Source organism: Nicotiana sylvestris, chromosome 10 (genome assembly GCF_000393655.2).
Source record: "Nicotiana sylvestris chromosome 10, ASM39365v2, whole genome shotgun sequence".
Taxonomy (NCBI): Eukaryota; Viridiplantae; Streptophyta; class Magnoliopsida; order Solanales; family Solanaceae; genus Nicotiana; species Nicotiana sylvestris.
Genome location: NC_091066.1, coordinates 14,027,249 through 14,099,337, shown reverse-complemented (window position 1 = coordinate 14,099,337; position 72,089 = coordinate 14,027,249). Strand labels below are relative to the sequence as shown.

General features: G+C 38.1%; 4 protein-coding genes across 9 annotated transcripts; 3 read left to right on the top strand and 1 right to left on the bottom strand.

The window, feature by feature from the left end:
• Window positions 1-18,744: 18,744 nt before the first annotated feature.
• On the top strand, window positions 18,745-20,377 carry LOC104225897 (F-box/kelch-repeat protein At3g23880-like). The gene is made up of 2 exons (XM_070158595.1): window positions 18,745-20,005; window positions 20,355-20,377. Exons 1-2 carry the CDS (start codon window positions 18,745-18,747, stop codon window positions 20,375-20,377), a joined length of 1,284 nt encoding a protein of 427 aa, XP_070014696.1.
• A 15,457-nt stretch (window positions 20,378-35,834) lies between these two features.
• Window positions 35,835-39,227, top strand: LOC104225896 (peroxygenase-like). Its single transcript, XM_009777775.2, has 6 exons — window positions 35,835-35,958; window positions 37,219-37,368; window positions 38,202-38,287; window positions 38,448-38,542; window positions 38,642-38,767; window positions 38,906-39,227. The coding sequence occupies exons 1-6, from the start codon at window positions 35,835-35,837 to the stop codon at window positions 39,063-39,065; spliced, it is 741 nt and encodes a 246-aa protein (XP_009776077.1). The 3' UTR covers window positions 39,066-39,227.
• A 5,725-nt stretch (window positions 39,228-44,952) lies between these two features.
• Window positions 44,953-49,799, bottom strand: LOC104226535 (uncharacterized). 6 transcript variants are annotated; one of them, XM_070160529.1, is made up of 6 exons: window positions 49,718-49,799; window positions 48,864-48,994; window positions 47,451-48,263; window positions 46,372-46,563; window positions 45,839-46,143; window positions 44,953-45,351 (listed from the first exon to the last, which is right to left on the bottom strand). In XM_070160529.1, exons 3-5 carry the CDS (start codon window positions 48,255-48,257, stop codon window positions 45,859-45,861), a joined length of 1,284 nt encoding a protein of 427 aa, XP_070016630.1. In that variant the 5' UTR covers window positions 48,258-48,263; window positions 48,864-48,994; window positions 49,718-49,799; the 3' UTR covers window positions 44,953-45,351; window positions 45,839-45,858. The 6 variants fall into 6 exon arrangements, with proteins under 6 accessions (XP_070016630.1, XP_070016632.1, XP_070016631.1 ...); XM_070160531.1 differs by having other exon boundaries at window positions 48,864-48,990; window positions 49,718-49,790; XM_070160530.1 differs by lacking the exon at window positions 49,718-49,799 and adding an exon at window positions 49,501-49,689.
• A 1,093-nt stretch (window positions 49,800-50,892) lies between these two features.
• LOC138879022 (uncharacterized) lies at window positions 50,893-68,032 on the top strand. Its single transcript, XM_070158594.1, has 8 exons — window positions 50,893-51,207; window positions 51,321-51,578; window positions 51,810-52,052; window positions 52,375-52,871; window positions 52,984-53,132; window positions 66,886-66,977; window positions 67,724-67,879; window positions 68,012-68,032. The coding sequence occupies exons 1-8, from the start codon at window positions 50,893-50,895 to the stop codon at window positions 68,030-68,032; spliced, it is 1,731 nt and encodes a 576-aa protein (XP_070014695.1).
• The last annotated feature ends 4,057 nt before the right edge of the window (window positions 68,033-72,089 follow it).

Here is a 72,089-nt window from a genome sequence, read left to right as displayed (position 1 = left end):
CTCAATGGTTGGCAAGGCAAGCTTTTGTCGTATGGTGGTAAATCTGTGTTTATTAAAAATGTCCTTTAATCTCTGCCTATTTATACATTATCTGCTATATCTCCCTCTAAAAGTACTTTCAAATAAATTGAAAAATATTTTGCTAATTTTTTCTGGGGTAACTCTATTGAGCATAAAAGGTACCATTGGAGTTCGTGGAATAATCTCAATGTTCCTATAGATGAGGGAAACATTAGTATTAGAAAGATGAAAGAAATCAGTGAAATGTTGACTATAAAAAGGTGGGGGCGGATCAGGTCAATATCATCTATTTGGCAATATATGTTAGACATAAATATTGCATTAGATCTCATATGGTTTCGAAATAATGGGCTACTGGGAATTTACATGCCTGGAAACATGTTCTTCAAATAAGAAACATAGCAGAAAAGCACATGGCCTCGCAAATGAATTCAGGGCCCAGCAGTTTGGTGGGATAATTGGACCTTAAAAGGTCATCTCGCAGGTTTAGTTCCTAACACTAAGAGGAGTCATAAAACTTTTGTTTGTAAATTCATCACTGAGGGTAGGTGGAATGTTAGAAAGCTGAAGAATGTCTTTCTAGATAATCTAATGAATCATATCCTAAACATTGACATTGGAAATCAAGGCAAAGAGAATAAGGTTTATTGGTACCTTATGGATAATGGAAAATACTCCAACAGGACAACTTGGCACATGGTAAGAAATTCTAGACCTAAGCAATAACACATTGATAAGCTTTGGCATTCTTGTATTCCTTTTAATGTCATTCTTGGTTTGGAGACTTTGGAAATAGTGTTGTATGGTGGGTCGGGATCGGATCGGGCCCGCGGTCCTAACGAGCTAAACGGGCCTGGCGGGCCGGGCCGGGCCTGGCGGGCCGGGCCTTAATGGTGCAAAAAGCCTGGGGCGGGCCGGGTATGATAAAATAGCCCACGAGCCCGGGACCGCTAAGCCCGGGACCGGCTGGCGGGCCTGGGCCGGTCTTACCGGGCCTAACGGCTACTTTTAAAAAAAAAAATTAAAAAAATAGCAACGGTCAAAAATTAAAAAAGTAGCCGTTGGGCTGCAATTTTGACCGTTTGGAACTTTCAAAAATAGCCATTTGGCCCCCAAATTTTATTTTAACTCCAAACTTTGTATAATTACAATTTTTCCCAATTTTAAACTATAAATACCCCATTCTTTCATTTTTACTCACTAATTCATCAATCTCTCTCAATCTCTCTACTATAATTGCTTATTTTATTGTTGAAATTTCATGAAAATTGTGAAGTTGGTGAATTGAAGTATTCAAGTCTTCAACGATTTTCAATTTTCAAGAAGTTGTTCGGCAATTCGGTAAACGCGTTCCAACTCTTAAGTTTTAATATTATAGTTTTGTTAGTTTTATTTAGTATAATTATAATTAATATGGCATTTTCTTTGAAAAATATTTTTGGTGGTAAGGGTAAAGCTAAAACTGGTGAAAGTAGTGGCCAACCTACTACCCTTCCCCCGGCTCCCCGACCCAGACCTGGTAGACGTCCTGCTGCTCCTATTATTCTTGATAGTGATTACCCCTGTTTTCAATTTTCCGATAGTCAATTTTGCCATAATGTTGCACCAGGTGAAAATTTAGATGATGAAACTATGAATGCTCTTTATCCTAATCAAACTATCTTTGAAAATGATGAGGAAAATGAGGATGAAGATGAAACCCAACCGGATTTAGATGATACACCTACTAGTCCTGTTAATAACCCAACTGATGTACCGCCCGACCCACCTGTAGAAACCCCTAGTTTTAATAGACAACCTTCTAAACGCCTAGAAACATCATTAGTTTGGAATTTTTTTACTCAAGTAAGAGAACAAAATAAGGCTAAGTGTAAAACATGTGGGAAATTACTGGCGCATAAATATACTGGAGACCGTAGCGGCACGAGTAGTTTGACTAGGCACATAAAAACACACCCTAGAGATAAAGTTAGATATTTACAAATGAAAGCGCAGCTAGAGGGAACACATGTAGATTCTGATGTTAACCCTAGTACAGGTTCAAATCTAGTTCAACCAGGAATTAACACTGTGACCGGAGGTATTTTATATTACGATCCAAATAGAGATCGTGAAGAATTAGCAAAGATGGTTACCGTTATGTGCTTACCCTATTCTTTTCCTTCTAATCCTAATTGGGTGCATTATATTAGAAGAGTTTTTAATCCTACTTATAAAGGTTGGCCTCGCGCAACAGTTAAGAGCGATATTTATAAATATAAACATGAATATGAACAATATTTGCGGTATTTATTTACTCATATAACTAATCGGATTTCTATTACTACTGATATTGGTAGAAGTGGTAATGATTGTGATTATCTAACTGTTACAAGTCATTGGATAGATGAGGAGTGGACAATGCAAAAACGCATTATTGTATGTACGAAAGTTTAGTAGTTGCATATGAATATAGAAACCCAATTAATGCAACGTTTAATGCTCGGGTAGGTGGTGAGGATGATGATGAAATGCTTACTACTCAAGATTGGACGAATGTTAAAATTCTTATAGATTTTTTAGAACATTTTCAAATTGCTACAAATGCATTTTCTGGGCAATATTATCCTACTATTTCAAACTGTTTAGTTTATATTGCAGCACTATGTGATTTGTTTGTTGAATTTTCTGAGGGTAGGGAAATTTATCAACTTGCTATAAATGAAATGAAAGAAAAGTTTAAAAAATATTTTTTCTCTATCCCTCCTATTTATGGTGTTGCTGCAATGTTAAATCCTACAATGAAATTAGGAGGTCCTCATTTTTGGTACTCAAATATTTATAAGGCTTTAGATCTTTCAAATAAGGAATTTGCTACACTTGCAGATGCAAAAGCCTCAATTAAAATCAATGCTCAAACAATTTATAATGATTATCAACTTGCCTTAGAGCATGCTAGGCCAAATGTTCCAACCCCTACTTCGTCTAGTTCACAATCGTCTAAAAGAGCTGCGGACTTAAAAGCACTTAAATCTTGGATGGAGTTCAGGGGTTCTCAAGGTGATAATTATGATGAAACTTCACATCTAAATGAGCTTCAAGTTTATTTGTCGCAGGGACTTGAAAAGGAGAATCCAGACGGCACTTTTGATCTTTTGGAATGGTGGAAGGCAAGGGAAAAACATTTTCCGGTTCTTGCAAGGATGGCTCGGGATATTTTATCTATTCAAGCTTCAACTGTTGCATCAGAGAGCGCTTTCAGTCAAGCAAGACTTCAAATAGGTGATCATAGAGCGTCAATGAGGGAGAGCTTGGAAAAATCTGTACTGTTCAGAGATTGGATCCGCTCGGAAAGGAGAAACTTTGGAATTGCGGAATCACAACCGGTGATAGATGAAGCTTATGAAGAAATGACGGCGGAACTTGCGGAGGATACTGCTTTGCCCGGAAGTGGTGATGAACAAGCTTCTTTTCCACCACCAACGCAACCTCCTCCGAACCTTGAAGGCTTTATGAAATTTGTTAGAGATACAATGTAGATTATGGTGTAACTTGTATTTTGGCATATCTTCTTTTAGTTTTTTTCCCTTTTAATGGTGGTATTAGTACCTTGTTGTGCTCATTCCATTGGGGGAGGAAGACTAAGAAAGATATGTCATTTTTGGTAATAAAAATTATAAGACATGCCCTTGAATATCTTTTTGCAATATTTTTTTGTCTTTAACTTGCAATTATTTATAAGCTATAATATATATACATAACATACAATATATACTACAAGAAAATATATAAGGGAATATATATACATAACATACATATATACTACAAGAAAATATATAAGGTAATATATATACATAACATACAATATATACTACAAGAATCTATATATATATATACTACAAAACATTATAAGAAATGTATTTGGAAATATATATACATAACATACTATATATAGTATACTATACTAGTATACTATATATACTACAAAACAAGATTTTTCAAAATGAGAGCCCCACCCCCAATGACCACCAACGGCCATATTGCACAAATAGCCGGGTTTTTTTTTCCAATTTACAAAATTAACCTTCTCTAACACTATACATACCCCCTCCCTCTTCTTCATTTCAATACTCAATACTCATTTCTCAATCTAAATTTCTCTCAATCTCCAATTTTCAAGACTTCAAGTCTCAATCTTAATTTTCAAGTTACATCATGTCTCGTTCGAAAAGAGTGCGCTTATTTGTTTCACACTACTATGAAGTGCTTGAAGAAAATGAAGAAGGCCAAATATTAAAATGCAAGAACTGTGGAAGAGTCTTAAATTTTCGTTCAGGGTGTACCACAGGCATTTTAAGGAGGCATATAACGTATTGTGTTGATGGTATTTATCCGCAAATTCGTCTTTAAGATTTTTCAACAATTTGTGTTATTTTAAAATTATTAGACGTATTTATGCTTCATGTTGTACTTTCTTATTAATTTATTATGCATGGCAATTTAGTTTTACTATTGTTTTGTTATTTTACTTTTTCGTCAAGCACTTTAATAATTAGATTTCTATATATATATTACATATATATTTTTTATATAGCCATGATATGGTTTACAAGAAATTTCCTTAAACAAAAAAAATTAAAAAAAAGCCCGGAAATAAAAAAGTTCGTTAGGCCCGCTAAGCCCACGAGCCCAGCCCGTTTAGCCCAGGACCATATGGGCTTAGGCCCGTCACGGGCTGGTTCCACCCGTTGAGCCCACGAAGCCCCGAGACCGTGAGGCCCGGGACCGCCAGAGCCCAGGCCCGCTAAACCCAGGCCCGTTAAGCCTGGCCCGTTTGGCCCATTTAGGCCCGGGCCCGTCCCAGAATACAACATTATTTGGAAAGGCAAACTCCCCTTTGATGAAGTTTTTTCTAGGTTTGGAAGACAAATTATTTCTAAGTGTAACTTTTGTGAGAATCCTGCATATGAAAATATGCACCACGTTTTCATAGAAGGGCAGGCTGCCAGTTATGTTTGGAAATTTTTTGGCTCTCAACTTGGAATTAACTATCACCCCCACCCTATTAGATATATGTTAAATATACTTGGTGGCAAACTAAGTCTGTTAATAGTGTACATAAGTATTACTCCTATTATCATATGTTAAGTACTGTGGAAAGAAACTTGTGCTTGCAGGTATAGAAATCAAAAGAAATTTAACTTCTATAAGTTGAAGCAACAATTCAGTTGGAATGTCGAAACTGCAATCAGCAAGGCTTATCCTAATTGTAGTCTCAAGTTGCCTTGGAACAGTTTTTGCGACATATTTAGTAAGGATGCACCCCAAATAAAATTTTATTGTAGTGCATTGCAAAAACCAGATATTGGAACTTTCAAGTTGAACACAGATAGGAGCTTTAACAAGAATGATGGGACAGCTGGACTGGGAGGTGCATTGAGGAAAGAAATAGCCACATTATCATGGCATTCTCATTACCTTATAGTTGCAACAATCATAATCTAGAAGATGCTTTTGCAACACTCTTTGGAATGACTTGGTGTAGACAAAATAGCTATACAACTTTCACCTTAGAGCTGGATTCACTCTTGCCAGCTGATATTTTAAGGGAGGAGAAGGAGACTAATTATAGTATGGATCAAATCATTGAAAAGATTATATAGATGATTTATATGGAAAATATACATATCAAGCATGCTACAGAGAGGCCAACCAACTAGCTGACTGTTTAGCAAAACTGGCTGCCAAATCTCAGATCAGAGCTTTCTACTTCTCGAGTCAGCAACTTCCTAGGGGTGCTAAGGGCCCTTTTCACCTGGACAAAAGTCATATACCGAGTATTAGAATCAATTACAACAAGGCTTATTATTTTGTAAGCTAGGATTGTTGGTTTTGGTGGTAGGTGAACTTGTTTATTGTTATCACCTCGCTAGATCTTTTGAAGGGTAATCTTTACCCTTGTGTGTACTAATGAGAACCAACTTTTGATTAATACAACACCCCAGATAATGGGAAATTTAAAAAATAAAAAAAAAACTCATTCTCATTTTCTTTCAAAACCCTAAACCATTTCAAACTTCACTATAAATATAAGCCCTTCCCTGCCTTTCAGTTATACTGTTTATATTTTCTTTCTTTACTCTGAACCTAGGATATGGTAGATCTACCCACAGATATCACTATTACAATTCTCACAAAAGTACCATTAAAATCCCTTTTAAGATTCAAGATTGTTTCTAAGCAATGGCGTTCTTGGATTTCACATCCCGAATCTGAGCTCTCAAAACAACAACAACGAAGATCAGCAGTAGCAATCTTGAGAGGCAGACACTCCTTCCGCTTCATAAAACAACAACTAAACGTCAAAAATCTTGGGAATCCTTTATGTGAAAGCCTTGTTTACAGGGATCAGTATCCAAAGCATTTGAAAATGTGGTCTTTAAATTTGTTAAGTAGGTTCTTGTGATGGTCTCGTACTCATAAGTGCAAACAAGCATATTTTCTTGTGGGATCCTGTCACGCGATTTTGCACTATAGTGATTAAACTCAACGTCTTGACAAGCAAGACATGATTTATAAGAGGTGGCGGACTTTGTTTCGACCCTTCCAAGAATGATTACAGGACATTAGTCTACATACTCGATATGTCTGGTGACGAATATGCTTTGGTTACAAGCCTTAAAGGAAAAAGTGGAGGCACATCGATTGTTCCTACTATATCTTCTCTCTGATTGACGGGATTGCAATGCATGGACGACTTCACTCTAGGGCAAATATCAGTAGCCGATATAACATCTTGTCAGACAAGTTCGATCAATACATATATAAGAAACGCCATAATGATCCTGAGTGGGAATGTAAAGATGAAATAGATCGAAGAGTGACAAAGTTGCCGGCGTTCTGAGCCTCGTAACGAGGTAATTTATTTTGACGCCATCTCAGAGAAATTTAGTTCGTTTTACAAACGAGAGGATGCTATAGTTAGTTTAGGAGCTTTAAATGATTGTCTTTGTATGACTTGCGTGGAATTAGATGAGTCTAATGAGGAGGATCTTGAGATATTGATCATGAAGGAGTACGGAGAGGACGATTCATGGACATCTTTATTTTTCATAAGGAGATAGTTCAGCCACATCAGTCATCCATACTACCTTACTTCAGTATTTTAAATATTGAATTTCATTATTTGCAAATTCTTGTTTGATCATGATTATTTACAAATATTGAATTCTAATTTATGAACTTCGTGTAACATATTGAGATCATGGTCTGGCAATATATTTTATAGATATTGGTTAAACTCATAAGTAGGCGTAAGGTCTGTGTACACACACCCTCCCTAGACCGCACTTACACTCGGTATGTTATTGTTATCGTTGGTTAAACTCACAAATTCAAGAAGAGGTTTGAGTGATGTCTTACTATAGGCATATCATGTAACACCACCAACAACAACAAAAAACTAATGTGGTTCTGTAGGTGGGGTCTGGGAAAGATAGTATGTACCCAGACCTTATCCCTACCTTGTGAAAGTAGGCCTCAAGTTAATATACAATAGTAACTAAGGTTCACAGTCTAATGTATAATGTAGTGGATTTTTAAATACATATATAGTACCCGTGCAAAAGCTATTGATTTCCCGTGAACCCGTAAGTGACACTTTGAATCCGCCATTGATGGCAGCACAGTTTGGAGAATCTAAGAGATCTGTTTTTCATAAAGGATGAATGAATAAGAAAATTCACGTTAAAATGGTGTTTGTGTTTACGGGTAAAATCGAGTCCGTTGAACATCTCGGTTTTCCGGTAGGACAAACGGGACTGGAACGTGATCATAAGAAATCGAAGTCTGGGCGAAATACCTCTCATATCGGGGATCGAGCAAAACATCCGCCCTCCGAAGCATCAGGGCCACATCTCCCAGGTTCGATTTGAGTCCCTCAACTTTGGAGTGCATTACCAAATGGCCGAACACGACTAAAACAGAGTTGTGACAGCCATGCCCAACCGGATGTCATAGCGTAAATCTCGGGCCGTATCAGCAGTGAATCACTGATTAGCATAAAGAAAGATTTTTATCTTTTTTTAGAATTGCACTTAAGGTAAAACTCCCCTACTATATAAAGGGAAACTAATTGTTCGTTAGACACATGGTAACACCCATATCAAGGCAATATACTTTTATTCTTTCTATTATTCAAAGTTCTTACTTTTGTTCATGAGTTCTTCATTAGCGTGATCTCGGGATCAGAGGCAGGCACTTCGTTAAGCCGTTACTGAGTTCGAGATCACTCTCCTTATTGGTTTGGAAATTTATTACATTTTTTATCTATTTATTTTGACATCATTTATCATTTGTATTGAATTAATTCGCATATCCTTAAAACCACATATAAATTCATTTGTTACTCATTTTTTATGGTAAACAGTTTGGCGCTCACCGTGGAGCTAAGGATAATAGTGGCAATTTGATACAAAATTTCATAACGCACTCTATTTTACACTTGTTCTTTGAGCTTTTAATTTCAGGTCAAATTAAAATGTCAAACTCCCAATCCGCCCATTTGAACGAGTCTGGCCACCATAGCGAGAACAACAATATGGTGCCCAGCAACGAGGTGCCCCCTGTTGATCCCAACAGAGTTCCAGTCGCAGACCCGATTGATGTTAACTCACATGTGGCTATCGGAGCAAACTTGCCTACCAACCCCGAATACACCATTCGTGAGGGAGCCCGATCAATAGCCCAGAGTACACACAACGACGAAGGTGATGGGATCAACTTATGGGTGATCTTCCAAATGTTACAGGCTCAACAGGCAGCAATAACCCAGTTGCAAAACCAAAGTCGCTCCCTAGAAGAGTTGAGCATGAACTATCCCGGGTAAACACTCACAGAAATGAACCAGCCATGGAAAGATCGGGTGAAGCTGAACCCGGGGCCAACCCCAAGATAATAAAGATGCTTGAGAAGCTGACAAAACGGATGGAATCAGGAGAAAAGAAAATTGAAGCCAACTACAAAAAAACGGAAACCTATAACTCCAGGGTTGATCAAATCCCAGGAGCACCCCAAATATTGAAAGATCTAGATTTCAAGAAGTTCATGCAAAAACCTTTCCTTCCGAGCGCAGCTCCGAAATCGATCCCGAAGAAGTTCCGTATGCCCCAAATTCCAAAGTTAACGAGAGCACGGATCCGAATAAACACGTGACCTCGTACACATGTGACATCAAGGGAAATGACTTGGAAGATGACGAAATCGTCGGTTCTATTAAAAAAATTCAGGGAAACCCTGTCTAAATGAGCAATGATATGGTATCACAACCTGCCCCCAATTCTATTGATTCATTTGCTATGCTTGCGGATGCCTTCATAAAATCTCATGACGGGGACATCAAAGTCGAGACTAGAAAATCAGACCTCTTTAAGGTCAAGCAAAGAGATAACGAAATGCTCAGAAAGTTCGTGTCGAGGTTTCAAATGGAAAAGATAGATTTGACCCCGGTTACGGACGATTGGGTTGTTCAAGCATTCACTCAAGGACTCAACCCCTAAAGCTCTTTGGCCTCACAATAGCTGAAATAAAATTTGATAGAGTACCCCACAGTAACTTGGGCTAACATCCATAACAGGTAACAACTGAAGATCAGAGTGGAGGATGATCAGCTCGGGGCCCCCTCTGGGTCCGTGTATCCCATCATAACTAATGACAGGTCTAAAAGAGCTATCGATCATGAACCAAGACCGAGCAGAGATCGGTATCAACTATATAGCGGATATCGAAGGGGCAGTGGATCAAGCGGTAACCCATCGAGGAATGAAAAAAGAAGCGATCGAGGTCATAATAACTAGGGAATCATGAGCAAAAACGGTTTTGACAGGCCAATTGGGACCAGGGAGGCACTAAGGTTATCGGAGTACAACTTCAGCGTCTATGCTGACAGCATCGTATCAGCCATCGGACGCATCAAAGATACTAAATGGCCTCGACCATTGCAGTCCGATCCTACCCAAAGAGACCCCAACCTAGTGTGTAAGTATCATGGCACCCACGGTCACATGACCGAACACTGCCGACAGCTAAGGGAAGAAATGGCCTGGTTATTCAATAACGAACACCTCCAAGAGTTTCTGAGTGATCGAGCCAAAAATCACTTCAGCAACAGGGACTCTAGTAACCAGGCCGAGCAAGAGGAACCTCAACACGTCATCAACATGATCATTAGTGGAGTCGACATCCCTCAAGGGCCAATATTGAAGCGCACTAAGGTGTCCATTACAAGGGAAAAACGAACCTGAGATTACATGCCGAAGGCGACCATCTCTTTCAATGATGAAGGTGCTGAAGGCATTGTGTAGCCGCATAACGATGCCCTGGTAATTTATATACTTATAAATAAATATTAAATTAAGCATGTGTTGATTGATCCAGGTAGCTCAGCCAATATTATCAGATCAAGGGTTGTAGAGCAGTTGGGTACAAGACCAAATAGTTCCCGCAGTCCGAGTCTTAAACGGATTCAGCATGGCATGTGAAACTACTAAAGGGGAGATAACCTTGCCTGTGAACACTGCCGGAACCATTCAAGAAATGAAGTTCTACATCATCGGGGGGATATGAGGTACAACGCTCTATTTGGAAGGCCATGGATTCACAACATGAAGGCAATACCCTCAATATTATACCAGGCATTGAAGTTCCCCACACTAGGAGGGATCAAAACAGTTTACGAAAAATAGCCGGCCGTAAAAGAAATGCTCGCGATTGATGAGATGATCCCGATATCTGCCCTCTCGACATCAAAGAACCTAAAATCAGTTAGGAAGGAAGAAACTAAATAGAAATCACCTGCACCGGTCCCGAATGTACCAGATAAGTAACAAGTAGGCGAGGATGATGATTACGGAGTTCCCAGATCGTTTATCACCCCTTGCGATTCCGATGCCACCAAGTCAACGGTTGAGCTAGAACAAGTCATATTGATCGAAAATCCCAGGTCTCAACACCTATTCCGGGTACAACCAAATCAGGATGGACCCGGGCAATAAAGAAAAAACCTCCTTCATCACCAAATTTGGCACCTATTGTTATAACGAAATACAGTTCATACTAAAAAACGCCGATGCCACCTACCAACACCTAGTAAACCGAATGTTCGAAGAACAAATAAGAATATTAATGAAGGTTTACATTGACGACATGTTAGTTAAGTCCTTGAGAGTAGAGGAATATTTGGAACATTTGTAGGAAACCTTCAACATACTGAAGAAGTAAAATTGAAGTTGAACCCAGAGAAATGGAATTGTTGTTGACCGCGGGGTCTTTCTTGAGAATCTGGACCCTCTTTACCGTTGGTGCTTCGAATGCAAAAAGGTCTGGACTCAGCATCGTGTTGAAACCACCTATGTGTAACGTAGTTAGGCCATCTATTAAAAATGTGAAATTGACTAACAATGAGGCTGCGTATGAGGCCATGATTGCAGGTCTCGAACTGGCTAAAAGCCTGGGGGCCGAAGTTATCGAAGGTAAATGTGATTCCCTCCTTGCGATAAATCAAGTCAATGGGACATTTGAAGTGAAAGAGGAACGAATGCGAAGATACTTGGATAAACTACAGGTAACGCTGCATCGATTCAAGTAATGGACCCTACAACATGTGCTCCGAGATCAAAATAGTGAGGCTGATGCTTTGGCAAGCTTGGGTTCGTCGTTTGATGACAATGAATTCAACTCGGGAACGGTCGTACAACTCATGAAATTGGTGGTGGAAGAAGGCCATGCCAAGATAAACTCAACAAATTTAACTTGGGATGGAGAAACAAGTATATAGACTATTTAAAGACTGGGAAGTTGCCCTCGGATCCCAAAGAATGGAAAGCTCTGTGCACGAAGGCAGCCAGGTTTAGTATGTCCGAAGATACTCTATTCAGAAGAACGTTCAATGGACCACTCGCCATAATCTTGGGGTCGGTAGACACCGAATATTTTTTAAGGAAGTTCACGAGGGCACCTGCAGAAACCATTCGGGGGCAGAATCGTTAGTTCGAAAGATAATTAGAGCCGACAATTACTGGATCGACATGTAGAAAGATGTGAAGGACTTTGTGCGAAAATGTGACGTCTGTCAGAGGCACACACCAATGATCTACCAACCCGGGGAGTTACTACACTCGGTCCTATCGCCTTGGCCGTTCATAAAATGGGGAATCAACATCGTCGGTCCCCTACCATGGGAACCCGGTAAAGCTCAGTTTATACTATTTATGACAGACTATTTCTCTAAATGGATCGAAGCTCAAGCGTTTGAGAAGGTCCGGGAAAAAGAAGTCATCGACTTTATTTGGGACCACATAATATGATGGTTCGGTATACCGGCCGATATAGCGTATGATAACGGGAAGCAGCTCATCGGCAACAAGCTAAATAAATTTTTCAAGGACCATAAGATCAAAAATATATTGTCAACACCCTATCACCCTAGTGGGAACGGACAGGCAGAATCGACGAAGAAGACAATCCTTCAAAACCTTAAGAAAAAGTTGACTGATGCCAAAGGAAAATGGAAGGAAATCTTGCCCTAAGTCTTGTGGGCATACCGCACGATTTTAAAATCCAGTACCGGGGCCACCCCATTATTGTTGGTCTGCGGTGTCAAAGAACTAATATCGGTCGAGGTGGGAGAACCGAGCCTCAGGTTCTAATATGCAACCGAAGAATCAAACAGCAAGGCCATGAGCACGATTCTAGAACTACTGGATGAGAGGCGCGAGGCCGTTATAGTCCGGTTGGCCGCCCAAAAGCAGCGGATAGAAAAATATTACAACTGAAGAGCCAACCTCCAACACTTTAACATAGGAGATTTGGTTTTAAGAAGAGTAACACAGAACACCCGAAACCCGAATGAAGGGAAACTAGGAACAAATTCGGAAGGTCCATATCGAGTCATCGAAATTACCGGTAAAGGTTTATATAAACTTGAAATAGGAACGATGCACAACTACAAAACAATTAGAACGTGACCCACTTAAAATGATATTATTACTAAGGTACGACCTCATTTATGGTTTATTTTATTTATTTTATTATGGTTGGGCTAACACTTGCAGGCAACGACCAAAGGAGTATGTAGCTATTAGGTCTGAAAGCACGTGTTGCAGTCTTTTTCTCTTGAACTAGTTTTGTCCTAAATGGGTTTTCCGGCGGCTTTTAACGAGGCAACAATAAACTGTGCTAACTTAAAATCGAAGATCGATTTTAAATCGGAGTCAATGGTCGCATCAACAGTATCCGAGCCCACTTGAAAATTGACCTTGAATACGAGGGCCATCACCCTCGGGTCATGATATTTAGCAAGGAAGGGAACTATGTGCTCGAATAGTCTAGGCTCGATGGTTAGGATTGATTGTAAGGGCCAAACGGTCAAAAGAATTGTGCCCGCGTAGGTCACTCGCCCATAAGACGAGCTTTTACACGCTTACAATCTTGTATGCTATACAGAGAAATGAAAGGAAGTTTCTACCTTGCTGACAAACATTTTTTGCTTCTTAAAAGTGTCGAGCCTAAAGGCTATTCCAACCCGGGAATTTTCGAGCCCAAGGGTCACCCTTATCCGAGCCCAAAGGGCTACCCCCGCTTGGGGATTGCCGTACGAGATAAGCTTGGGTGGCTTGGGTTACCGAAACCTGGAGGCACAAAGCCTATTAGGTAGTGCCCAACCTAAAAGGCTACGGCCACCCTAAAAATGGTTCGGAGATGTCCGAAGCCCATAATCAAAACATAAGGCCTTCAATAAAATTCTAAACCTATTCAAAGGTTACCCTCGACAAAGATACAGTCTAACAACATTTAAAGAAGCATCTCAGGGAAATTTCCGTTCACTCCGAGCTTACACAAGTTCGAGCAAAAATTACATCTAGGACAGGTCTTGTTCGGACCTCCAAAAAGAAACTTATTACTACGTTTGATTCTGTGCTAAGGCATTAGAAATATTTGCAATCGTAAAAGGATGCTAAGATAATAGACTTACACATTGCCAAAAGAGAAATATTTTATATTCTGGAATATCTTTACAAATGTCCAACAAAATTGGACTCAACAAAATATATGTACAAAATACAAAAAACAAAACAAAATAATCCTAAGGTATCTACGCAAGATCATCACCAGGATCCGACTCCTCACCAGAGTTGTCCAGGCCTTCGAGTTCTTCGAAGCCCTCCAAGCCTTCTTCATCTTCAGGTTCAGCTAGCTTCTTGGCCTCGACCTCTAGTATTTTTGCCTCCTCGATCTCGGGCGATAGGTCGAAGCCTCGGGCATGGACCTCTTCAAGGTCTCCCTCTGGATAGCTGCCTCACGTACCCGACAGTAGTCTTTAGGCGAGCCTTGGTTGCCTCGACAACAGCCTTATACTGGTACACCATCTCTTCAGCATCGGCGAAGGTTGTGCGTAGCTGAGACTCTATAGCTTTACATTCATTACCAAGGGTGTCCCCCTCTACCAGAGCCGAGCTTAATTGTGATCGGAGTTCATCATTCAACTAGGACCGCTTGTCGGCCTTTCCTTTAGCTACCCGGATTTGAACCTCCACCAATGTCAGTTGTGCCTGGTCGGTTTCTTTCTCCGAAGCCAACCGGTCCATTTTGCTCTTCCAACCATCGAGCATGGCTTGGACCTCATTCATTTCAGCTCGGAGTAGGTCGATCCTGTCAATCTTTTGCTGAACTTGTGAGGTTTGGTCGTTAGTCGCCATGGCTAAGCCTTCATTACTAACTTCAAAAACCTTTACCTTTTCGACTAGATCGGCATGTTCCTGCCTCAATATGGAAGCCTCCTTCTGAGCCTCATCCAGCTCGGCCTGAAGGCCCTTGATGGCCCCTTCGTGTTGCTCGTTGAGAAGCATGTACATATCTATTTTCTCGAAAAGCTCCTTAACCTCAAGCTCAAACTAGTTAAACTCAGCCTAGTACCGAAGAAAGCTTTCGTGATGAAGTACCGAGGCCTGAAAAGGGAGACAAAAAAATGAGAAATATCAAAAACTATGTCAAAGTTCGGTAGAGCATAATGTTGCCTTACCCGATTCGGCGCCTGCTGCGATTTGTTGAATACACACGGCACGTCCACCTCATTCATTTTTGCTTGGTCTTCATTGGTCACCAGGAATCGGAGGTAGCTCGCTACTCCTATGGGAGTATAAAGAAACCGGGCATCCTCCGGGACAATGATGATTATCGACCTCTTACTGTCGGGATCTACACTCGGGGCTGGGAACCGGTTGATTAACTTTGGGCTCGAGTTCAGCCCGTCAACTTCTAAAGACGGATCCTTTCTCGACACTTCTAGGTCGCCCAGCCCGAAAAAGTCTTCTAAGACAGACGAGTCCAACCATCGAAAAAGAACGAAGAGGATCGTCCACACCATGAGCCCCTTCATTAGACCTCTCATTCCCTGCTTGTGCCTCCTTGAGCATGAACTCAGTATATGAAGGTAACCCTGAAATCTCTATTACGTCGGGCGCCTCCTTTAGAGCGTAGTCGGCATACCGGGAAGTCTCAACCCCAGTCTCCTCATCAACCCCATGGGTCTGAGGGAGATCGACCTTATAGATCTCCTCCTCAATAGCCGCCTGCTCCTCGGGAGAAGTTGACCCATGGGCTACAAAAATATTGTCTTTCTCGGGCTCATCCTTTAGCTGAAGAAGCGAGTCCGAGTCGGGTGCTCGAGAGCTAGAACTTTCCTTTGGCTTACGGGCAAACATTTTCTTTGGCTTCTTCTTTTTTGAGCTTGGGGAACTCGAAGCCTTACTTTTCTTCTTTTCCCCCGCTGCAACCCTGAGCTGCCCCAAAGCGGAGGGGTCAATGGACAAGGACACATCCTCGTCCCCTCCTGAAGGCCTAAGTTCAATGGTCTTAGGAAAACCTACAAAAAGAAAAGTGAAGAAAAGAGAGTAAGTACAATGCAAATGGGAGAGCCTGATGTTACCTATTCGAGGAAGGATCTTACCATGAGAACGGGCCTCCCACCGGCCCCTCGAGAGTTTGCGCCATGTGCGCTCGGAATAAGTCATCTATGAACAAATGCCCTCGACCCACTCTTTAAGCGGAGGGATAGAGTTTGGGACTCGAGCGACGGCTGCACCATCACAAGTACCAGTGAGAAAAAAAGAGATAAACGTAAAATGGCATTCAAAAGGAAACTGTACTTACGAGATGCATTCCATTTTTCGGGGAATGGCATAAAATCGGGGGGGGGGGAAGGGTAAGAAGGGACCAAGTCTTTGATCTTCACCCTAACGAAGAGTCCCTACCAGGCTTGGTCTAGATCCTCATCGATACTCGAGAATGGGGCTTTGCTAGCCCAGCGTGTGAGCTTTATTAGTCCCCCTCAGAAGATTCGGGGACTGTATAGGCGGAATAGGTGATTTATGGTGAACCGACGAGATTTGGTCTTGCTCACTAAATAATGAAGAAGGATCAGGATCCTCCACAATGACGGGTAGATCTAACCGAGTCATACTTCATACCTTCTTCAGAAGTCCAAGATAACTGGGTCCACCGGGCCCAATGTGAAGGGATAAGTGTAAACACTTAGATATCCCTCCACATGGGTAGTGATAGCGCCCTCAGGCGCGGGACTACTATGTCCTTACCCGCCCAGTTGCAGTCCTCTCGGACCACGGGAAGGACATATTCGGTAATGGAGCATATATACCTTGATGCTCCTTCACCACGGACCGACCCTGCACCGATGAAGGCTTTTCGACCTTAAAGTCATCTGTGACTGAGCAACCTCTGGGGATGAACATTTTCAAGGGAGGCTCAGGAGCCGGTTCATCAGTAGTCATGCTAGGAACAGATGTCTCGAGGATGACTATATCAGGAGTGACCACCTCGAACTCAGCGGTCGGTTGGGAAGAAGAATAAGCGACTTGTTGAGGAACAAAATTGGATGTTTTGGCCATTGTTATCTGAAAAAGCTTGAAAGGTCTAAGAAAAGGTTTTGAAAAATAAAGAGTCAAGTGTGCTGATTTGGGTAAAGACTAGGTAAATAACCGGAAATTACAAAGAAATTTTGAAAAATGGAGGTAAAGATATGAATGTATGAAGAAGGTGAGTAACCGCTTTAAGAATCGAAGGTAGAATCTTGGTCAAATAGTGAAAAATAAACGAAGAATGAACGCTTTTATAGAGTTTTCGTGACCATTCAAAGGTGACCTGCCAATGGCTGACACATGTTCGAAGTCAGAATGACGCGACTGATGGCACATTTCGGCTTCCTAGTCATTTCTGTTGCGGCATATTAAAGAAGGAGGTGAAAAGCATCTGTCGTTTCTCATCGTTTCGATAAACCTCCTCTCTAAGAAATGAGGGGACTTTATACAGGTAAAATCGAGCCCATTGAATATCTTGGTTTTCCGGTAGGACAAACAGGACTGTAACGTGATCATAAGGAATCGAAGTCTGGGCGAAAAACCTCTTACATCAGGGATCGAGCAAAACATCCGCCCTCGGAAGCATCAGGGCCACATCTCCCAGGTTCGATTCGAGTCCCTCAACTTCGGAGTGCATTACCAAACGGCCGAACACAACTAACAAAGAGCCGTGACATCCATGCCCAATCGGATGTCACAGTGTAAATCTCGGCCCATATCAGCAGTGAATCACTGATTAGCATAAAGAAAGATTTTTATCCTTTTTTTAGAATTGTACTTAGGGAGAAATTCCCCTAATATATAATGGGGAAACTAATTATTCATTAGACACATTGTAAAACACATATCAAGGCAATATACTCATATTCTCTCTGTTATTCAAAGTTCTAACTTTGTCCATTAGTTCTTCATTAGCGTGACTTCGGGATTGGAGGCAAGCACTTCGTTAAGCCGTTATTGAGTCCGGGATCACTCTCCTTATTGATTTGGCAATTTATTACGTTTTTTATTTGCTTAATCTGACGTCATTTATCATTTATATTGAATTAATCCGCATATTCTTAAAACCATATATAAACTCAATTGTTACTCGTTTTTTACAGTAAACAGATTTATAGTACTGAAATTACTAGAAGCAGTCTAGGGAAAGGCTTTTCTAATTTTTGAGGTTTCTATATGCTGCTTACATACCTTTATTTCTCCAGTAAAGTGTACTAAACAAGACCAACCTTTTTAGTCAATTGAGACCCCTATATATAAATAATTTAAAAGACATTAAGCAAGTACTAGAAGTATCAACTACAAAAACGCATAATAAGAGTAGAATTGAGATATAAGAACTTCAGCATATAACGGGATAGCTAAGAAAATTGACTTTCGCTTAAGTAGGGAATGCCGAAAATGAGCAAAGTAATAAAATGAAAGACTTATGTGACTACATTTTTCTTGGATTTTTTAGAATCCAAGAACTAAAGTAGCTTTAGTTATTTGTGTTTTTGCGCTACACTAGGGCAATTTTTATTTATAAATCATCCAAAAATATAATTTATTCTAGGACTGACCTTGTAATTATAAATTATCCAATAAAGTCTATGCAATTTTTAGATTAAAACAGATCTCTTAGATTCTCCGTTACACTAGGAGGGCACAACTCATTCTCCTTTTCTTTCAAAACCCTAAACCCTACCGAAACCTTCAAAAATATATAAAATATATACTAACATATAAACCCTTCCTTGCCGCCTCCATATGTGAGATAAAAATAATTTAGGTATATGTTCTCTTTTTTGCTCTGAACCCTAGGATTGTGACCATGAAACAATATCAAAGAAGAAATCGTTCCCTTCAAGCTCAAAACCCGCGAATTCCAGATCTACCCAACGAAATCACTATCGCTATTCTAGCAAAATTACCAGTGAGATCCCTCTTAAGATTCAAGAATGTTTCTAAGCAATGGCAATCTTGGATTTCAAACCCCGAATCGGATCTCTCAAAACAACGACGAAGAAGCTCAAAAGCGATTTTCAATCAAAATGGAGGCTCCTTTCACTTGATAAATCCAAAGGAGGATGACAAGTTCAACTTCCAGACTCTTGAGAATCCTTTATCGGAAAGCCGTATTTACAAGGATAAGTATTCAAAGCCATATCTAAGATTGTTGGGTTCTTGTGATGGTCTCGTACTCATAAGCGCGAACAAGCATATTTTCTTGTGGAATCCTGCTACTCGATTTTGCAACAAAGTGATTGAACTCCACCTATTGACAAGCGATGAACATGTTATAAGTGCTGGGGGACTTTGTTTCGGCTCTTCCAAGAATGAATACAAGGTACTTTTCTACGTATACAATAAGTCCGTCTGTGATACTGATGGTGCTTATGCTTTGGTTGCAAGTCTTAAAGACAAAAAGTGGAGACGCATCGATTGCCCCTGTGATATGTTCTCGGCCCGTGATGGGATCACAATGCATGGGCGGCTTCACTCTAGGGCAAATCTGGACAACAACTATTTTAACATGCACGAGAATTTAGTCGGAAGATATAAGGATGAGCATTTACGTTGGAATCCCGATAATGATAATGAACCAATGGATGGTGAAGAAAGTGGTGAATCAAAGTGGCAAAATCACCGACTTTTTGGTCCTCGTAAAGAGGTAATTTGTTTTGACGCCATCTCAGAGAAGTTCCACTCGTTATACAAAAACGATAACGCTATAGTTGGTTTAGGAGTTTTAAATGATTGTCTATGTATGACTTGCGTAGAATTTGATAAGCGTCTTGAGATATTGGTCATGAAAGAGTATGGAAGGAAGGATTCATGGACATCGTTGTTTGTCATAAGGAATTCAGAAATAACGCGTCCCTACATATTTTATCGGTCTCTTTTCATGTCGAATAATGGAAAATTAGCATTGATAGTACGCCATAATGGTGTTGTTGCATACTATCCTAAGAATGATAGTATGCAAGACATTCTTGAGCTCAGATACCAAAATGATATATCAGTCATTACTTACGTGGAAAGCTTGATCTCACCCATAGAATATTACTGGAACGAGGAGCAACACATAAAAGGTCTCTATGATTTTTTTTTAGAATGTTTTACTAGTAATATGTTTGAAATGACAAATGAACAATTTTGTTTTTGTTTTTGTTGTGGTGTTTGTTATTATTATTTTTTGTTGGTGCTTATTTAGCTCTTACTTTAGCCTTGTGTGAGTATTTTCTTGCTTGATATTTATGCCAAATTAATGAAGATAGAACATATGTCCTTTGTTCGTACAGACACTTTAATTTGTTATAGTTAACCTGTTGAGATTAATTTTCTGGACCCCTCCACGCCTTCTTTTTCTTTCACAGATTTTGACTTTATTTATTTGATTGTCTTTTTCTCGTTAACATATAGTATTTTTAATGTCAACAGCAAATGAGATTAATACGCATTAGCTAGCCTGTTTAAAATTGTTGAATTTGTGTTCAAAAGATCGATCTTTAATTAGGTGTCTAAATGAAAAACGGGAATCAAACGTAGAGGGTGTTTGGCTAAGCTTATAAGCTGGTCACACTAGCTTATAAGTACTTTTTGGCTTATCTACGCGTTTGGTAAAGTTAAAAGTGTTTACAAGCCAAGTGTTTATAAGTCAAAAATAAGCCAAAAGTCATAAGCTGGTCACCTCTAGCTTATCAAGTTTTAGCTTATAAGCATTTTAAGTTTGACCAAAATTTTTACTGTTTTATCCTTAAAATATTCCTTTTTAGAACAAACTCCTACATCGATACTCACAATCCCAAATATTTTTTTCAACCTAACCCCCCTCCCACCCCCCACCCCCGGGCTCTTCAGGACTGCAATTCTCGTTGACTATTTAAGATAAGCAAATTCTCTATATCTTTGCATATTTATACCTATGTGATTGTGTATTAATCTTTGAACTGTATGTAAGAGATGGGGACATATCAAATTTTTGGTGTATTATTTTCTTAGTGTTGTGGTGATAAAGACAGTGTTTGTTTCTCTTCAGATATTTTGTCCTATTTTTATTTTTTACTGAGAAACTTTTGTCAATTTATTAATTATTATAACTTATGATTATATGCATATCATAAAATAAATTATATCTATCAAAAAATTATCTTATCTAAGCACAATTGTATTTAAAATAAAATGACAAATAGAATATTTTGTATTTGAATCAATCTGGAATCTAAAATTCTAAAGAAATTACGTCCTTATAAGTGTAAACAGTTCTAAGGTTATTTAAGTCATTTTAACAAAAAAAGAGCTTATCAGCACCTTTTTATCAAATACTGTAGCAATTTTTCATCAATTTCAGCACTTGTACCCAAACATGTAACTGCTTATTTATTAAATCAGTTTCAGCACTTAAAAGTGTTTTTTAGCACTTAATGCTTATCAGATACTTCAAATCAACTAATCCAAACGGGCTCGTATTACGTTTCATAAGTCTAATGGAGTAGTTATGAAATTACAGCAAAAGCAGATCCATGATTTAAAGTTTATAAATTTTGAATGCTAACCTTTTGGAGAATAATGAAATAAAAATTTTATGACAAATATAAGATTTTGGCAAAAATTATTGAATTATGCGGATCCCATACCATAAACAGTAAATTCGACCCTGAATAAAAGAAGTTCTAAATAAGGCACATTATCTCATTATCAAGATTCTTAATTAAGATAAAATCAGGAAAATTAATTATGTTTTATATTGTCAGGTATCAACCTAAACACAGAATAAATTTAGGATATTCTAACATAACTAGTTGATTTTCTTGACTTTTATATCACTAAAGATTTTCAACACGTCCCTCTCAAATTCATGTGCAAACATGGTAACCTTCGATTACCATTTTTCAACTTAAACTCAAATGTTCTTCTCAAATTTCAATAATATTATGTCTAACAACGGCTATAAAATTCCCGAATATGACAAATATGGTCCCTTTATTTTTTGGAGTAGAACTAAAATCATCCATTAGATAGACTCTTTAGCAGTTTTTGATGTCGGCGACGGCAATGTAACCGTAAAGAGAAAAGGAAAAAGAAGCTAAGAGAGAAAAGTAGGGTAAAATAAAGGGTTTTCAATTATGAGCCTATCTGCAGCTCCTTGAGCATTACATATAGGTTCCACTATTCACTACAAAACAAAATCCTATAACCACTTCTGACAGGGACTATAAGTGCCAATTAAAGATAAATCTATGGACCTAATTACAATTTACGAAACTTCCTATAAGAAACTTATAGGGACTAAACTGTTCACTAAACAACTTACAACTTATCACCCTATAACTAACTTCTAACGGCTAGGTACAACTCTTTAGGCTTCCAGTACATGTCACGCAAGCTGAGGCCATTTCTCTTTTGCATCAGTTCCCCTCCCTTGAAAGTTTCCTTGTCCTCAAGGAAGGAAAAAAGGAAAACGGGTTTTCAGAGCTGAGTAGTCCTCCCATGTAGCTCGATCTGGGGGCAATTGGTCCCATTGAACTAGAACCTGTGCCACATCCTTGTTCCCCTTTTGGATCATACGCCTCTCCAAGATTTTATGTGGCTCGGGACAGTAAGGGCTTGACAATTCAACTATAGGAGGATGGGATGTTGTTTTTGGCAGCTCATAACATTTCTTGAATTGGGACACATGAAAGGTTGGGTAGGGCAATAGTCGAGAGAGAAGGGACAGCTTATAGGCAACATTCCCTATCTTTTATAGTACTTGATAGGGCCCGTAATACTTAGCTGAAAGCTTAGAAAATTACCCTCCTGACATGGTGGCCTACCTATATGGTTAGATTTTGACATATACCCAATCACCCTCTTTGAATTGCCTGTTTGACCTATATTTGTTTGCTTGATTTTCTATCCTCTGTTGAGCTCTCTTGAGGTGGTATTTGAGGAGTTGTACCTTGAAATCTCTAGTGAGAAAACTTCTGTCTACTTCCTCCATGCTTGAATCTCTAGCAGCATAAGGTAAGTGCAAGAGGGAGGTTGACCATATAAGGCTTCATAGGGAGTACATTGAATGGCAGAATGGAAGGTGGTATTGTACCACCACTCAGCTGCCCCTAGGTAGTGTATCCAATCCTTTTGAGAATCTGAGCAGAAACATCTCAAGTAAGTCTCCACACATCTGTTAACTACCTCAGTCTGGCCATCTGTTTGAGGGTAGTAAGCTGTGGAAGTGTTAAGGCTCACCCCTAACATGGCAAACAATTCTTGCCACAGCTTGCTTGTAAAGATGGGATCTCTATCACTACAATGTCTTCTGGCAGTCCATGTAGCTTATAAACTTGCTCCATGAAGATCTTGGCCAGTTCATTGGCAGAGTAAGGGTGAGATAATCCTATAAAATGAGCAAACTTTGTGAGTCTATCCACTACTACCCAAATTACCAATTTCCCTTGAGACTTACGTAGTCCCTCTATGAAGTCCATACTTATGCTGCTCCAGGCTGCAACAGGTATTTTCAAGGGCTGTAGCAACCCTAGGTAAGGGGCATTGTCATATTTGTGCCCTTGACATGCATCACAACCCTTCACAAGTTCCTGAATATTCTCCTTCATTCCCTTCCAGTAAAATAGAGAAGACACCCTATTGTAAGTGTTGTCCATTCACTAGTGTCTTCCAATTGTAGAACTGTGCCACAACTGTAAGATCTTTTTCCTCAATGGTAGGTCAGGTCCTACCACCAGCTTGCCATTCTTTCTAAGTTGTCCATGTATGAAGGTGTACCTCTTATCATGGGAACATCTATCCTTGAGGACCTGGATTGTTGACTTTAGCTCCTCATCTAACTCCCAGCTCTTCGTAATTGCTTCCAACAGATCAGTTCTCACAGTTGAGAGTGTCATGGCTGACCACTCCACTAGTGGAAGTCTGGAGAGTGCATTTGCAGCCTTGTTTTCCTTCCCCTTTTTGTACTCAATCTCAAAGTCATACTGCATCAATTTAGTTATCCATTTCAACTGATTGCCTGTGTGCAACTTCTTCTCCAACAAAAACTTAAGAGACTTTTGGTCTATTTTAACAATGAAGGGCTTTACTGTCAGATATTGAGACTACTTGTTAACTTCCATGACCAAGGCTAACAACTCCTTGTCATAAATCAATAAAGACTGGTGCTGAGTAGCCACACCTTTATTGAGGTAGACAATGGGTTGGCCTTGCTGCATTAACACCGCTCCAATACCTACATTACAAGCATCAGTTTCAACTACAAATGTCAAAGAGAAGTTAGGCAGGGCTAGCACAGGTGCTGTAGTTAGGGCCAACTTCAGCTTATCAAAGGCTTTCTCTGCCTTCTTGGTCCAGTTGAAACCATCTTTTCTGAGGAGATCAGTAATGGGTTTGCTAATGACCCCATATCCTTGTATAAACCTCCTATAATACCCTGCCAATCCCAAAAATCCTCTAAGTTGGGTCACGGTTTGTATTTAGGCCAATTCTTCATAGCCTCTACCTTCCTATGATCAGTTGAGACCCCTTGTGAAGATATATGGTGACCCAAGTACTCCACTCTTTCTGCCCCAAACACACATTTTCTCTTCTTTGCTAACAATTGATGTTGTACCAATAATTCAAAGGCAACCTTGAGATGTTGTACATGTTCCTCCAAACTTTTACTGTAAATCAAAATGTCATCAAAGAATACCAGAATGAACTTCCTCAAATGTGCTTGGAAGATGTGATTCATTAGCCCTTAGAAACTTGAAGGAGCATTGGTTAGCCCAAAAGGCATAACCAGATATTCATAGTGCCCAGAATGTGTTCTAAAGGCAGTCTTGGCTACATCTTCAGGTGCCATTCTGATTTGATGGTATCCTGCCCTGAGGTCTATTTTAGAGTATACCTGAGAACCTCCTAATTCATCCAAAAACTCCTCAATAATAGGGATAGGGAACTTGTCATTGACAGTCATCTTGTTCAAGGCTCTATAGTCCACACACATCCTCCATGTTCCATCCTTCTTCCCCACTAAGACCACAGGTGAGGCATAAGGGCTTGAACTGTGTTGTATTATCCCTTGTCCTAACATTTTCTGCACCATTTTCTCTATGACATCCTTCTGTACAATGGAGTATCTATAAGGTCTAGCATTGATTAGGGAGGTACCCTCCAATAAAGATATGTGATGATCAAACACGCCTCTAAAGGGGGGCAGTTCAGTTGGTTCCCCAAACACTAGTTCATATTGCTTCAGGACCTCAGCAATTGGCCTTGGTTCTTGACTACCTCCCAACTCTAAAGCACTTGATTCTTCTTCATTGGTACCTCTAACCTTTACCATGAAGGCTGAATCCCTTGCAAAGTCAACAACTTGCCCTCATGTTCAAACTCCATTATCAACTTTTTGAAATTGAACTTGATGTCATCCAATGGATACATCCACTGAATGCATAACACAATGTCACTGCTTCCAATAGGAAAGACCAGGAAGTCCTCTTGAAATACTGCACCCTGCATGAGCCATTGAAACCCCTTACATAATTTCTCTATATGGACCTCCCTACCATCAGCTACTTGGACCAACTGTGGCTTTATCTTGTTGATCTTGCACCCCAGCCTTTCTGTTGTATCCTTATCAATGAAATTGTGGGTAGATCCACAATCAATAAAGATCTCTAATGGTTTCTGCTCAGTGAACCCTCTAAGCCTGAGTATTTGGTAGCCTGGTGTGCCATTGAGGGCTTGCAATGAAATGACATAATTCTCAGTTACCTCCTCTACCACTTCTTCAGGGATTTCATCTGCTTCTAAAGCCTCTTCCTCGTCTGGTTCCCCCTCTTCTACCTCCTCTATAGGTCCCAGCTCCAATGAATAGATGTGCCTTTTAGCTTTGCATTTATGGCCAGGGGTAAACTTCTCATCACAAAAGAAGCATAAGCCTCTTCCCTCTTCTCATCCATTTCTGCAGGAGTCAATCTTCTCCTTCTATTGTTATCCATTTTGGCCACAGGGGTTTTCTTGAACCCTGAAGAGCCATATTTTTGCCAGCTGGGAGAATGAAATCCACCTGATCCTCTACCTATAGAAGACCCTGAGCTCAAGCTTCTAATGGCCTTATTTTGAGCTGCAAAATTGGCTTCTTACAACCTAGCCAAGTAGTAGGCCTGAGGAAAGGTGCTTGGGTTCCCCACTCTCACAGCATTGCTCAATTATGGTTTAAGGTTGTTGAGGAAGATACTAATGGCATGTCCAGTTGATATGTCCAACCTAGTCATGACACTGTTGAAGGCTTGCTGGTACTCCTTCATAGTTCCTGTGTGCTTAACAATCATTATCTCAGTCATGGGGTCAGTGTACTCTGCACCAAAGCTATCACATAATGCCCAAATGTACTCATCCCATGAAGGAAGAGGCGTTTGGCCTCTACTTCTCATGTATCCAAAATGCCACTGCAAGGCATCACCCTCAAAGTGCATAGATACTAATTTCAGTTTCTGTTATATTGTAACATCTTCCTCGGAGAAAAACTGGTCCACTTTATACAGCCAAGTCCTCAAGTACTCTCCATTGAACCTTGGAAACTCAACCTTATCTTAGTAAAGGGAAGGGTTGGCAGGGAAGTAATTGGTGGATGAGGAGCAGCTTGTCAAGGGTTGTTTCTAGGTGTGTTCTGTTGTAGGTTAGGAGCTGCTTCATAAGGAACTTGATGGTATATAGGTGGGGTTACATGAGTATTGGGTACTTGGTAGGCTAAGGGATAATATGATGGTTGATTATAGGGGTTGTAAGGGTATTGAGCTCGACTAGGGGTGTTGGCATGCTAGTAAGGTTGGGTATAATGATTTCTGTGGGTTTCAGGTGGGAGATATGGTGGAGCTGGTTGATTTCTGGGTTGAGGAGAGTAGGGACCTGAAGGTCCTTGTATGCTCACCATAGCAGGCTGGGTTCTTATGACAGTATTGGGGTTCTGTAAGCTAGGGTTCAACTGAGTTTGGTTCAAAGGTCCAGAAGAGGTCCAACTCACCCTCATTGTAACATTTCGAGCAGGAGCCACAAGGTTTGAAGTTGGAGTACTGCCAGGAAGGGAAACACTTGAAGAAGCTGAACAAGTTCCTCTCATGGAGCTGGGAGTTGCCATGTCTTCTATACTGAGAGGAAGATCACTAGGAGAATACAACTCACCTTCTCGTGGGTCTATGTATTTTCCTCGTTCAGGTCTTCTGCTGCCATGTATAACTTCATTAAGCATTTCTCTCAAGTCATTGACAGCTTCTTCTTGATTTTTGCAGGTTTGCACTTGAAAAGCTTCTAGCTGGTCTTGACGAGCTGTGAAGCTAGATAGACCTGCAGCCATCTTGTGTAGCATCTCCATGACCTCAGTAAATTCTCTAGCCATGGTTTCTCACAGAGCCCAGATGATGCTTTGATACCACTGATGCCGGCGACGGCAATGTAACAGTAAAGAGAAAAGGAAAAAGAAGCTAAGAGAGAAAACTAGGATAAAAATAAAGGATTTTCAATTATGAGCCTATCTACAGCTCCTTGAGCATTACATATAGGTTCCACTACTCACTACAAAACAAAATCCTATAACCACTTCTGATAGGGACTATAAGTGTCAATTAAAGATAAATCTATGGACCTAATTACAATTTACTAAACTTCCTTTAAGAAACTTATAGGGACTAACACTACTAGAAATCCGGTAAAAAGCGACCAAAGTTGGTCGCTTATAGGTCAAAAAGCGACCAAAAAGCGTCCAAACAGGCCTGGTCGCTATATTGTTGGTCCCTTTATCTTAGGAATTAGCGACCAACTTTGGTCTCTAAGGTAAAAGGACCAAATATTTCAGGTAAAGAAAAAAGCGACCAACTTTGGTCGCTTTAATAGTTTAATAATATAATTTTAGCGACCAAAGTTGGTCTCTACATGTAAATTACGTTTTTTTTTATTTATTACTAATCAAAATATAGCGACCAACTTTGGTCTCTAAACTAAATATTATATTTTAAAATCTGAAAAATAGAGACCAAAGTTGGTCGCTTTTTTATTTAATTTTTTTAATTTTTTTTAAAATAAGCGACCAATTTTAAAGAATTTAATTATTTTTTAAAGATAAGCGACCAAAATTGATCGCTATATTTCCAGAAATTATTTCTTTTAATGGAATAGCGACCAAATTTGGTCACTTTTTAAGAAATCTGGGTTAGTTGGCGACCAACTTTGGTCGCTATTGCCCAAAAAATAATTTTTTTAATAGAAAAGCGACCAACTTTGGTCGCTTTTCTGGGTATTATTTTGGCAGAAACTGCCTGTTTTGGCAGCTACACCACCTGCCAGCATACCAAATCCCTATTACAAGCAACAACAACAACAATACCAACAACAACACAAAAACAACATTAAAACCAACAAAGTTTAAAGTTCAATAGAACTACCACATTAAGCCAACCAAACTAAGTTAACTCTTATTACAAGCCCATTCGAAAACCGATTCTATTTGTCTAGTTCAAAGTGTATAAAAGTTAATAAGTGTTTTGTACATCATTATCATCACCGTCTAAAGAACTTTCATCACCATGACGGTATCCAGAAGGGTCTACTTGTCGAGGACGGGAAGAACGATCAAGGGGAGGACGAGAGGAACGAGCACTTGGAGGACGGAAGGAACGAGCACGGGGAAGGCGAGCCTCTGGCAATGACTCACGAGACCGGGGAATCAGAAAACCTCCAGAAGCTAGGAGACATTTGAGTTGCTCTTGCATGCCCTGGTACTGAGCTTCCATGCCAATGTACTGAGCATCTCTAAGCTTTTCTCTTTCCTTGGCCGCTTGTAGCTCGGATGTGATCTTTGTCACAGTCTCACGCATAGCGGAGAGGCTCTCCCCATCAAGTTGCTCGGCTTGCGAGGAAGTCCCTATTCCTTGCATTCCACACTTATAGCGATGGAATTTCTTAGTAGGAAGCCCGTATACGTTCCCCCATTTTGGACCGCATGCAGCCTCCATCCACATTCTTTCACCATCCTCGTCCGAAGGTTGGATTGGCTCACCCGACTCATTAGGTGGCTGACTGCGTATGAATTCCTCCACTTCAGTTGTGAAGCGACCCTATAAGAAAAATTACATTGAATTAGTATTTCAAAATTTATATAAAAGTAAATCAAAATACTTAATGAAAAGTGAAAACTTACATGTACAGTCGAGGCTCGTCCCTCGACCCACCTTTCTTGATCCGTCTCTTTCTTCTTCTTCACAATATGAGTCTCCTTGAATAGCTCATCTTGGTTCATCGGACGCCCCAACTTCTTTTTTTTGAAAACTCATAAATTTTAGTTAATAAATAGAATAGATATACTTTGAAAATTAAAACAAATTAAGCAATTACGTATCATTCTTCTTTTTATTGTTCCTAGGCTGATCGCACATCCAGTGTGCAAGGATCCTCCCTTCTCAGATGTGCAAGCTTTCTTTCCTTTTTCGCTCTTCTCTTAGAATTTTGCAGTAAGCCATTGCCTTTGTAAATCCTCCCATAAATTCTGAAGCAACCAGTCAGGCTTCTGGTTCAACTTTCTAGCTTTGGAGAAAGTATGTGACAACCGCTTGCGAGCTTTGAGATGAAAATTTGCAACCACTTCCGCGCTATAGCGGTGTTCCTATACACACTTGCTCTATATTTCAAAAGTTAAATATTATATGAAAATATCATAAATATAAATAATTATACTGCTTAAAAGAACATTTATACCTTAAATTCATTGAAAATTTGCTCCTTCAGCGAGAATGGGAATTCACTCCAAGACGCATAAGGGCCATCATAAAGCTTTCTGGTTGCTTTGGTGATTATCCTCGTAGTAATATTACTCGGGATGAACCTACAATTTAATAAAAAAACACATTAATATCTTAGTAAAAATTGTACTAAACAATATATATAAAAACACACACACACATACACACACACAGACACTTCACTGTAATACTATAATGTATATATAACTTGTTATAGTATATGTTAGTGTGTGTATATATATAACACACACACTTCGTGCTACTTTAACTACATATATAGCATGTTATAGTACATAATACTATATTCATTATTTGTATTGTAACAGAGTTAATGAATTACATTCATTCATCACTAGGTTATAAGTCGATGAATCAATTATAACATATTAATTGATTTAAGTCGAGATGTTTTGTTATCAATTTACAAGTGTGTCAATACCTAAAAGAACTCGGCCCTGTGTTCTGAGCGCTTCATGTTCTTATATATATATATATATATATAGAGAGAGAGAGAGAGACACACACACGCACACTTCGTTGTACTACTTAACTGCATATATAGCATGTTAGAGTATATTTTAGTGTATTCATCCCTTGTATTACAAAAGTGTTACCGGCTTATATTTATATTATTTAGATAGTAAATACAAAAGTGATTTTTAATTTTGACCAATGTTGACCTAAAAAGAGACCAACTTTGATCGCTACTTTTCCAGAAATTATATTTAGCGACCAAAGTTGGTCGCCAATTATCCAGAAATTAAATTTAGCGACCAAAGTTGGTCGCTAAATTTAAATCAGATTTATTTATATTTTATATAATATTTAAAATAATAATATAATTGTTAAACGTTAAAACTGGGTCCCAGATTAGCGACCAAAGTTGGTCTCTATTTTAGTAACTTTGGTCGCTAACTTTGAATTATATTTATTTATATTTTATAATTTTTTTAAATAATAATATAATTATTAAAATTTTATAACTAGGACTCATATTAGCGACCAAAGTTGGTGTCTATTTGCTTATCCTTTAATGAGCGACCAACTTTGGTCACTAATTTTAAATTATATTTATTTATATTTTATAATTTTTTTAAAATAATATTATAATTATTAAAATTTTATAAGTGGGTCCCCCTTTAGCGACCAATGTTGGTCGTTAATCTCAGTATTTCTTTGATCAAGCAAGACTGACCAGTCCGGTCAACATTTTGACGAAATTATCGACCAAAAAGTGACCAACCTTGGTCGCTAATGTATTTAGAATAATTATTTAATTATTTTCTCCAATTTAGCGATCAACTTTGGTCGCTTTTGTTGACAGACCAATTTTGGTCGCCAAATTTTGGTTGCTTTTTCCGGATTTCTAGTAGTGTAGACTATTCACTAAACAACTTACAACTTATCCGCCTATAACTAGCTTCTAACAGCTAGGTACAACTCTTTAGGCTGCCAGTACATGTCACGCTAGCTGAGGCCATTTCTCTTTTGCATCAGTTTGAACCTTTAAGTTTGCCAAAAGTGAGCACTTTTGGAATAGATCAATAAATGGAATTAGGTCAAAATATTGGACTCTTTCTTATTATTACTACTATTTAATTTATTATTAGTTCACTACCTTTCGTAATCTTTCTTAAAATATTGTAACAAATATATAAATAATATTGTAACTAATTAATCTTCTAACACCATTAAAAAGATCTCGCAGATTCCCCGTTACACTAGGGCACATCTCATTCTCTTAATTTTCTTTCAAAAACCCTAAAACTTTAAAGCCTCACTATAAATATAAACCCTTCCCGGTGTTAGAGAATTTGGTAGAGCAAGACAACACAAAAAAAAAAAACAAAACTCACAAAGAAGAAAGCGGAGGAAAGGATGATTTCTATTCAACTTGACTTGCTCCAAATGGCTACGAATACAAATTTATAGGAGAAATCTTTCATGTATCTAGCCTACACTACATATAAACATAATAACTAAGTCCACACCTCACATCTTTCAAAGTACATGGATGACACTACTAGACATTGTATCTTCCAAAGTACATCAATGTGCTCATATTCTAATACATGTACTAAATTAATATTCTAGTTCATGAACTAATATAGACAAATGAAAACAAGTTTATATTGTTTTCACATTTCAACATACAACCCCCCCCCCCAAACTTGTTTCATCGCTCCAAGAGCCTCCCTTAGCTTTTGAAAAAGCTTAATCTTCAACGGCTTGGTGAAAATATCCACAATTTGATCTTGTGACTTTACATGCTCAAGCTCCATAACTTTATTTTCATGTCCTTCAACCTTGTAGCCCAAAGGTTGATCAATTAAAACCTCTTCCTCCAAACACCATTCAAGAAAGCCGACTTCACGTCCATTTGATGAATTTTTCATTGATTTTGAGCTGCCAAAGAAATAATAAAACGAATTGTTTCCAAACGAGCGATCAATGCAAATACCTCATCATAGTCAATACCGGCCTTTTGCTTGTATCCCTTGGCAACTAATCTTACTTTGTACCTTTCCACCTTATCCTTGAAATTTTTCTTCAACTTGTACACCTATTTTATACCAATTGTGCTTTTGCCTTTTGGAAGTATGGCTAATTCGCAAGTATCATTTTTCTTGATTGTCTTGATTTCTTCATCCATGAAATCTCTCCATATTTGGTATTGTGGGCAGCATCTTCATAAGTTAAAGGCTCACTATCCAACAACAAACAAAAGTGAGTCAAATCATATAAATCTTTTCTTACCACTTCGGTATTTTCATACAACTCATGAAGACTTTTAGTTTTTGTGGCACTTCACTTGAAGAACTTGAATTTGATACATCTTCTTCTTGAACTTGTGCTGGAGGTATTGAAGGTGGTGTGATAGGCTGCTCTGCAACTTCTTCATCATCATCTTCATCAAATAAAGGACTAAAAGAGTAATCTTGCTCTTTAGTTTTCAATTCCCAAGCATTATCTTCATCAAACTAAACATCTCTACTTATGGTGACCTTGCCATTCTTTGGGCTATATAATTTCTAACCTTTAGAAATTTGATCATAGCCAATGAAAACACATCTTTCACTTTTATCATCAAGCTTAGATCTCTTCTTATCTGGCACGTGTGGATAGACAATGCTCCCAAAAACTTGCAAATGAGCAACTTTTGCTTAAAACCAGTCTGAGCCTCTTGAGGTGTTTTGTCACGAATACTCTTGGTATGATACCGATTTGACAAATACATTGTAAGCAACTACTTCAACCTGAAATTCCTTTGGCATATTTTTGTTCTTCAACATACTCCGTGCCATGTTGAGAATAGTATGGTTCTTTCTTTTCACGATTCCATTTTGTTGTGGTGATCTTGGAACAGTCAAAAAGTGCCGAATTCCACTATTTTCACAAAAAATCTTGAATTCATTTGAAGTGAATTCTCCACCATTATTTGACTGCAATGACTTAATTTGATAGTCACTTTATTTCTCCACCATAATCTTGAATTTTTTAAAGTATCAAATACCACCGATTTCAGCTTCAAAAGATACACGCAAGTTTTTCTAGAAAAATCATCAATGAAAAGTAAAAGATAATTATTATTACCAAGTGAAGATGGATTGATTGGTCCGCACATATCCATGTGAATCAACTCCTATGGGCATCGGGCGCTAGTCAAAGACTCTTTAGATAAGCTTTTTCTTGCTTGCTTTCCAAAGTTTCTTTTGTCTTACCTGAGGTATATATGTTAGGATCCAAGCTTAACTTGTGTACGGCTACCTCCGTCGGGATGTCCGTCATATCCTCATGCGACCATGCAAAATAATCGACATTAAATTTAAGGAATTCAATAAAATCAGACCTGAGCTCCCGGTGCAGTCTCGTCCCCAAGTGGAATTTCCTTTCTTGGAATTTTTCGAACAATGCAACTTGCTCCAGTTCTTCTGCCGTTGATTTTATTGCATCCGTCTCTTCTGGAACTTGGAAATATCTCGGCACCTGATAAAATTGTAGTTGGATTGGAATCAGGCTTCTATCCACTTGAGCGTTATTTTACTGATTAGGCGAAGACAGGATTGAGAAAAATAAAAGCAACACATCTTAGAAAAATAAATATTTCTAGGCTGTTTGTATTTTGTGGAAACATATTAGTGGGATCGTTCATGGCAGATCATCACTAGGTTGAACAAGATGTCAATGAATCACCTCATCGAGAAAAAAAATTAGGTATTTTTTTTTAAAATTTTGAACACTCTTAATAAAAAAAATTTGGCTTTGCCGATGAAGATCCCTCCACTTAACTAGTGTTCTCAAGATTAATTAGGCCTTGCAAATAGAGAAAACCCTTGTAGGAAATGATTTCACTTTAATATATCTTGCTGGACACGAATTTGAATTAGTCACACCAGTAAATACTGAATACTATATGGTTATAAACATAACACATAAAAAGAAGAAGTGTTTCAATAAAAACTCATGAATTGGTACCTGGTTAACATTTCCGTATTAGTATATTGTGATCGTATAACGTATTTGTTTAATGCAAGTCACTTTGTTTAACTTTTGTACTAATATTTACTACATAACAGAGGTGTAACTAATAATACGAGACTTAGAGTGAAAGTTTTGAAACTATAACGAACTACAGTTTAATTAGTTTGTTTCTGAAACAGGTGCGTCGGTATTTTCTTGTAGTTTTCAGGAAGTCATAAAAAATAATTTGAGTTTAGATTTTTTCTATCAAGTAATTGTTTTTTTAACACCGTGAAAAAAGGTTAAACTTATACACTATATTCCTGATCTGAAAAAACACTTTTCTCTTTCAAAAGTCGAGTTTTTATTCTCAAACCAAATAAGACTATTTCTTTTTTTAACGAAACTATTTCAGCTAGCATATGCATCACCTTAATACAGGACGGATTTATAGCTTAGATTATGGGGCACATGATTGTATACTTACGGTCTTTCCGTTAAACTAGGTATTTTATATATAATTTTTTTTTAATTAATCTAATATTATTGCTAACCTCCATGCTTTAGAAAATCTTAATGATGCAATTGGTTAATGAATACTGAGTTTTTTATCAGATGTTTATACTAGTTCTGAAAATTTCCAAAAAGTTGTACTTAAGTAGTTTAAAAATGGATTTGTTACATCATTGGCATTTGAGGGTAAATCTGACCTTTCCAAAGATACAAAAATACTAAAGAAACGAGATTTAAAATAAGCCATAGTATGTAGCTATAAATCATCTCATTAAGGATAAAAATAATAAAATAAAATAAAATTATTTTAAATAAATATTATTTTTTTAAACAAACCAAAACCAAAAGTGCATAAAAAGCGAATAAATAATTTTTTTTTAATTACTTAAATTTTCATGAATAATTAAACATTGGATAAAATAATCGAGATGCCGCGCAAACTGAACTAAGCACCACTTCTATTGAAAAATAATACTATAAATTTCAGATCCAAATCCAGAAGGCATGGACCTGAGTCCAAAGTTAGTTCCTTACGACTTCGTAACAAAAGATTTTTTTGTTTGCTTGTTCGGGAAAATGTTTGTACAGTTCGGCATTGAATCCAAGAAGTCTTATGTCAGGGGCTAAGCGTTACAAGCTTTTTCCAAAGAAGATGACAATTAATCCGAAAATTCCATTCTACTTTTACGCAAAGCAATTCAAAATTTAAATTTTATATATTTAATTCACCAAATTTTTAAAATTAAACTTATTATTATATTTTTAAACTTATGTGTTCAAATTTATTTATTTATAAAAATTTAATAAATTCTTACATATAAATTTATATTTCGCATTGAAAATATTAGGTGCAGATAAACTCAACCCGGTGCATAATTTACGTTCGCCCTTACTTTTAAGTTGTCAAGTCGGAAAAGTATGACACCTTTGAAGCATACGTGTCAAAACCAGCAACAACTGTCACTTGCTAGGTGTAAAGCGAATGCATGCAATTCCACTTGGTTTATATAATCCAATGCTCAAATGGATGCACTATGCCACGAAGTTCTTGAGCTGATCTCTTTGTGTTTTTCTTCACATTTCTTGTTTATTGTCACGCTTTTGGTATTTTCTTGGAGTTTTTAAGTACCAAAGGGTAGTTTGAAAAGTTGCTGCAGTTTGAGATTTTGGTGAAATGGCGACGGCTGCAGTAACGGGGATTGATCGGAATGCGGCGTTATCACCGGAGGCGCCGCTTGCTCCGGTGACTATTGAACGGAAAGTTAGAACTGACTTGGAAACTTCTATTCCAAAGCCTTGTAAGCTGGCTTTTTCTCTTCTGATTAATGTGGGAATTTTTGTGTTTGCAAATGAAGATTTAACTCATATCCACAGATGGTGTAATGTAAATGCAATTTAACTTGTTGTTAAAGGTCATTAGTCTTATTTTTTTGAGTTGGTAATTCCACTTTTCTTGATAATTTGCCTGCAAACCTTTTAAGTAACACTTTAGAGTTGTTAAAATATACTCCCTCCGTTCCGTTTCTATTTTCTTTTTAGTCCGTGCCAAAAAATGACTCATTTTCTTATTTGGAAATAATTTACCGTTATCCAATAATTTATAACCACATAAAATATATGTGCTTCATTTTACACCATAACTTAAAAAGTCTTCTCTTTTAGCCAAATAGATTCATATAAATTGAAACGGAGGGATTAACAGTTTAGAGTGTTGACAACATAATGCTTAATAGCTTTTTAAAATTATGATATGTGCATATTTCTTTTAGAATAGATTACCGGGGCTGATCTACAAGGTGAATTTTGGTTTCACCTGAATTTAGTAGCTTTTGTCCATATATATTAAATATCAACCCTGACATGTTTATTATTGTATATTAACCTGAGGTCATTTGTATATTAAGTTAAATTATGGTATATTGGCATGACTTCAATTATATATTAAGTTGAGTTCGCTGTAGGAACCCATAATCTATACGGATCTACGGAATAGAACATGGCTTGGGTGACTCTCTTTTAGTTGATCAACTACTTGTTGATGCAATGCGGTTTGGAAAACATTTGAAATTGAGGTTTGGAAAATAGACTTTTTGAAGTTGAGTTTGGCAAATATGTATTTGAATAGTAGCAATCTTTTGAGGATTTAAGTCTGAAATTTGAGAGTAAAAGTTGAAGACCTAAAAAAATTTCACCCGAAATAATACACCATCGAACCACAACTTCAAAACATTTGACTTGGAAAAAGATTGCAACTTGGAACCACTCTGTCGAAATACTTATGTATCGATGTAGCCTCGTTGAGGTAGAGTTTCTAATTAGCAGAATTATTGATTGAAGGGAGAAATAGAACTTCTTGCCTTTGCCTAGCTACTCTCTCTTCTTCTAAAAGTGGAAAAGTTTTATTAACTTTTTTTTGGATGTTCAACATCTGATTCAGACTTTAATTAGTAAATTTGTTAGTTTGGAGTACCACGTATTGTGTAAGTATGGAATTTTGCTTAAAGATTGTTATTATAGTATAATAATATAATGTTTAAAGATGTGATATGTATATTCAGATCTGGCAAGGGGATTAGTGGCTCCTGATATGGAGCATCCCCATGGAACTCCTGGCCACAGGCACCACGGTTTGAGCGTTATGCAGCAACATGTTGCCTTCTTCGATCAGGATGAGAATGGCATTATTTACCCATGGGAAACTTACTCGGGTAATCAGCTTATTTCGAAATTCGTCTAAACGCAAATTTAATTTTAATGTAGACAAGTAACTATATGCCGTCGCCTAAAAATTGCATTGTGTAGCTAGCTCAATTTTAATATATATATATATATATATATATATATATATATATATGTGTGTGTGTTGAATCACTTTGACGTCTTCGTATATTTATTTTTTTATATTGTGACACCCTTAGTAAAAATTCTGGCTATGCTACTGGCTTTATGAGATTATAGTTGTTGAAAACATATTGTATGCAGTCAGTGGCGGAGCGTCGACACCCCTTAGCCGGAAAATTGCACTATATTGTTAGATAATTTTTTTTTATTTTATGTATATTTACTACACGTTGACTCTTTTTGATTTTTTGATGTATCTAATTATTTATATTTTGACATTCGTTGATGAAATTTCTGGCTCCGCCCCTGTATGCAGCTACACTCTAGTGTTATGTGATTAATCCACTTGGTGATCCGTAATTCAGTCTCTCGGATAACTCTTTTTCAGATGTCGAATTCAGGGGATATTAGCATTGGTAGACTGTATTACTATCTGTTTATCGCTCGTTACACTAGTGAAAAATTTATTTCGAGTACTTTAAGCAGGTAAGGATCTGGTTTATTGAGCTTTTCTACAGGGAAAATGTGTCATCTATAGCATTCAGACTTAACATTTAACTATGTTCAGTTCAAGAATTTAGTTCATTCAGCAGATATCCTCGATGATGTGATTCATTAACTATCCAAAGTGTATGTATGTGGTATCTGATGGAGTTTAATCTGAAACCTGCCTCTGCTCCTTCCTTTTCATTTTAAACAGGACTTCGTCAAATTGGTTTCAACATGATAGCATCTCTTATAATTGCCATTGTCATCAATGCTGCTTTGAGTTATCCTACTTTACCGGTAAGTTAATCTGTCCTGAGATATGTTAAGACTATTTTCTATTTTTTCCCCGATGTATATCCTGTCTTCACTTACTCCGACTAGGTTGGAACTGAGACATAATTATTGTTGTTGTGTGTATACTCTCTTCAATAAAGCGATATTCGATGTGACTCTGCAGGGGTGGTTTCCCTCTCCATTTCTCCCAATATATATCCATAATATACATAAGTGCAAGCATGGAAGTGATTCTCACACGTACGACAGAGAGGGAAGGTTAGTATATTACATGTTTACAATCCCTCTTTAAGTCTTTTTCTGACATCTTTTGGAAGTCAAGTTGATGATTTTCGTTTATCTGGTCACCTCCTATAGGTATTTCCCAGTGCATTTTGAGAACATTTTTAGCAAGTATGCTCGCACGCTGCCTGATAAGCTTACTCTTGGAGAACTCTGGGACATGACTGAAGGCAACAGGGAGTCGTTCGACCTTTTTGGCTGGTAATTCTTGATGCTCCAATGCTCTCTTTTTAACTCGCACGCCCTAGTACTACTGTCTCAATTGAACCTTCCCTCTGACCTCTATATTTTGAACATCGATGTCTTTCTCAATCTTTTGTTTGGTGTGTAAATGTGCAGGATTGCAGCCAAACTAGAGTGGGGAATTCTGTATGTTCTTGCTAGAGATCAGGATGGTTTTCTATCTAAAGAAGCGATAAGGCGATGTTTCGACGGAAGTTTGTTCGAATATTGTGCCAAGATACAAATGGAAGCTGAAGGATGGTTGAAGGAAGAATAGTTGGAATGTGAAAATGTAGATGGATGCTCCTACTAAAAAATGTTGGGTTAAGAGTATATAAAGCATTGTAATAAGCAGGGCAATAGCCTGGAATTGAACTTGTATTTTGCCATGTTTTTTTAAGTCTTTGTACCAGAATTGGTCGTGTAGTGTCTAATCGTTGTAAAGATTGTCTATAAAAAAAATGAATCCAGTAGTCCTAAATACTTGATTGATATATGTTACTATGTTCACTTGTTTGGTTCTTGAAGTATGTTAATGGCATGTAATAACCTTAACCTCAAGGCGTAGTAAAACATAATACCTATTTACAGAATAATTTTCGAGCGAAGGGTGTTAATTGACAGCCCTTAGATAAGAGTGGCTTTGCGCCTTTGCCTTTACCAAGCATGCAGGGTTATTTAATTGATTTAAAGATCTTTTTTTATATTTTATTAGAAAGCTTTTGTAGCATGAACCACTTTTTCCATCCAAGTATGCATAGTGTTGCGGACATCAAATGTATATAGCGTGAATAAGTCACAACTATTATACCAAAAATTATGACAGCCACCAAATAATAAATAAGACAATAAAGCAACAATAAAGAGAACACCAGAATTTACAAGGTTCGTCTAATTTTGCCTACTCCTCGGACACAACCAATATTTTATTCCACTCCAAAAATATAAGTGAAATAATATTAAAGAGAAAAGATACATGCCTTAAACAGATGAGAAGGCAAATGAGAGGTGTGTTTAAATCCTAAACATTAGGCCTTCTTTTATAGGGAGAAAATCCCCCCCAAACTCAAGAGCCCACCGATGTGGGACAAAGAATTTACCAAACTTCAACAAATCTCCACCTTGGCAAAACCACATCTTCAATTTTCTCTCAATAACAAATTTCAAATTTTTGATTGTGTCTAAATCTTCAATCTTCAGTGTTCAATAATGTTGATCAAATCCAAATAATGTTGAAACTTGATCGCAGTCACCACCTTTGTCAGCATATCAGCAGGATTCTCCGTAGTATGAATTTTCTTCACCGTGACTCCTCCTTCTTCTATGATTTCTCGTACGAAATGATACCGAACATCAATATGATTCGTCCTTGCATGATAAACTTGGTTCTTCGCTAATTGAATAGCACTTTGACTATCACAAAAAATTGTGATACCTTTTTGTTCAACACCAAGCTCCTTTAGCAATCCTTGAAGCCAAATTGCCTCCTTCACAGCCTCTGTAATAGCCATGTACTCTGCCTCTGTTGTAGACAAAGCAACTGTTGACTGCAAAGTAGACTTCCAACTAACTGGTGCCTTTGCAAAAGTAAACACATAACCAGTAGTTGATCTTCGTTTGTCCAGATCACCCGCAAAATCTGAGTCACAATATCCAACTACAGACTGATTGTCTTCCTGCTCAAAAACTAACCCGACATCTACAGTATTATGAATATACCGTAGAATCCACTTCACAGCTTGCCAATGCTCCTTCCCTGGATTGTGCATATATCTGCTAATAACTCCAACAGCTTGTGAAATGTCAGGCCTTGTGCAAACCATTGCATACATCAAGCTACCAACAGCATTTGCGTATGGTACCTTTGACATATACTCTCGTTCAGCTTCATCCATTGGCGACATAGTAGTACTTAGCTTAAAATGGGAAGCAAGTGGAGTACTAACTGGCTTAGTCTTGTCATCTATGCCAAAACGTTGAAGTACTCTCTTCAAATATTCCTTTTGAGATAAACAGAGTTTCTTTGAACGTCTATCTCTAATTATCTCCATGCCAAGAATTTTCTTTGCCTCACCCAAATCCTTCATCTCGAACTCCTTCTTCAGTTGAATCTTCAACTTATCAATTTCTTCCGAATTCTTGGAAGCTATCAACATATCATCAACATATAGGAGAAGATATACAAAGGAACCATCTTTAAGCTTGTGCAAATACACACAATGATCGTATTTGCTTCTCTTGTACCCTTGCCGCAACATAAACTCGTCAAATCGCTTGTACCATTGTCTAGAAGATTGTTTCAATCCGTACAACGATTTTTCAAGTTTGCACACCATATTTTCTTTTCCAGCAACTTTGAATCCTTCTGGCTGAGTCATGTAGATTTCCTCCTCCAAGTTTCCATGTAAAAACGCAGTTTTTACATCCATCTGAACTAGTTCCAAATCCAATTGTGCTACCAAAGCCAACATAATTCTAATGGAGGAATGTTTTACAACTGGAGAAAACACTTCATTGTAATCAATTCCCTCCTTTTGAGCATATCCTTTGGCCACTAATCTTACTTTGTAGCGAACATCTACTTGGTTAGGAAATCCTTCTTTCTTTGCAAATACCCATTTGCACCCAATTGCTTTCTTTCCCTTCGGGAGATTGGCCAATCTCCATGTATGATTCTGATGAAGGGACTGTATTTCATCATTCATGGCAATCCTCCACTTATCTTCTTCTGAACTTTGGACAGCATCTTTATAAGTGGTAGGAACATCATCAGCTACAATTGAGGTTGCACAAGCAACCGTCTCTATGAGACGAACAGGTTTCGTTATTGTTCTTTTTGGCCTGCTGGTTGCTATTGATTCAAGTTGTTGTTGAGGTTCCTGAGTTGGAATCTCCTCTACTGGCTCTCCTTCCAGAGGGTAATCTTCATTTGTTTCCTCCTCTGCTTCTTGTGTAGGAAAAATAAATTTTCCCTCAAACTCCACCTGCTTAGAAGCACCTTCATTTTGTTTGGTATCTTCTGTTACCTTATTTACCATAGCAGATTCATCAAAGGTAACATCCCTGCTGAATATTACTTTCTTTGTCATAGGACACCATAAGCGATATCCTTTGACTCCAGAAGTAATTCCCATAAAAATAGCCTTCTTTGCCCTTGGATCCAATTTTGACTCCGTCACATGATAATATGCAGTTGAGCCAAACACGTGCAAAGAGTTATAATCTACAGCAGGTTTTCCGTACCATTTTTCAAATGGTGTTTTGCCATCAATAGCAGCAGATGGTAGACGATTAATGAGGTGGCATGCATATGTAATTGCCTCAGCCCAAAATTCTTTGCCCAAGCCAGCATTGGACAACATACACCGTACCTTCTCCAGCAAGGTCCGGTTCATACGTTCTGCCACTCCATTCTGTTGTGGTGTATGTCTAACAGTGAAGTGTCGGACGATGCCATCATTTTCACAGACCTTATTGAAATGATCATTTTTGTATTCACCTCCATTGTCTGTGCGAATACACTTGATCCTCCTGCCTGTTTGATTCTCCACCATCGTCTTCCATTTGAGAAAAATTCCCAGCACTTCATCTTTGTTTTTCATTGTATACACCCACACTCTTCGAGAAAAATCATCAACAAAGGTTACAAAATAGTGCTTCCCACCCAATGAAGGTGTTTTGGAAGGACCCCAAACATCAGAGTGTACATAATCCAAAATGCCTTTAGTATTATGGATCGCTGTACCAAATTTAACCCTTGTCTGTTTCCCTTTGACACAATGCTCACAAAACTCCAAGTTGCAAGCCTTTACTCCTTTTAACAATCCTTGATCTGATAGAGTTTTCAAGGATTTTCCTCCAGCATGTCCCAAGCGCATGTGCCATAGCTTGGTTGCTTCTGCCTCTTTGTCGTCACTGGATGTCACTGTCGCTGTCCCAATAACTGTACTGCCACGATAGCGGTACATATTATTATTCTTCCGATTAGCCTTCATTACCACTAGTGCACCGGAGCATACTCTCATCACTCCATTTTCTGCAATGATTTTGAACCCTTTTGATTCTAGGGCTCCTACAGAGATGAGATTCTTCTTCAAATCCGGTACAAATCGAACATCTGTTAATGTTCTGATCATTCCATCATGGTTCCTTAATCGTATTGAACCAATGCCATATGAGGTAAGAGGGCTGTTATCCGCTGTGTGGATGACTCCATATTCTCCTTCTTGAAATTCCACAAACCAGTCCCTGTTGGGACACATATGATAGCTACAAGCCGAGTCCATCAACCATATGTCTGATGATGTTGATGACTCTGTTGTAACTAATGAGAAGTCTGAATCATCACAATCAGCTACATTTGAATCCATAATGGCCTTTCCATTGTTATGTTTGGCCTTATTCTTCAACTTCGGACAGTCTTTCTTCCAGTGCCCTTTTTCTCGACAAAAGGCACATTCATCTTTGCTGGGTCTGGATCTTGACTTGGATCTTCCCTTCTTTGTCCTCGTTTGATTTTGAGGACGACCCCTCACAAATAGTGCTTCTCCTTCTCCGCCCTTCTGTTTTTCTCGCTTTCTTTGTTCATAGCTGTACAAAGCCGAACAAACTTCTCTGAGAGAAACTTCGTCATTTCCATGGAGTAGAGTAGTTTCAAGGTGCTCGTACTCATCAGGAAGTGACGCCAACAACATCAAGGCCAAGTCACCATCATCATAAGTTGTATCCATATTTTGCAAATCTGTGACCAACTTATTGAAACTGGTGATATGTTCATTCATCGTGGTACCAGGAACATAGGTGAAGTGAAACAGTCTCTTCTTCATGTACAATTTATTTTGACTATTTTTCTTCAAAAATTTATCCTCCAGTGCTTTCCATAATTTACTTGCAGAAGTTTCCTTTGTGTATGGATATTTCTGCTCTCTAGCAAGGAAGGATCGAATGGTACCGCAAGCAACACGGTTGATAATTTTCCAATCTTCTTCTCCAATAACATCTGGTCTCTTTTCTTCAATGGCAAGATCTAGCCCTTGTTGAAAAAGGACATCTAGAACCTCGCCTTGCCACATCTCAAAATGCCCGGACCCGTCAAAAATTTCTACCGCAAATTTTGCATTTGACACAATTCTTGTCATAAGCGAAGATGTCAATGATGACGTATTGTTGACACTTGATGTAGATTCTTCTTGTTTATTGTCTCTCATATTTGACACAAATATTATTTAATAGCTGACGACACAAATCAAGATTATTTCCTTTCTGATGTAGAAGATCAGACTAAGCTGCAACCACAGAGCATACTCAAACAGAACCTTGACTCAGTTACCAAGATAAATCTTTTCTGATGTGAAAGATCATACTATGCTGCAACCACAGAGCATACTTAGACAGTATCTTGGCTCTGATACCAATTGTTGCGGAAGCCAAATGTATATAGTGTGAATAAGTCACAACTACTATACCAAAAATTATGACAGCCACCAAATAATAAATAAGACAATAAAGCAACAATAAAGAGAACACCAGAATTTACGAGGTTCGGCTAATTTTGCCTACTCCTTGGACACAACCAATATTTTATTCCACTCCAAAAATACAAGTGAAATAATACTAAAGAGAGAAGATACAAATGCCTTAAATAGATGAGAAGGCAAATGAGAGGTGTGTTTAAATCCTAAACATTAGGCCTTCTTTTATAGGGGGAAAATCCCCCCCAAACTCAAGAGCCCACCGATGTGGGACAAAGAATTTGCCAAACTTCAACAAATACGACTATTAAGGTGAAAAGACAGGATGTATTTCGGCGAAATGCTTTGGATTCTAGGAGGACTATAATGAGGAGGATGACAGACCCACTCACGACAATAAGACAAGTAGGGTCGGAGAGGATAGTGTGCATGCAAATTTTACTCTTACCTTGTGAAGGTAGAGAATTTGTTTTCGATAAATCCTCGGTAATTTTGGTAGTTTGTATGTAGATGTTATTCTTACTTTGTGAAGATAGAAAGGTTGTTCCATTTTGGTAGTTTGTATGCAGACGTTATTCTTACTTTGTGAAGATAGAAAGATTGTTTCTGATAGATCTTCGACAACTTGGCGTTACTATATATATAATTAACAGCTCAATTAGATAAGATATTTCTAAAGCAAGGACTGCGGATCATTTCAGTTCTTATATATATTGTAAGAGAAAGTATACATATAATTAACATGACTAGAACAAGTACAAACACAACTTTATCCAAGTTGGCAACTCATCAAAGCTAATAAAAATGCAAGTGATTTGACAAGAATGCAACTTGTGATAGTACAGATTTACAAAATTTACATCTCTTCACTATGATATTCATTGAATTATTACTAGACTTCAATGTTGAAATGACCCACATTATACTAAATTGCTGTTTGAAAACTACACAAATTAAAGCTGCCTGATGAAACCCAAGATTGGTGGTTGAAGTATTTGCTAATTATTGAAGTTATTTACACCAATGGGTATGTGCAATGATATCCTATAACTTCACCAGTTCCATCTTGATTTTTTTCACCACCAGACCTAACTTCAACCAAAAAAATATAACTCGTTAGCAAAAGACAATGGAATTACAACTTATACAGTCAAATTTCTCTATAACAGCTACATTTATTCTGATATATTTTTATTGCTATAGTGAAGTGATGTTGTTATAAGAAGAATTAACCCAATAGCCGCTCGCTTAATCTCTTAAATAGAAATAGCCGGCTGATGTTATACTATGTATATAATTCATGTATAATATATATATATATATATATATATATATATATAATCAATGTATAATCTATGTATACCGGCTAGAAAAAGTAAATATTGAATCTGACCGGCCGGTTATTTATGTAACAATCTCTTGTTATAAAGGACATGTTATAACATAACACAAAAAATCGATTGTCAGAAAAAACCCGGCTCTATAGTGAATGGTTATTATATAGGGATGTTATTATAGAAAAGTCTGACTGCAAAAGGAAACAAAAAAAAGCAGATTAAAGATAGTTTTTGGAGAGTACTTGTTCAGCTGAGGAATTCATTAGTGCAACTGGCCATCTGTGCAATACAGAGGGGGGCAAATATCATAAGGACTGTTAGATGAGTGGCAATTGGAAGTGAAAATCCGACCATTATTATCATGTCCTGAAGAAGTAATCATATTAGGATCATGATGGTATAAATGATTGAGTTTTACATCTTCTTTTGTGTCATCTTCATGTGTACCACAAGAAGTTGTCTTATTAGCTTCCCCAAATTCATCATTCTTTGCAAATCTTCCTCTCACCCTTGGCCTACTGTCTGCTAATGTTTTCCTGCATGCATACTGCAAAATTTGGATCCAAAAATCAGACTCGTTAGCAAATGCTGATTAAGTTATATACACTGACAGTAAGAAGAATAATTTATCTATCAGCACTATGTAACTGATTATAGCAAATTCTTACTTTATTTTCAAGGTTACCATAACAAACTTGATATGAAAAGTGACCCGTTCTTGATGGTGTAAAGAACTTATATATATATTGTCAGTCTTATAAAAGAAGATGCAGACCTTGATTTTCTTGCTGAAATTCCTTTCGTTTCGTTTCTTCATGTATCTATTAATCTTCTCCCTCCTCTCCTCAGGAGAGCATTTGACAACATTATTACTGAAGGAAGGATCATCCAAATTTGTTATATCTGATGCCAACGGGTTAGAACATCCGGTAGCACTAACCAAATGTTGACTCTCATTGCTGAGTGCCTGCACGATTAAAATTTATAACAAAAACTTTATAACATTGAATATAACAAGGGGTGTACAAACCGAACCGGAAAACCGCACCAAACCGAAAAGTCAAACCAAACCGATTAAAAAACTCGACTAGGTTTGGTTTGATTTGATTTGGTATTGAGTAAAAAAACCCGAACCAAACCGACATATAAATATATAATTTTTATATATACTTTGAAGATTTTATATAGAATTTTCTTTAAAAAATGTTTAGAAATATTTGGGATTCTCTTGCGGGATATAATATTTAATAGTATATGAAGTGCTCCATATTTATTAACCTTAAATAATGGGTTGTATGATCACTTTCTCATCAAGTATTACTGAAATGCGTCAATCTGTTTGTTCTTCTATATTCATATCGCATGTTAAGATCTATTAAATTGTTATATCTTTTCGGATGTGAAGTGATAATTATTATTTAGCTATCATATTGATTTTTATGTTTAATTACTAAATTCGGTTAACCTTAAAAGTTTGCATCAACGAAATATTATTGTCAGGCGATTAAAAAAATAACTATTATGTGTTACTAAGAAAATTTTCTTATAAGAATATTTTAATAGGTAATATATTTGTCAATTTTTTTATATTTTTACTAAACATATATTTATTTATCAAAAATTTAATAAAGTAAGATTGAAAGAATATTTAAGTAACAAAAAACCCGAAAAACCCGAAAAATCCGACAAAACCGAATCAATCCAAACCGATATAGTTGGTTTGATTTGGTTTTGATAAAACCCGAACTAACTCGGTCCATGTACACCCGTAAATATAACTATAACAAAAGCTAGAGCTAGCTTCAACGTTAGAACTATCTTTTATCGTATTAACTTAACTCACTATAACAGTACCTGAAGCTCATTAGAGCAGTTATAAACTCTTGGCAAGGCATCAGGGCAGAATAATCTACCATTGTCTCCTTGATATTCCAATTCTTGTACTTGTGGAAACTCAGCACCGAAAAACAAGCCACCTCCTGTAGTGGCAGCAGCAAGTATTGCTGAAGATTCAGCAACAGGCATGGTGGGATTTGAGTTTAAAGGTAAGTAGTTTGCGAGCGTAGGATCAAGAAGAGGACAAGAAGGAGAAGAAGAAGTAGTAGGAACGCGCATGTAAGAAGGAACTGATGACAAAGATTCGTCTTCATATATATGTCCTAATGGAGGTCCCATAAGTGGAACAATAGGTGGAGGATGATCAGGAGGATACTGAGAAACATCGGTTACTTTGATATGTTGATTGTTGAGAGAATTAATGTCGAATAGTTCTTGTTGAGGATTAAGTAAATGATGAGGGATTGAGAAGTTCGCGTCTTGTGTGAACTCAATTGAAGCTGAAATATCATTCTCAATTTGATCTTCTTGAGAATCAAATATTATTGAGAGAGCGTTGTTGTTAATGTTGTTGTTGTCGTTGTTGTTGTTGTTGTTGTTGTTGGTTCGTGAAGGGCTAATATTAGATGTAACTGTGGTGATGTTGGTTTCTTCATTCTTCTCAATAGTGTTATTGAATTTGTTCATGTCAAGATTGGTTGAATATGAACTCTGTTCCTCATAGCTGCAACAATTTGAGCTAGAAGCAACTTCTGAATTCTGTACATTTGGAAACAACTCAGACTCACAGAAATTCAGAATTTGATCACTGAGAGGGCTCGACATCTCTTCCTGCGAGAAAAAAAAACAATTAAAGACTCTGTCACAATTTTACATCTCATTTTTCTTTACTAAAACCTAAAAAGGACCCTAATTTGCAGCATCTTTCTTCTATCTTTTTTCTTGATAGAATAGAATCAAAACTCTTACGTATGTTAGTTAGTAATCATCTTTTCCCGACTAAAATACATGAATGGTGTGCTATTTCCGAGGTAACAGAATACGAGAGATGCCTAACACTCCTCCTAAAATTATTTGCATCTAAAGACAATCTAAAATGGCAGTCCGGTGCACTAAGCTCCCGCTATGTGCGGGATCCAAGGAAGGGTCAGACCACAAGGGTCAATTCTACGTACGAAGCTTTACCCTGCATTTTTACAAGAGGCTATTTTTACGGCTCGAAGTCGTGACCTCTGGTCACATGACAATCTAAAAAACACGAATTATATATCAAGAGAATAAGCATCGTGTCATTGGAACCTAATTTCCAAACATGAAAAAATACATGAACTTGTGCTTCATGTGACATATGGGATCTGAAAATGGTATGCAAATGAAAACAAGAATTGGATAGCAAAAAAGCAAAGAATATGGAAGTTCATGGCATGTGACCTTTGGTGCAAGATTGAGTTAAAATACTCCAAATTCAGACAAACAATGGGAACTTTAGTAGCACTAATATCCCATTATTATTAGCATGTGAAGTGCTCCATTGCAATAAAGTTCATCTCCTCCAAGTCTGCCTAGGAACCAAAGAAAGAATCATTTTACATTGTAGGAAAACTTAAGCAATACACTTGAAAAGCTAAATATTCCATTATAATTCAAAATGGAAATAATTTGGAAGAGGGACTAACATTGCTAGGGGTGATCTACATAGTAATATTTTTAAGTAACTCGAAAAAAGAAAAATAAGAATCTGATTTGGAGTAAAACCACTATAAATGTAAAGTTAAAATTCAGCAAAAAAAAATTGAAAGAAAACAAAAAAAAATAATTTAATGATCTAGTTCAAGATCTCAAACCGTTATAAGAGGAAAAGGCGGACTATATAATAAAAAAGAAGAGAAAAAACAGCATTCAACTCTCAACCCCCCATGTTAATAGAATTAAGTTGAATCTTGTCTGGTAATATTATACCATAATTATAACAAATTAATTACTAACTCATAAACAAGGCAAAAACAACATTAGTGTAAACAAGGTGGATACATGCTCAAAAAGAAGTGTGAGAAAATAAGATATGTACAATAGAAAGCTGATGTTCTTGAGTATTAGCCATGTTCTTCAACATTATTGTTTTTCTTCTTCTTCTGGAAAAAATAATCTCTTTTTAATTTTTGTTTTGAAAAAGATATATTTATTGGATTGTAAATCGGCCCCATGAACTGATCAAAGCTTTAGGCAAAGAACATGAAAACCATTGTTTGTTTTCATGAAACTGTGGTTGCCATTTTTCATCTTACCTTAAGGAAATGCAAGTTTTGAACCAATGGAAGAGAGAATTCCATGCAAGAAAATAGGAGAGAGAGAGAGAAGTTTGAAAACAGAGAGATTGGTTTGAGGACAAGGAGGTATAATATGAAGAATTTTGGATTTGGTTTTGGGGGGGGGGGGGGGAGGGGGGTTATTGGGGTAACTAGAAATAGAAAGTTAGTTATATAGGTACATGTTTGACCGTACAATGTAGTCACACCTAGGTTGTCGGTGGGCCATTCAGTTTGTGGTGACACGTGGAGGCCTGTTGTTTAATGACTTGGTTAAGTAATCGTACTATTTTACATGACTTGTACTTTGCTCAAATTAAGTTGACCTTAGGTTCGTTTTATAGCAGGTTCTCTAGCATCAACACAACATTACTACGACTGTGTAACTAGCTAGAAGTTAGGACTATGCCAATCTTAATTAAAGATTTCAAGTTTGAGCCTTAAGTTGTTGGAGTTACTACACGCCAGACCCAAATTGAAGAAGGCCCAACTTAATATTATGGCTATATTGTACATTTATTTATGTATGTAGTCTGGATTGGACTTAAGCCCAAAGTAGTAATTTCCGGGTCATATATATAAGTAGTAGAGGTTTCTAGAAACAGCAGAACTATTCATTCTATTTTCTGATACAATAAGAAAAGAGTTCTCTCTTCGTTCATTCCAATACAAGCTCTAGATACAAATTGATTCAAGCCAATCTTGTTTCACACATTAACATGGTATCAGAGCGATGATTCTGTTTCATTTCACGCTGCCGGTTCGTCCGATCTTAGCCTTGTTCATTTTTGTTCAAGTTTCATGGGTTCTCCAGAATTTCGTCGGTTTTTTGGTTGCTTTCATCAATTTCTCGTTTTTCTGCCAAGGACTCTTTGGTTTGCTATTGGCTTTACTCCGAATTAACCTTCTACAATGTTCATGGCCTGTTTGAAGTCTTTTTCACTAAATGCTGGTTTTGAGTTCTTTTTCGTGAGCTAGGGTTTGTGACAATTGATACTGGTTTCTTCAGTCTTTCTCTGTTTGCGATTTTGAAGGCTGTAGTTCTTCCAGTCGCGAAGAACCTTTGGTATTGTGTTCTCCACTTCTTTTGTCCTTACATGCCTGATTTTTGTGGTGTTTTTTCTTGATGCTGTGATTACTTGTGCTTCTACATCATGGTTGTTGTGGATACCTCTGTTAGCTCTAGCAGCTCTAGCACTTATGTCTCAGATCCCTTAAATCCTCTTCATCTTTCATCTTCTGATGTCCATGGGATCTCTCTTGTTTCTAACCCTTTTTCTGGGACTGATTTTGGGGGTTGGCGAAGGAGTATGATCGTCTCCTTATCAACCAGAAACAAAATTGCCTTTATAGATGGGTCATGCCCTAGACCTGTTGATGACTCTCCTCAAATTAAACTGTGGGATAGGTGTAATAACATGGTCATTTCGTGGATGACTAGTTCCTTATCCCCTGACATTGCTGAGAGCGTCCAATGCTCAGAAACTGCTCAGAATATTTGGAACCATCTTAATAAGAGGTATGGGTCGGTTGATGGGACCAAAGTATTTGAATTAAAAAAGAATTGGCTTTCACTAATCAGGGTTCATTAGACATTGCTTCATATTTCAATAAGTTGAAGAAACTTTGGGACGAGTTGGCTTTCTTGCACTCTAAGTATGCCAATAGATGTAATTGTGGGGGTAGGTCTGAGGAGGAAGAGGAGAACAAACTCTATCAATTTCTCATGGGGTTGAACGACGCTTATGTTAGTGTCCGGAGTAATTTGCTCATGATGCAGCCTCTACCTTCTCTAGATAATGCTTACAATATTCTTCTCCAAGATGAAAGACAAAGACAAGTCAGTCCTAGTCCTCAGTTCAACAATGAATCAGCCTTTTTTAATGTCAACTTTCACAATTCTGTTAACAAACATTCAACAGCCAATCAACTTCCTATTACTCCAAAATAATATATTCGAAGAGTCAATTTTGATCAGAGAAAGTCCAATTTGGTGTGCAAATATTGCAAAAAACCTGGGCATCTCATTGAGAAGTGCTATAAACTTCATGGTTTTTCACCCAATTTTAAGTTCACCAAAGGGAAGAGAATTGCTAGGAATGTTGAAGTTCAGAACCTTGGTGTAAATTCTGATTCAACTAATCTTCCATCTGAGTGTCCTCCTGACTCTGGTTCATTGGTCCTTGGGCTAACTAAAGAACAATACACTCAATTGCTACACTTGTTGCAGCAGAATCATGTTTCTGATTCACCTACTCAATACGGTCTTATGGGTTCTGCCAATTTTGCTGGTATGGTTCCTTCCCCTGCATGTGTAGGTGTTAGTTATGGTGCATGCATGCTAACTAGAGTTAATGACTGCATTTGGATTATAGATTCTGGAGCCACAGATCACATGACTTTCTAATAGAGACCTTTTTTTTGACATTAAGCCTCTTGTTATTCCTTATCTAGTTACCCTTCCTAATGGCTACAAGGCCAAAGTCACTTGTACTGGCTCCCTGCACTTCTTATCTTTCACCTTGAATCATGTTCTCTATGTTCCTAGTTTTCACTACAATCTTATTTTTGTTTATAAACGTGTCTCATATTTGGATTGTGATCTTCTATTCAGCAAGTTTTCTTGTCTTCTCTAGGGCCCTTCACTGAAGAGGCCAGTGGAAGTTGGTAAAGTGGATCATGGTCTTTACAAGCTTCTGGTAGATGGTTCTTCTACTGTCTCTACTGTACTTACTTCCACTTGTGATTCTGATTCCGTTTCCAGTTGTAAATACCATTCTCCATTGTTTCCTGTATCCCATTGTACATACCAATCTGATGTCAATAAAATGGAGATTTTATGGCACAATCAATTAGGGCATATGCCTTTTAGTAGAATGAAAGACATTTCTGTTTTTCCTTGCAAATTCTCTAATAAACAACCTTTTGTTTGTTCTATTTGTTCTTTAGCTAGACAACCTAGGCTTCCTTTTCCAGATAGTTGCATTAAAACATCTTCTTCTTTCCAACTTGTCCATGTGGACACCTGGGGACCCTATAGCAGCCCTACTTATAATGGTTGCAAATACTTCTTCACCATTGTTGATGATTTACAAGAGCTACTTGGACTCATCTCATGGGTTCTAAGAGCAATGTTTTTCCTTTATTAAAAGCTTTTATAGCCATGGTACAAACACAATTTCATATAACAATTCAGTCAGTAAGAAGTGATAATGCTTTTGAATTAGGATCCAGTAATTCTGCAGTCAATTCTTTCTTGATAATGGTATTATTCATCTGACTTCATGCCCTCACACACCACAACAGAATGGTGTGGTGGAGAGGAAGCATAGGTATTTGCTGGAAACTTCTCGAGCTTTATTGTTTCAGTCCAAGTTACCAATCAGATTTTGGGGTAATTGTGTTTTGACTGCCACATATCTTATAAACAGGTTTCCCTCCAAATTGCTCAATGATAAATCCAGGTGGTTTGAAAAATGGTCTCGCGTGGATGATGTACCAGAGCCTAAGCTAAGAAGGCCAACAAAAAGACCCCATGTTCAAAACTTCAATGATAAAATCCAAGAACGATTGATCTGGGGAGAAAAGGAAAAGGGGTACAAAGCAACTATTCATGCCCTAAAAGAAAATCTAAGAAGCCTCAGTTTGGAGAAAGATTTGCAAGCACAAGAAGCCGAAGGCGAGAAAAAGAGTCTAGCTTGTGAGAATGAAAATCTTCATGCTCGATTCCAAAAAATGAAAAGAGTTTCTGAAACGCCAAAGAGGAGCTGGAAGGATCAAAAAACCATCGCCAATCTCTTTGAAAAAATGCAAGATTATGATTCCATTCTTGCGGAAAACGAAAGGGCATTGAGCAAAGCAAAAGAAAGGATCCAACAATTAAACGAAGAAGCCAGATCTAACAAGGAACGCCAAGATAGGCAATCCGAAAAAGACAAGGCACAATTCAAGAAGGAAAAAGACTATTGGATGCGATCAGAAGACCAGCTTCGTGCACAACTAGAAGAGGCAAGAAGATGCAACAGAGAACATCAACAAGCAGACCTCGACAGGGAAAGATCGCAAGCAAGATTAGAGCAGGCCAGACTCCGAGCTCTGTTAGAATCAGCTCTAGATCGTGAAAACCGTGTCAGAGATATAGCTACCACTCGTCAGCAGCAATTGCAAGACCAAGACCAACGTCTCCAAGGTTTCAGGGCACAAATCCACGACCTGGCAGTCTTCACATCTCAAAGATATGTAAACTGCCAAGGAATGGATTATAAAAGGTTTACAGAGCATGCGCCCACTTTTGCTCGTCATCTAGCAATGGAGTTGGAAAGGATGTATCGTACGCTGGGAGGCCATCCAGGTCAAGCCCCACATTGAGCAGATAATCCAATATTTGACAACAAAAGTGGAAAGTGGGGCATGTTGTGAGATGTTAAGAATTGTATCTTTTATTTTGATTTAAGTGTGTGTGTTTCAAGCCATTTTCTTAAAAGTTTTCAAATGTAATTCCATCTTTGTGTAATGAATAAAAGTGATTGCCTTTAGTCCGAACTACGCAAGGTCTGATTCATGTAAGGCATGATACGTAGGCAATCTCTAAGATTCGACCACCACGATAAAAGATATATATAATAAATAAAAGTGAATAACAATAAAAATTTCAAGAAAGCTGGGACGACACAAGCAGCCGAGCAAATGCATAATAGAAAGGGATTATTTGTCTAGGAGCATTGCATCTCAACGTGTGATTATATATGTGTTAAACTCTCAAAACTAACAAGTTTGTTCATTTTCAGAATTCAAGCAGTTAGTTTCCCTAAAGAGTATACTGGCATATTATCACTATCACACAAGATCAAAAGGACCAATACCCGAAAGTATGTCTATCCCAGATGTTGACACAGGTATGGAGCTAGAGGAGATGGATGTCGGGAAAATGAAAGAAGAGATGTTTAAGCTCAAGCAGCAAATGGCTGAGATGTACCAAGCATGGTCTACAGGACAGCTACCCCCATCTTACCCAAATAACCCTGCTCCATCAATGACCCAAACTCAGGATAATATCACCACTGAATTATCCCCAAACTTCCCCATTTACCAACACTACCGAAGCACCACCTCTCAGACACCGCAGTCTCCACCTCCGAAACCCGTTCCATATTTTCCTCCACCTATGACTCCTGTTTTCGTAGCACCTCCCCTTGCTATATTCCACAAATCTCCTAGTGAGCCTACATTCCAGGCCCAGGACAACCAATATTGCCCCCGGAGCCCACCCTCAAAGCTTCCGAAATTCATTCAACTACTCCTCATTTTGATCTCCCAACCGAAATTGACAAGCCAACTAAAAATGTTGAACAAGAAGAGATGTTCAGGAAGGTCAAGAGTCTAGAACAATCGTTCAGAGACATGCGAGGATTAGGCGGGTAAGTCAGTGTAGCATACAAAGACTTATGCTTATTCCCCAATGTACAATTGCCAGTCGGTTTCAAGATGCCCAAATTTGACCTATACAGCGGGCACGGCGACCCAGTAGCCCACTTAAGGGGTTTCTGTAGCAAGATGCGAGGAGCTGGGGGAAAAGATGAATTATTAATGGCTTACTTCAGTCAAAGTTTAAGCGGATCAGCTTTGGAGTGGTATACACGCCAGGACCATGGGAGATGGTACACCTGGGATGACCTGGCACAGGCATTCGCATACCATTTCCAATACAATCTGGAAATCATCCCAGATCGATTATCTTTGACAAAATTTGAGAAGAAACATAATGAAAGTTTCAGAGAGTATGGTTTTCGGTGGAGAGAACAGGCAGCAAGAGTGGATCCTCCTATGAAGGAGAGCGAAATGGTAGACTACTTCCTCCAAGCCTTGGAACCGACTTACTATGCCCATTTGGTTTCAGCAGTTGGGAAATCATTCAACGAAGTAGTGAAGATGGGAGGTATGGTGGAAGAAGGCCTCAAGACAAATAAAATCATGAGCTATTCAGCAATTAAGGCAACTACTCAAGCTATTCAAGGCGGGGTAGGAGGAATCGGAAGAAAGAAGAGGGAGGAAGCAGCAGTAGTTGATTCAGGAATTTGGCCGGGACCCAGAGGTTCACCGCTTTACTATAATCAACAACGACCTCGCCAATCAGCTTACCACCATGATTCATCCCAACACTACTATCACCCTTCAGAGCCTCATTTTTCCATTAACCATGCTCAAGCATACAATCAGCCACCTGTTCACACCAATTGGCGTGCTCCTGTCACACCAAATACTTACCCACGAGCCTATCCCGGACCAGGTTTCAGGCCTAGGCCAGCATTCAGGGGAGAAAGGGAACAGAAAAAGAAAACTTACACTCCATTGGGAGAGTCTTACACTAGTCTGTTCCACAGGCTGAGACAGCTAGACATGCTGAGACCAATACAATCCAAACTACCCAATCCTCCTCCAAAGAATCTGGATTACACCATTAGCTGTGAATATTGCTCCGGTGCACCAGGCCATGATACGGAGAAATGCTGGCATTTGAAAAATGCAATACAAGAGCTGATTGATACTAATAAAATCGAGGTTCAAACCCCCGAAGCTCCAAATATCAATAGAAATCCAATGCCAGCCCATCAAGAGGCTAATATGATAGAAATCATACAAGCTGATGGGGAGACAAAGAAGCCGTCACAAACTGTCATGATGATCAAGTCTCATGAAACCAAGCCAGATAAGCAGTTAATGGAGGAGAAGCCGGTGTCTAAGCAGAACAAAAATGGTGATGAACCGTCTATGATAGTCGATGAGGGATCATCGAGCAAAGTTGCCGCAAAACAAGAAAGGCCGAAAGTGATAGTACCAGGGGTTGCTAACAAACCCATTGTATTCGTGGAAGGAGCCCGTACAGATCGGGTTATTATCGCACCTGTAATCCAGCTGTCGGTCATCAACAACAAAGCCATCCCATGGAATTATGAACGGTTGACTGTAATGTACAAGGGAAAAGAAATCAAGGAAGAAGTGTGTGAGGTGCAAGGCTTGACTCGTTCGGGAAGATGTTTTACTCCCGAAGAGTTAAGAAAAACTAAAAATAATCCAACGCCAACAAAGAGAGCTGTGACGGAAGAAGAGGCGGAAGATTTTTTAAGAAAAATGAAACTCCATGATTATTCTGTTGTGGATCAATTAAAGAAGACCCCCGCTCAAATTTCATTATTGTCATTACTGATCCATTCAGAGGAGCACCGTCTGGCTTTGATGAAAATCCTTGAATGAGGCTCATGTTCCTGAAAAGATCTCTGTAAATCATTTGGGAAAAATAGCCAACAGAATCTTTGAGACAAACAGAATTACATTTGCTGATGACGAATTACCTGTGGAAGGTACTGAGCACAACAGAGCTCTTTACCTCACCGTGAAATGTGAAAACTCCGTAGTAACCCGGGTATTGGTTGACAATGGGTCAAGTGCAAATATCTGCCCTCTCTCCACTTTAAGCAAATTAAAAATTAAAGAGGAGAGGATCCAGAAAAATAGTATTTGCGTACGGGGATTTGACGGTGGAAGCAGAGATTCATTTGGCGACATAGTGTTGGAACTAAATATAGGGCTAGTTGAATTCACAATGGAATTCCAAGTGTTGGACATAACTATTTCTTACAACTTGTTGTTGGGTCGACCATGGATCCATGCTGCTAAAGCAGTCCCGTCAACACTACATCAGGCTGTCAAGTTTGAATGGGATCATCAAGAAATAGTCGTGCATGGAGAAGAAAGTTTAAATGCTCACAGCAGTACCATTGTACCGATCGAGGGAACAGAAATTGACCAGGGACCATGGGTATACCAAGTGTCCGACACAGTGTCAATAGAGAAAATTCCAGAGGGGAAATACCTTCCAAATCCAAAGATATCCTCTGCATCAGTCATGGTAGCTTATGAAATGTTAAAGAATGGCTTTATACCCGGCAAAGGTCTGGGTTTATCTTTGCAAGGAATTATACAACCAGTATCTCTCCCCGAGAACTGGGGAACATTCGGTTTGGGGTTCATACCCACTGCCAATGACGTGATAAGGGCTAGGAAGCTGAAACACCAAGCATGGGTTCTTCCAAAACCAGTCCCACATCTGTCAAAGTCTTTTGTCAAGACCGGTGCTAAAAATCGCCCGATAACAACAATTCCTAAATCCCGGGTCAATCCTGAGGAGGAATTAATTGAAAGGTTCGAGAAATTGTTTAGTGATGTGAATATGTTGGAAAGCGGAGAAGGGTGTAGCAACGCAGAAGTTCAATTCGTTGGGCCAGAAACAAAGCTCAATAATTGGAAAGCCACTCCTCTCCCAATTCGAAAGGAGTCTTGGTAGTTTATTTTGATTTTCTTTCAGTTTGTTTGGGTTACTTCAGGGTTGTAATCCCAAAGCTTATCTTACAGTTTGTTTGAAGTGTGCAAACCTTGTTATCTTTCATCATCCAATAAAAAGCAGTTTCCTTTTTATTATCATTCCTGATAGTTTTCTTTTCTTTTTCTTCTTTCCTGTACAGTTCCTTTTACGCTGGCTCTAGTGATATGGCATGCATGAGGAATCCTCAGCCCAGTCTTAAAAATCAATCTGGTTCCGAAGTAATAATTCAAGAAATATATTGTGATTATGAATCAGAATATGATGAAGATGAGGTTTTTGAAGAGATTAGTAAAGAGTTAATTCACTTTGAGGAAAAAATCAAACCTAACTTGAGTGATACCGAGGACATCAATATAGGGGACACGAGTAATATCCGAGAAACTAAAATAAGTGTCCATCTGGAACCAAAGATCCGAGAGGAGTTAATTAAAGCACTCATAGAATTCAAAGATGTTTTTGCATGGTCGTATGATGACATGCCAGGCCTGAGCACTGATTTAGTGGTTCACAAATTGCCCACCGATCCAACGGTGCCTCCTGTCAAGCAGAGGCTGAGAAAATTCAAGCCTGACATGAGTGTGAGAATTAAGGAAGAAATCACCAAACAATTGGAAGCAAAGGTCATTCGAGTCACTCGATATCCTGTTTGGTTGGCTAATATCGTTCCTGTACCAAAGAAAGACGGCAAAATTAGAGTATGCGTCGACTATCGCAATCTCAACAAAGCAAGTCCAAAGGATAATTTCCCATTACCTAATATCCATATTTTGATCGACAATTGTGCCAAGCATGATATAGGGTCTTTCGTGGATTGTTATGCCGGGTATCATCAAATTTTAATGGATGAAAAAGATGCAGAAAAGACGGCATTCATCACACCATGGGGAACTTATTGCTACCGGGTAATGCCATTCGGTTTAAAGAACGCCAGAGCAACCTATATGAGAGCAATGACCACAGTGTTTCATGATATGATACACAAGGAGATTGAGGTATACGTGGACGATGTGATCATAAAATCAAAGCATCAGGCCAACCACGTTGGGGATTTGAGGAAGTTCTTCTTAAGACTTCGCAGGTACAACCTCAAGCTTAACCCTGCCAAGTGTGCATTTGGAGTTCCATCTGGAAAGTTGCTGGGATTCATAGTCAGTCGACGAGGCATCGAGCTAGACCCATCAAAGATCAAAGCCATCCAAAAATTGCCACCTCCAAGAAACAAAACTGAAGTAATGAGTTTGTTGGGAAGGTTAAATTACATCAGCAGGTTTATTGCTCAGCTCACAACAACCTGTGAGCCAATTTTCAAATTGTTGAAAAAGGATGCTGCGATCAAATGGACCGATGAGTGTCAGGAAGCGTTCGATAAAATAAAAGGGTACTTATCAAACCCACCCGTGTTGGTCCCGCCAGAGCCAGGAAGACCTTTGATTCTTTACTTGACGGTTTTGGAAAATTCATTTGGTTGTGTATTGGGGCAGCATGACCTCACTGGCAGAAAAGAACAGGCCATCTACTACCTTAGCAAGAAGTTCACAGCTTATGAGGTTAAGTATACTCATCTGGAAAAGACATGTTGCGCCCTAACATGGGTAGCTCAAAAATTGAAACACTATTTGTCATCCTACACTACTTACCTCATTTCTCGGTTGGATCCATTGAAATACATTTTTCAAAAGCCTATGCCAACGGGAAGACTTGCAAAGTGGCAGATATTGCTCACAGAATTCGACATCATCTATGTGACTCGAACTGCAATGAAGGCTCAAGCACTGGCCGATCATTTAGCCGAAAACCCGGTCGATGAGGAATATGAGCCGTTGAAAACTTATTTTCCTGATGAAGAAACAATGCATATCGACGAGGTGGAGCGAATTGAAAAGCCTGGCTGGAAACTTTTCTTTGATGGAGCCGCTAACATGAAAGGAGTCGGGATAGGAGCTGTAATCATTTCTGAAACAGGGCATCACTATCCTGTTACGGCTCAATTGCGATTTTATTGCACCAATAATATGGCTGAATATGAAGCTTGCATTTTGGGGTTAAGGCTAGCCGCAGACATGGGTATCCGAGAAATCTTAGTCATGGGAGATTCGGATCTTTTGGTACATCAAATTCAAGGAGAATGGGAAACCCGAGACTTGAAGCTCATACCATACCGACAATGTCTACATGATCTTTGTCAGCGGTTTCAATCAGTGGAATTCCAACATATTCCAAGAATCCATAATGAGGTTGCCGATGCATTGGCTACCCTGGCATCAATGTTGCACCATCCGGACAAAGCTTATGTAGATCCAATACATATTCAAGTCCACGATCAGCACGCTTATTGCAATATGGTTGAAGAAGAATTTGATGGTGAACCATGGTTCCACGACATCAAGGAGTATATCAGGATGGGGATATATCCCGCACAAGCCACAGGAGATCAAAAGAGGACCATTAGGCGATTGGCAAATGGATTCTTCTTAAGCGGAGGAGTTTTGTATAAAAGAACACCAGATCTTGGATTATTAAGATGCATAGATGCCAGACAAGCTACAACTGTCATGTCTGAAGTACATTCAGGAGTTTGCGGACCCCACATGAGTGGATATGTGTTGGCAAAGAAAATCCTCCGAGCCGGTTACTATTGGCTTACCATGGAGCGAGATTGTATCAGTTTTGTGCGCAAGTGTCATCAATGCCAAATACACGGAGATTTGATTCATTCTCCACCATCCGAGTTGCACACAATGTCGGCACCATGGCCCTTCGTTGCCTGGGGCATGGATGTGATTGGACCAATTGAGCCGGCAGCATCCAATGGGCACAGGTTCATTCTGGTAGCTATTGATTATTTTACCAAATGGGTTGAGGCCAAGACATTCAAATCAGTGACCAAGAAAGCTGTGGTCGATTTTGTCCACTCAAATATCATATGTCGATTCGGAATCCCGAAGGTGATCATCACAGATAACGGTGCTAATCTTAACAGCAATTTAATGAAGGAAGTATGTCAACAGTTTAAGATTACACATCGTAATTCTACCCCATATCGGCCCAAGGCGAACGGAGCAGTAGAAGCAGCCAACAAAAACATAAAGAAGATACTTCGGAAAATGATAGAAGGATCAAAACAATGGCATGAAAAATTACCATTTGCATTATTGGGATACCGCACTACTATTCGCACTTCAGTAGGAGCAACTCCTTATTTGTTGGTATACGGCACTGAAGCAGTAATTCCCGCAGAAGTTGAGATTCCTTCCCTTCGGATCATCGCCGAAGCAAAGATTGATGATGATGAATGGGTCAAGACCCGTCTGGAACAGTTAAACTTGATTGATGAAAAACGATTGGCCGCAGTATGTCATGGTCAATTATATCAAAGAAGAATAGAAAGAGCATACAACAAGAAGGTGCGTCCCCGGAAGTTTGAAGTAGGTCAGCATGTGCTGAAACGTATTCTTCCACATCAGGTCGAGGCAAAAGGCAAATTTGCCCCTAATTGGCAAGGACCATTCATTGTGACCAGAGTATTATCGAATGGTGCACTATGTTTAAAAGATATTGAAGGCAAATGCATAGATATGGCGATCAATTCTGACGCGGTAAAGAGATATTATGCATAAAATTTTTGAATGTTTGTATTTAGCATTATTTCGAAGATTGGAATGACAAAGGCCATTTATTCTGCTATCCAAACACTATACCCTTTGTTTCCCCCCTTTGAGCCATACTTGTTTCTTTTCTACCCCCTCTTGGAAGCAAAAAAAAAATCACTATCATCAAGTGAACTACGTTTGACCTGATTCCTCAAAGAAGGATACGTAGGCGCCTCACGGCTCGGTCATAGGGTGCACAATATACATAATGTGCACAAAAAGAAACATCAAGCGACCTCAATCACGAAAACTGGGGCAAGAATTGTATTGGAAATAAGAAAAGATTCCAAGAGTTGTAATTTTAAACCCATACCAAAACTGTTTAGCTTTTGATACCTTTCCATTTCCAACCACATACCAAAAAGACCTTTCGATCAATCTTAGAAAAATGCTGAGTCGAACAAATGAAGATGGTTCATAACACTCTGGTACAAACAAGAAAAGAAAGTAAAAATGAGAGAGTCTTATAAGTGAAAACCCACACGGGCACCATAAGGCGATGGAAGTTGAGAGAAAGTAAAATGAGAGAGTCTTATTGGTGAAAACCTTCGCAGGCACCATAAGGCGAAAAAGAAGTAAGAAATGAACAAATAAGGAGAGTTTATCGGTGAAAACTCTTTGATATACTGCAAGTCCAACAGGTCTGCAAAATGAAAAATAAAGGACTCAGAATTATGGAAATTTTGGGGAAAACCAAAAAATGAGGCAATTGAAAGGAGATTGATTAAAAGACTGGGTTGATTAATCCAAAATGCATACCCTGATCATTGGCGTCAGTGACTCCAATCAGATAAGTTTATTCCTTTTCCAAACAGTCATCCAAATCCGGATTTTTCTTTTCATTCTATAATTGTCGAAATCAGCGTGTTTCGTCACTAATAATCTTACTTTTCTAAAGCTTTGAGATAAGTTTTATTCCAAACAAATAAGAAGGAATGTCAAAGTATACTACCAAGATTCAAGGTTATATGATACATAATACGGCCATGAAAGGCGGGAGATAAAATAATAGGATATGGGTGTAAGAAAAGTGAAATCAAAAGTGGATCAGCAATGTCAGGAGGGACATATGATTACAGCTAAAAGGGTTTGAAGGAAAACATACAGAGGGGAATCCTATAGTCAAGGATCAATCACAAAGACAAAACAGTCTTTTTCAACCATTCCAAGGCAATAAAACAAGACGAAGAAGAAGCCCCACCATCGGCAGGAATACCCCAGTTAACCACCCTGCTTTAAACTAACGAAGTTTTCTTTGATTTAAAACAGGGGCAAAAACAACATTGGTGTCAGGAAACACTTGGTAGAGGATAGGAGAATTAAAGAAGTCAGGCGTCCACCTGGAGAATGCGGATGAAGAATTGAAGAAATCAGGCGTCCACCTGGAGAATGAGGATGAGAATTAAAGAAGTCAGGCGTCCACCTGGAGAATGAGGATAAGAATTAAAGAAGTCAGGCGTTCACCTGGAGAATGAGGATGAAGAATTAAAGAAGTCAGGCGTCCACCTAGAGAATGAGGATAAGAATTAAAGAAGTCAGGCGTCCACCTGGAGAATGAGGATAAGAATTAAAGAAGTCAGGCGTCCACCTGGAGAATGAGGATGAAGAATTGAAGAAGTCAGGCGTCCACCTGGAGAATGAGGATGAGAAAAGAAGAAGTCAGGCGTCCACCTGGAGAATGAGGATGAGAATTGAAGAAGTCAGGCGTCCACCTGGAGAATGAGGATGAGAATTGAAGAAGTCAGGCGTCCACCTGGAGAATGAGGATGAGAATTGAAGAAGTCAGGCGTCTACCTGGAGAATGAGGATGAGAATTAAAGAAGTCAGGCGTCCACCTGGAGAATGAGGATGAAGAATTAAAGAAGTCAGGCGTCCACCTGGAGAATGAGGACGAAGAATTAAAGAAGTCAGGCGTCCACCTGGAGAATGAGGAAGAAAAGAAAGAAGTCAGGCGTCCACCTGGAGAACGAGGATGAAGAAGTTAAAAAGAAGTCAGGCGTCCACCTGGAGAATGAGGATAAGAATTAAAGAAGTCAGGCGTCCACCTGGAGAATGAGGATGAAGAATTAAAGAAGTCAGGCGTCCACCTGGAGAATGAGGATGAAGAATTAAAGAAGTCAGGCGTCCACCTGGAGAATGAGGATAAGAATTAAAGAAGTCAGGCGTCCACCTGGAGAATGAGGATAAGAATTAAAGAAGTCAGGCGTCCACCTGGAGAATGAGGATAAGAATTAAAGAAGTCAGGCGTCCACCTGGAGAATAAGGATGAAGAATTGAAGAAGTCAGGCGTCCACCTGGAGAATGAGGATGGAGAATTGAAGAAGTCAGGCGTCCACCTGGAGAACGAGGATAAGAATTAAAGAAGTCAGGCATCCACCTGGAGAATGAGGATGAAGAAGTTAAAAAGAAGTCAGGCGTCCACCTGGAGAATGAGGATGAAGAAGTTAAAAAGAAGTCAGGCGTCCACCTGGAGAACGAGGATGAAGAAAGAAAAGAAGCAGTCAAGGCACCCACCTGGAGAACGAGGGAATGCAATTGAAGTGTTGAAATAAAAAGCCCGCTCATATGAAAAAGGAGCACACTTAGAATCAATAAAGCAGAGGAATCCAACAAAATCCCCAGCAAGAAACAACAAGAATCCCAAACAGATGAAAAAATACGGGACGCAATAAGTCAAATGCCCAAGAGTCACCAAGATATCAAGACAACAAGAAACGCAAGGGTATGATTTAGATAAGATTTTTATAATTCATGTATCATAGTCTAGTTTAGCTTTTTGTATTACCTTTGAAGTAAGGTGTAATAAGGAGGTCAGCAAGCAGTAAAAACAGCACGAAGCAGCAGTAACATCACAGTCCCATGGTAGTCCCAGCTACCCAAAACTTCCCGAACTACATTGACCTGATTCCTTTATAGCCAAGGATATGTAGGAAACCTTTGAAGCAGAGGTTCGGTCAAATCTTTCAAAAAATGCTTCCCACGGAGTATTTGAACGGGCAAAAATCGCTCGTGTCCGCTCACTTTATCTTTGCACGAAAACTCTTCGAGTTTCCGCACAAAGAGGGGCAGCTGTGAGCACGTAAGTTTTGCCTTACGAAAACTACTCCAAAATAAATCAAAAAACAAAATAAATTTCTTTTACTGTATAATTCTTGAATTTGCGTGGTGTTAAATATTTGTGTTATGTCCGTAAATGTTTACTTTGTCATAATAAAATGAAAATTAAAATAAAATACATGTGGCATGCATATAGGATTTAATTATGTATTTGAAAGATAATTTAAATAAAATCACCAAAATATGCATTTTTGTTCTATTTTTTATATTCCACTATGTGATTAATGTTTTATCTGTATGTTGAATAGTTGTTATGAAGTGATTAATATTTTGTGTAAAGTTAAAAATTGTTTTATAAATTTTGTTAGGATTTTTTAATGATAAATAATAAAATAGAATAAAAAAATAATAATAATAAATTGTAAAATAAAAATCGGACCTGGATTAAAATCCAGGCCCAAATCAAATTACCCCCCCCCAGCCCAATCCAACATCCCCCTGTCCGGTCCAATTCGAACAAGCCTAAACGACGCCGCATGAGATACCTCAAATCTGAGTCGTTGATTCATTGCAATCAAACGGTCCAGTTCAGCTTCTGCATAAATGAAACGACGACGTTTAAGGGCAACTAGATCTGAACCGTTCATCCATCTTGATCCCACGGTCTTAAAAATTCACCCAAACCCGATCCATTTCAACCCCGGGTTGACCCCTTTCCCCAACTTAAATCAAACGATGTCGTTTGGATAAGTGGATTGATCTCAACCGTGCATCTTAATTGATCCAACGGATGAGATCAATCCACCCCACCCCTATATAAGGCTCAAGCCCCTACCCCGGCCCCTAACTGAACACCCCCCTCCTCTCACTGTTCATCATCGTCCCCAAACCCCACCCCTAACCCTAGCCGCCCTAGAATCCCACCGCCTGAAACCCGGCGGCATCAACGCCGCCGGTCACCAAAATAACACCCTAGAATCCCCTGAACATCCTCTACACAGATCTAACATTGGTTTCCTTCGAATCAGGCCCCAACTCTTCGAATCTTAAATCGAAGGTTGGCCTGAAAACCTTATCTTCTCCGATGACCTCCAAAATAACACCACAGTTTCTCCTAAATTCCCTCACCAAGGATCTGTTAGTTGCATGGTTCGAATCATACTGGAACTACTCGAATCTTCATTTGAAGATTCGAGTACAACCTGACCTTATCCCAACCTACTTCAAACTCACACCAGTTACCCCCCTGACCTCCCTCGTGCCTAGAACATCTTTGGTTTCTCTCGAATCTAACCAGAAATGAGTAAATCTCAAATCGAACTTTCAAGAACCCTAAAAATACCAGACTTTTGGATTCTGTCCAGATTGAATAAAGATTGAGGTTTAATCGACCTTAGTCGAAGTATTTTCAGTGGAAAATACTTCGACTAAGGTCTGTTTGATTTCAAACAAAGTCCAAATCCAAGTCGAGTTGAGTTCAGTTGAATTTAAAGGTTCAGAGGTAATTTCTGTTTCTTATGTGCATTCTATGTGTATTCTATGTTCGTTTCATTAGTTTGTTTAATTTTTCATAATTTTCTAGTCAAATTTTGTTATACTGTCCCCTACCCGTCAACTTGATTCTAAATGTGAATTGTTTCTGTTGATTGTGATTATGTACAATGTGTGTAATCGACTCGATTAAGTTCGTCGATTAGTTGTATTATGAATCTTGCTTTTGGAAATGTTGACTGAGATAGCCTGTTTTGAATAGATTATTTTGCTATAACCAGTTAATTAGTTATTGTTAAGCAGTTAGTTCTTGTTTAATAAACCAGTAAATTCAAATGAATGCTGTATATGTGTTGATTTCTGAGCATTGAGTTTCAGGGCATTGTCAGTATATTGACAATGCTCCTGTATTTGTTTGTTTTTTGGTTCAGTTTTGAATCTCAGTCGAAATGATCCTGCATATTCTGTGTAATGTTAGTGGGTATTATTCAGGTTCAGTATTCAATTGAGAATCATCTATCTTAATTCAACTCTTGTGCATAAATGTGATGTACTGTCTTTAATCCTAGGACTGGTTATAACTGTTAAAGCAGACTTTAAAATCTGTTTTGCAACATATTCTGATTTTAGTTTAAGGGCTGTAATTACAGAAGGATTTCAGGTTTATTTTAGAATGAAACAGTAGGGTAATGTGATAGTGTGCTTTCAATAATATGATAGTGGCTATAATTTAAGTAATAATGGGGAACAAGGGATAATGGGGCTGCTGAAAAACAGGATAAATAGCACTTAGTTTTAAATTATTCAAAAGTAGTTTTAATGGAAAAACTTTCTGATTTTTAAAGGAGAAAAGGGTCCATCCAGCACTAAAAGAGTATAGGACCAGCCTTGTATAAATACAGGGAGCTGTACAGACTTTAGGAGGCAGAGATTTTTAGATTGAAGAAATCTGATTTAGGAGAAAAAAGAGAAAATCTGAAAAAACAGAAGATTTTAAGAAAGAAAAAGAAAGGAAATCAGATTAGAAGGGGGACTTGAAGAGAGTTTGAGAGATTTTAGGAGAGGAGAAGAAGAAAAAATCTGATTTAGGAACCTTTTCAGACAGAAAAGAAAGGAAAGAGAGAAAATCAGTAGTTCAAAAGAAAATCTAACTTAGCAGATTTAAGAGAGTGAAAAGTCAGATTTGAGTGTGGAAAATCAAGCAGAAAAATCAAATTCCTTTCGGAATCTGAAGAGGAAGAAGAAACATAAAAGAAACAAAGAGAACAGTCACACACACACACACAGATACAGCAGCAGAAACAGAAAAAATCAGAAAAATGGGAATTTGAAACTGAAAAGAAACTGAAATCTGAAATATTGTTCTTTTGTTGAATCTGTTCAACTTTATTTGTTTCCATTGTTCAGTTAAAATCTGCAGTGTCTTTTAAAAATATCGTCACTGTTCATTTGGGTTCCCCGGATCCTGTTTGTTGCTCAAATCTGCTGAATTATTTGGCATATTCTGCAGAATTTATTACTGCTGTAACTGCTGAAATTTACTCCTTCTACCTTCATTTTCAGGTACATATCTCTTAAACTTTATGTTGGAAAGAGATTCAACATGACAAATAAATGAAATTTTAAATTGTAATATTGCCTCCTATCGTTTAAGTTTAAACATTTAAGTTTCAACTTTGATTTCATGTTGGATAGCCAGTAGTGAGTTCGACTTGATGGCTACAAGTTGATTGTCTTATTTTTTCACTTTGTAATAATGTTATCCATGCTGAAATTTTATTAGTTTAGTTATCTTTGAGTTGTGTAAATAGGAAGCATGGCAGAAAGTTGGCTTTATTTACACTTTACGGTATTATTAGATAGGTATAGCATAATATGGAAATATCAAAGAAAATATGCTATTAGTTTATTTTGTTAGTTAATTAGTTGTTGTTTAAAGCTAGATGATGATTGGTTGCAATTAGCTATCTTTTGGCATAACATTGGTTGTGTTCCTAATCTATAGTTGAAAGACGAGTTAGTATAATCCGTTATGTTCACGATGTCAAATATGGTAAGTAATATTGCATGCAATATCATTTTATTAAGTCAATTAGACTTGTTCTCTTTCTTAATAATAAAAGGGTTTAGGAACTTATACGATGTGAAAGTTAATAGTTGTAATAATTCACATAGATTTAGAATCAAATGGGTTTGATTATATATATAACTCAATCATAGGCATAATTAATTAAATTAATTTCGCCTATTGGATCAAAACAAGTATATGAGAATAAGATGAGATGTGCGAACACAAATTGCAAAACTTTATATCAATGGTAATTAGGAATAGAACTTGCACTAATTAATAATAATAAAAGTTCTTGAAAAATATTCTTTCCTTTATAATTCATTTTCAGTTTCATATACAATTCATTCTTTGGCATATATATGTTATATTTGTCAAAAATAGCATTAATCATATTTTTATTCTGTTCTTTGAATTTGAATAGTTGGAATGAATATAATTTATACTCGGAAATTATCGACGGGCAACCTTTAATAGATTGTGAATTCTTTTCAAAGAATTCAAAGGCCTCTAAAATGGGAGTTCTCATGATTTTCACATAAAAAATGTATGAATATAATAAACAATTTGTGAAAAATCCATAATACCATTACAAGTATTTTGCGCAATTAGGGATGCGTTCGCGTACCCTGATTATATTTTAAAAAGCAAACTCGGAATTATGCGTACGCGCAATTTCGAGCGAATATTGAAGAAAAGGATTTTTCCAAAGGTGTTAAATAATTTCATATAACCCGAGGTGTGCAGTTCATTATCTAAACAAAAAGGGGTGATGATGTTCATTATTTTATTTTTTTTATTTTCGAATATATATTTTATAAAAACTATAACATGGACAAATTTATTGTGTACACGTACGCGTGGCACGATCCTCGGTAATTATAAAAAAGTATATAATACGAATATACGTACGCGTAATTCGTCCCTATAATCGTAAACAATAAGTAAAAAGCGGTAATAAAATCATGCAATAAAAACGTATTTAGTAAAATCAAGATAATTAAGCCAATAATAAAAACAGTTAAGCGACCGTGCTAGAACCACGGAATTCGGAAATGCCTAACACCTTCTTCCGGATTAACAGAATTCCTTACTCAGGATTTCTGGTTCGCAGAATAATAAACAGAGTCATATTCTCCTCGATTCAGGGATTAAAATTGGTGACTTGGGATGCCTTAAAATTCCCAGGTGGCGACTCTGAAATAATTAAATAAATCCTGTTTCGACTGTCCTTCAATTGGAGATACCTTCCAGGCTCGTATTTCCTAGTCGTTGCTATTGATTCCGAACGAGGGGTATGAAAGAAAATAAATAAGGCTCAAAGGGGGGTAACGAAGGATAAAGTGTTTAGATAGCAGAACAAAATGCCTTCGTCATTCCAGTCTTCAAAACATGCCAAATGCAAACAACACAATTGATCATAGATTTATAGTCTCTTCCGATGGTGCTGGACTTGACAATTATGTTAAACACTTGCTTTTTCATTTGTCATTTCTAAAGCACCGTTGGGCGACACTCTCACTCTTATGAACGATCCTCATGCCAATTTGGCGAATCTTGCATTTAACGATTTTGTTTATGTTTTACTTGCCCCAGTTCCACATGACTCGGGCTTCAAATAATCTCAAACCGTCCTTATTTCCTTTAAATGTTCTGATTGCCTTTCCGGGGTTTTATGATTAACTTTAAAGACTAGGCCCAAACTGTGTGCGCATGTCATGTCACTAGAATCGGCGCTGACCAAAATGATAAAAGGACTAAACAAAAGATGACTGGAAATAATAAAAGACCGGATTTTGCATTAGACTACCGGTGAAATGGTTTGAATAACAAAAACAAACCAGAATAAAATCCTAAAACAACCTGGACAAACTTAAACAAACCGCTATGACAAAACGGAAAGATAAGACAGTTTGACACGAGACAATATCCGAATTACAACCCTAATAATCCGAACAACAGAAATGACAACAAAATAAGCCACCACAAGCTTCTCTCTTGCTAACCAAGGAACGGAGCGTCCTCCCACTTTATCAAAATTGGCATCTTAGCCACTGAGCTTCGCATCAGTATTGTCCAGACCATTGCCAATTTCGATATCATCAACCTTAGTCAACAATTTCCTAATATGATTCGAGTGCTTCTGTCATCAGGCCTGATCCCCGCAAAGTGTGTATCATGATGTGCAGGTAAAGGATTTCGCGCGATATTCTAGGTGTCATTGTCCGGCTTACCACAAACCAATCACCTTAACTTTCTTTGTGATTCAAAACAAAACAGGTTAAAATGGACTCAGTCGGTCCTCATTATTAACAACATCTTTTCTTCTTTTTTTCATTTTTCTTTTTTTTTCTTGATTTTTTTTTCGATTTCTTTTTTCTTTCTTTTTTTTTCTTTTTTTTTCATTTTTTTGTTGTGGTCGAATCTTATGGAGATTGCCTACGTATCATGACCCCGCATGAATCAGACCTTGCGTAGTTCAGACCAAAAAAGATAAACAATACTCAACATTTTTTTTAAAATTTTCATATTGGGTTTCAAAGGTTTAAAGATGACCTACAAACTTGAAAATCAAACAACCCGCATATTCTAATCAAAAGATTTACAAACTCAAAAACAAACGGCCAGCTTCCTTTCCCCGTTTGTCAAATGCAACCAAACGGCTATTTTTGCAAATGTGGCCCCTTCCAATTCTCACATGAATTTTGAGGCCGGGGAGGATTATTTTATGACACTTTACCAACTTGTCCATTCTTTTACGAAAATAACCTTTCGACAACTGAAAGATACTCTAAGGCTATGTCGGCAAGAACGGTTTAAGACGCGGCCGAAGCTGGCTCGGCTTTTTATGACAAAATTCAAATGGTATTCACCTGACCGCCGACTCTTTGTTTTTTTTTTCTTTTAAATTATAATAAAAACTTGGTGTTGCAAACACGACCCTTCAGCGCCTCGGAGACGAAGATTTATAGGGCTGTGTGGGTCAACTAGACCAAAAATCCTAAACATGACCCAAACGTGGCTGTTTATGCAAAGTCAGCCTTCCGGCGTTCCTTTCGGGAACATTCGGCTATTTATGACATAACAACATCACCTGACTTATTCATGACTCTTTTTATCGTTTTTCAAATTAGTAAACTCAATATTGCAAACACGGCCTTTCAACATCTCGGGGACGAAGATTTTTAAGGCTGTGTGGGTCAACTGGACCAAATCTTAAAAAATGACCCAAAGGTGGCTGTTTATGCAAAGTCAGCCTTCTGGCGTCCCTTTCGGGAACATTCGGCTATGTCTTGATAAAACAGCGTCACCCGACTTCTTTATAACAAAATTAAAATTTGACATATTTTTTTTTTGTTTATTTATTTGTTTTTGGCTATTTTAGCAAAAGGTGGGGTTGGACCCGATGAGGGTTGCCTACGTATCTCACATCCGGTGAGAATCAAACCATGCGTAGTTCGGGCAAATTAACCGAACTATTTTAAAACATGACTCTTTTCCATTTTTATCTTTTCCCGGCAAGACAATCTATTTACCTTTTCTATTTTTTGAAAAAGACAAAATAACGATTTTTTTTCCATTTTCAACAAACAATAAAACAATCTATTTTTCCAAAAAAAATAAAAGACTCTTTTTTTTCTATATTTTTTAGTAAAACAAAATAAAATATTTTCCTCTTCTTTTTTTCAAAATTTCGGCAGAGTT

Coding starts and splice junctions, on each gene's coding strand:
- LOC104225897 (XM_070158595.1), top strand. CDS start 18,745: ATGAAACAATATCAAAGAAGAAATCGTTCCCTTCAAGCTCAAAACCCG. Junction 20,006..20,354: donor CGAGGAGCAACACATAAAAG/GTCTCTATGATT, acceptor TAATGTCAACAG/CAAATGAGATTAATACGCAT.
- LOC104226535 (XM_009778553.2), bottom strand. CDS start 49,762: ATGGAATTCTCTCTTCCATTGGTTCAAAACTTGCATTTCCTTAAG. Junction 48,264..49,717: donor AAAACTTGCATTTCCTTAAG/GTAAGATGAAAA, acceptor TTTTTCTCGCAG/GAAGAGATGTCGAGCCCTCT. Junction 46,564..47,450: donor ACTGCTCTAATGAGCTTCAG/GTACTGTTATAG, acceptor TTAATCGTGCAG/GCACTCAGCAATGAGAGTCA.
- LOC104225896 (XM_009777775.2), top strand. CDS start 35,835: ATGGCGACGGCTGCAGTAACGGGGATTGATCGGAATGCGGCGTTATCA. Junction 38,288..38,447: donor TGAGTTATCCTACTTTACCG/GTAAGTTAATCT, acceptor GTGACTCTGCAG/GGGTGGTTTCCCTCTCCATT. Junction 38,543..38,641: donor ACGTACGACAGAGAGGGAAG/GTTAGTATATTA, acceptor CACCTCCTATAG/GTATTTCCCAGTGCATTTTG.
- LOC138879022 (XM_070158594.1), top strand. CDS start 50,893: ATGGTTGTTGTGGATACCTCTGTTAGCTCTAGCAGCTCTAGCACTTAT. Junction 51,208..51,320: donor CCCCTGACATTGCTGAGAGC/GTCCAATGCTCA, acceptor TTCACTAATCAG/GGTTCATTAGACATTGCTTC. Junction 66,978..67,723: donor TAATTACAGAAGGATTTCAG/GTTTATTTTAGA, acceptor TCCATTGTTCAG/TTAAAATCTGCAGTGTCTTT.